This window comes from Fringilla coelebs, assembly GCF_963513975.1.
Source record: "Fringilla coelebs genome assembly, chromosome: 7".
NCBI lineage: Eukaryota > Metazoa > Chordata > Aves > Passeriformes > Fringillidae > Fringilla > Fringilla coelebs.
Window position 1 is genome coordinate 448,665 of NC_140035.1, and position 63,445 is coordinate 512,109.

The following is a 63,445-nucleotide window of genomic DNA, read 5'->3' on the forward strand; positions in this document are numbered from 1 at the left end:
GCTCCTTGCTCGCCCGCGGCCGCCCAGCCGGGGACGGCGCCCGCTCGCCAGCACGGCCCCGAACGAGCCAGGGAAGGCTTTGGGAGCCTGCAGCTGGGGCTGGCAAGGGGACACGAACAACATGTGTTACAAGCCCTGGAACTTAAATATTTTGCTGCTATAAATGTTAGCAACGAGAGCTCTCGTTACATTTAAATGCCAGATGACAGAAGCAGAGGCCAAAAAAAGCTCCTTCCCAGCCAAGCAGAAGGAGAGGGGGCGACTGCGCCGCCGGGGCCGGCGGGACACAGGGCTGGCGCTGGGGACACCCGCTGTGGGCAAGAGCGGGCACGGGGCACAGCCTGGCTGCGGTGCCTCGATGGAAAAGGGATTGCCGGTGCAGTGCGCAGCGTGATGAGCATGGCACCGGGCAGAGCGCCGAGAGGGGCTCTGAGCTGGGGCAGCCAGCGGGTCACCAGCGCCCAAGGTCCGCGGGAGCCGCCCCGCTGGCCCAGGGCACAGCTCCTCCCAGCCCGCGTTTGGGGTGTGAAATGCAAATCAGCATTTCCACCCTGATCCCCCGCACCCGGTGACTCCGTGAGAGTGAGAGTTCCCATGGGCAGAGCCTTGGCCTGCAAAGGCTCCCCCCCTCAGCTGAGGAGTAGTTTTCATCGTTTATGTTTTGGCGTAATTTCAATAAATTCCAGTTGGCTGTTCCTGAATAACACCCAGAGCAGAAAGGAACTCTGCAGCCTTGTGAAGTGAATCTTTGCAATTAGAGAGCTCGAGCACTTTTTGGTGGGTGTTTTGCTGAAAACAAAGCACTGCATGTGATGGGCTTGGAAAGCACAGGACTAATTACCAGTGCTATTTTAAAAAGTGGCATGAAAATGAGTTATGCTGCTAATGCTCAGATGCAAGAACATGGTCTGCTTAATTTAATAATACTGTGTAATTTGTGTAAAACCAAATTGGTAGCAATTATACATTATTGTTAATTACTTGGAGCTGGGTTCTCCTTGCTGTGCTGAATTGCACCTGGCTCCCCAATGCCCCCAAGTCCATGGGGTTTGTGATGTAAAGATGCACATGAGGTAAGGACCTGAAAAAGGAGAACTGTGGAAGGTGCTTGTGCTGAGGCCCTCTGCAGAGCTGCTGGGACAGCAGGCTTGTCCTGGTCCTGTCCTCACTCATGGAGTGTCCTGGGGGAGTCAGTGGGAGCTGTGCATGCTGTGGAGCTGTTGGGACAGGCCTCACCGGCTGCTCTGGCAGCCCCAGTGCGGCTCCGTCTGTGACTCACATGCCTGACTCACAGACGCCTGATGAAATACATGTACTCCCAGTCACATTCATCACAGCTAAATATTAGAACAAGCTCTTTAATTTCAAACCCGAGTGCTTCCTGGGGTTTTCTCAGCAGCTGTGCTCGGGCCAGTTGCTGCGCTGGGAGGGGCGGTGATGCAACTTCTCTACGTTGCAACTGCCAGGTTTGCTTGTTTGCATGCATATATACAGATATATATTTAGAAATTTCCTCAAGGCAGAAGAAAATAATTCATGACAAGCAGCAGCTTGGAAGGTCACCTGGATTATTATTTCTGTACCACAGCTCACCTCAAGCATATAAGCAAAGTCTTTATGTGCTGATGTTAATAATGCTGAAGAGTTAAAAACCTCAGCAGCTCTGAAAGCAATTATCAGACTGGCTTTGTCATGCACAGCCTCATTTTGTGTGCTGCAACTAAATTGTATCTTACTGTGTATTTTAGAAGGAATAACAGTGTTTGTTAGAGGTGTTTTTTTGCCTCCCTCTGTCCCCAGGGCCCTCCCTGTGTGGTGCTGCTAGCCTGGGCCAGACCCCAGCCCTGTCTCTGTTGGTCTGGGGCAATGCTCACTGCTCAGCAGAGCTGAAAAGGCAGTCCAGAGTGAGATGGTTTTACCAAATGAGGGGCCTGGACTGGGGTCCAGCAGCCCCCTCTTTGAAGCATTTCCTCCATGGCATCTTTCAGCTGCGTGAGCTGTTTCTACACTCCCAGGGCATTGCAAAGTGGTCTCACTTGAAATCCCAGCTGCTCCAGAGAGAGGCAGAATTTATGAAGAACCAAGGCAGTTCAGGTTACCATGGAAATTGTTTCAAAACAGAAAAGCCTGATTTTGCTATACTTGCTGTCTTGGGAGGGTTTTCTGTGTGGAAGGATGACAGGGTGAACCTGTCCCATAGCTCAAGGTGTGCTCTGTGTGCACTGTGTTCTGGGGCCCACAGACTTCTGAAGACCACGGTATTTGCATAACATTAATATGTTTATTCTGATGTCTGTGGGTGGCAATTTGTGCCCACAGTGCTCCTTTCACATGGACATGCCATTATTACACCTGATTAAGGCAAACATTGTCCAGGAAGAAGTTCCAGACTGTTCCCCAGCATGGAAAAGGCCACACGAGGTTCTCCTGCTGGGAACTGGAAGACCCCAAGTTTAGTCACACTCTACTCTTTGCAAAGCTGTGCAAAGTCAGCTGTGTATGAATACCCCCATCAGATCCACTTCACCTTTCGTTGAAGGACTGTAAAATACCTGACAAGCCAGATGCTTTACCACCCTCACTGTGCCAGCACGGCATCTGAGGCACAGACACAGCCCCGTGATCCTCCCCAGATCTCAGAACTGGCACTTCTGACTCTGAGATGGCACTGCCAGCCATTAACCCAAACACTTTGTCATGATATCCCTCTCAGACTGCAGCCCTGGTTTTCACCCCAAATAATGTTATTACAGATAACATTCTACTTACAGCTGGATTTTCCTATCAACAACCATGTTACCTATAAAAAAATAATTGAAAAAACCCTGCAGTGTTTGTAAAGCAAATTTATTTGTAAGGATGCTTATGATGATAAATAAGAAGTGGCATTGGAAAGAACAGAAAAATAGCCCTGTTTATAGATGATGCTGAGATTACTTCAGTAACTTAATTATTTCCTCTGCTTCACTATTAATTAGAAATCAGTGGCATGTAAACTGTACGTGATCCAGCTACAGGAGGCTGTGGGCAGGAGCTGCCTAATTCCAGTTCCCAGCACTGGTTCCCCTCGTGGCTGCGAATGAGCACTTAGCAACAGCTGTCCCTTGGTGAGCCATGCGTGGGTTACTCAATGACAGGTTCCAAAATTCATATTCTTCTACCAGATGTAAAGCAGAAACTTTTCCATGCAAAGTGCTCCTAACTCATGCGGCTCCTGGTGTCTCCTGGGAGTCCCGCAGGCATTAGTGAGGGGTGGCTCTCAGCCCAGCAGTGTCACCCTTTCCTGGGAGCTCGGATAACCACATGGGTTACCACTGTCAAAAGTGCTTTAGGCTGCAAATAAGCAGGTGGGTGTTCAGAAGTGTTGGCTGCCAACACCACCTGTGGGGCCTCAAGGGAAACTTGGCACTTCTGGAAATGTAGCTTTTGGTTAAATTTTGAAAAGCTGTATTAGATACCCAATCTTTAGTCTTCTCTTTTGGAAAATGGTCCTCGTTAGAGCTGTATTTTCTCCCGAGAAACACCTACACTTGAGCTACTTGAATGTCACATTCAGCTACTTGGCAGTACACTGTGGAAAATCACTGGCCTTGTGCTGTTGAGCCAAATGTAGACCTATTTGTATTTTTAAGGGAATTAGTATTCTTTTCTCTGTTTAAAACATTCCTATTACTCATAGTGAGTCAAATCCTGGCCTCGTTTGGAGGGCCGTGCATAAATGGGCTGCATGCACTTTCCAAACCCTCTGTCCACCTGCCTTTTCCTGAGGGAACGAGCATTCGCCTCCTGCCCTGGCACCGCCGTTGTGATTCCCCCCATCCTGTCCCAGCCTGCCTGTGCCACCTCTCCAGGGCTCCTGTTCCATTCCCCTGAGCTCCTCACCTCCTGTCTTGCAGATGCTCGTGCCACTGCTTGGGAAGCGCCGCCTGTGTGGAGGAAAAGCAGAGCCGTGTCCCTTATGACACGGGAGCAGAATCACACTGAGTCAGGTTGGAAAAGACCTCTGGGAGCATCGAGTCCGACCTGTGCCCAGTGCCCACCTTGTCACTCCGACCAGAGCACTGAGTGCCACTGTGCAGCCGTGCCTGGAACAGCTCCAGGGATGGGGACTCCAAACCTCCCTGGGCAGCCCCTGCCAACGTCTAAGAGACTTTGGAGTGGTCTCTCCTAAGGAGACCCATGCCTGGGCCTCCCCAGCTGCAGGAGCTGGTGCGGGCAGTCTTTGGGCTCACTGCCATCCCAGGGACAGCGCCTGTGGCTGTCCCTGCACAGCCCCATGGTGCCTGGCCAGGAGGAGGCTGCGTGCTGGCCGACGTGGGGTGCTGCAGCCCGCAGCGCTCATGAGCATGCAGCAGAGCAGTGCTGCAGCAGCGCCCAGGAACAGACACGGCCTGGCCCGGGGCATGGGCAGGGGGATGCTCGGGGGCCGTGAGGGCAGCCCGGCTGGCCCTGAGGGAATATAACAGCAGAGAGAATGGGGCCACCCGGTCTGACTGCTGGGCTGGGGGGACTCGTCCTCCCCAGTGCCTCCCGGGGCTCTGGCATCCCCCACAGCCCTGGGGACGCACAGAGCGATGCTGGGGCACACACCCTGTGCCACGGGGCTGGGCAGAACGTACGTGGAGCACCAGATCAGTCATATTTGGGAATTTCTCATGTACTTGGTCTGTTCAGGATCGTTCGGAATTATTTAAAATGTAGGATGTCATGTCCTTGATCCATCACGTCATACTGTAAGAGCTCAGTTGACAGAAATTAGATGCAGTTATTCTGGAAATCTGCTTCCTTTTCCTGCTTAGAAAGAAGTCTGTGCCTTTCCAGGAACCTCAGTGAGGTTGGCGTAGTTAAGCTGGCACAGGGACACTGGTTCCACCCAACATCAGCGTGTTTGCATCATGGTGACCTTAATGTGCCACCCCATGGCAGGGGGTGGAACAAGATGGGCTCTAAGATCCCTCCCAACCAAAACCACTCTGGGATCCTGGGACTTGGACTTTGATTGAAGTACCACAATTGGAAGAAGATATGATTTTAGGGAATTAATTCAGACGCATGAGGGAGGGTTAAAACCTCAAGATGGAGGAGGGCAACTTCAACCTTCAAAATTATGACATGCCAATAACTACTTTATGAATGATTTGGTGTGAAAATTGGAGCCAGATTATTTTTTTAATAAAATTTAGCGCATCAGTCTTGTACCAGGATATTTGCAGTCTGGCTCAGCCCTGGAGATAGCTCTGGGTGCTGTGTCCAGCTCTGTCCCTCAGCACAGCAGGGACAGGAGCTCCTGGAGCTGAGCAAGGGCCTGGAGCATCTCATGCCCAGGAAAGGCTGAGGGAGCTGGGGCTGCTCAGCCTGGAGAGGAGCCCCAGTGAGAGGGGCCTCAGCCCTGGCTGTCTCCATGTGTCCGTCTGTCCCTGTCTGTCCCCGTGTGCAGGGAGGTCAGAGCAGGCCCAGGCTCTGCTCCGGGCCCAGCGATGGCCCCAGAGCCGCGGGCAGGGCTGAGCCCGGGAGCTCCCGGCACAGGAGGCAGAGCTCCTGCCCCGAGCAGAGCCCGGGGAGGGCTGGAGTCTCTCCCGGGGCCATCCCAGAGCCAGCCGGACACAGCCGGGACTCGGCTGTGCCCCGAGCCCGAGCCCGAACCCGAGCCCGAGCCCGAGCCCGAGCCCGCCATGTCCCCGCGACGCCGGCAGGGGGCGCTGGGCGGGGCGGCGGGCGGAAGTGACGCGCGGCCATTGCCGGTGCGGGCGCTGCCCCGCCCGCGCTCCTTTGTCAGCGGAGCCGCCGCCGCCCGCGGCCGCCCCCGGCCCCGCCGGCCTGAGCGGGGCAGTGCCGCAGCACGGCCAGCTCCGTCCGCCTCCGTCCCGCCCCGTCGCGCCGGCCCAGCGGGTGAGTCCGTGCCGGCGGAGCAGGTTGGTCCCGCCGCCGGGAGGGCTCGCGGGGGCGCCGCCGCGGGGTCCCGGTCCGGGCGGGGGGCGCACAAAGGCCCCGCGGTGCCGCAGCCGCGCTCGGGGGGCGCAGCATCGCCGCGGTGCCGCGCGGCGGGCAGGGCTGGGGCTTCCATTCTCCCTGCTTTTGTTAACTTGCGGCGGGTTTGGTCGGGCAGGGTTAATTTCCCTGGCCGTGGCTGCCGTGCGGCTGCAGGAGCTTCCCGGCTGGGAGGCGCGGAGCGCAGCGAGCTCCCCGTGGCTGCCCCCGGCATGCGCTGGAAGTCCGAGGTTTGATGGGCATAGCAGAGGTACAGGCCAAAGTCCCTGGTGCCGGGCCATCTGCTAAAGGGGCTGCTGCCGCGGCCAGAGCCGCCGGAGCGGGTCCTGAGCGCCGGGGCCGCCGCCAGCCCTCCCCGGGCTGCGGGCACGGGAGCGGGCAGGAGGGGCTGGCTCCTGCCGGGACTCGGCTGCGCGGGGAGCACGGCCTGGAGCGCACAGCCCTCTCGGCCCGCTCAGGTGTGCCTGCCGGCCTGGCGGCTCTGAACCCTCGTGCTGGTCTGGGAAATCTGGGCCATCAATCTAGTAGGGGAAGCTACCCAGGCAGTCTTTCCAACTCTGTCTATTAAAAGTGGTAAAAGAACTTTAGTTTCTCGCAGTTTCCCGCAGTATTTTTACATAAATTGAAACGAAACCACTTTGTTTTCCAGTAATTGAAAGAGCAGCTCGCCTTCATCAGGTTCTCAAAAAGCTGGGTTCATATAGGTGTGCTGGAGGCACACTTGGAGTGCCTCAGGATGATGTTACTGGTGAGAGAACTTCCAGGTTCTGGACTGAGCTGCAGAACTGGCACGTTTGTACAAAACCACGTTTTACAGCGATGCATTGAGTTCCCAAAAGAGAACAGATTCTGTTTCCAAATCTCGTATGTTTTTATGGTCTGCATCGAAGCCCAGCTTCTCCTTGAAGAAGACTCCTGTGGCTATAGCAGTTAGCTGTGGGCAGTGACAAGTCTATTTTTAAACTTTCACTTTTCTTTTGTTTCCTGTAATACGATCTTTGCTGTGATCCTTATACTCATCTTCAGAGGGACGGTGGCGACCTGGAATGCGGCAGGCACTTTGCAAATACTCTCGGAGCCCTGTCCTTGAAGGGCTGGAGATGTTTGAAGAGTGCTGGGGTGCCTTGCAATTGAAATGGGAAAGCTGGAGTCCTGGCTGTGGAGAGCTCTCAAGTGCACGGCTGGGGCCTTTGATGGCCGAAACTTTTTTTTTTTTTTTTTTTTTTTTTTTTTTTTTTTTTTTTGAGGAGGTGTTAGAGATCTGTTTTAAAGGAACAAAAAGTTCCTGTATGCCCTGTGCTCTCCCCTGGAGGTGTTAAGTGTGTTTCAGAGGTTTGCCTTCCCTCCGGATTTGTTTGCTGGGATAAGACCTGCATTCCTCTGTTTCAGGGGGCCATGTGTGCTCCTTGCCCGCTGGCGCAGGACTTGGGAGTGGTTCCCGACTGTAACCTTTTGCCTCTTTGTCTCCTCACAGTGAACGAGAGGTGTGTTTTGTTCTGTCTTCACTTTGGGACAAACTTTAAGGTCTGTTGATGTGACTTAGTTCATGCCTCAACCTCCTCAGCTTGTAAATAATCAGCTCTTATAGGCCTAAATCATGGTTAGGACAGAATTATATCAGGTGAAGCTGTTATTTAAACAAAACAACTTGAGGGGAGAAAAAGCCCCTTTATATGTTTTCACTTTTAAGTCTTACAATGTGTTTCAAAGTTTCAAGCTGGGAAAGGGAAATCCTACTGACCCGGTGCTGATGATGTTTCCAGAGGTGTTGCTGATATTTGCTGCCCAGGAGCCATTGTTAACTGTTTTTTTATGATTTATCAGGAAACAAATTTAGAAAATTATTTATTAGAAAAATATTTAAGTTGCAGAGCTGTCAAGTTCATTGCTTCATGTTTATATTCTGTAGAGAATAGGATGGCTGTGTTAGTTACTGACAAAATTGGTGAAAACCGGATAGTGTGTGCAGAGGTTCAGCCTTGCACTCCATGGGCACCACTCAGAAACTGATTTTGGGCATATTGTGTTCCTGGAGCTTGCAATTCAACACGCTTTGAGACGTGAGAATTTTATTGTATGCCTTAGTAGCTGAATATTTGATATTCTGGTGATTGTTTATGCTTTTCTCTTAATATGTATGAAGTTGGTTGCATTCTTTCTGCTGAGGTGACCTGCTAAAGATCACCTCTATCACTGAGTAGAAGGATCCTTTTGCAGGAGAATGCAAGTGTGTGGAGGAGCTGAGGTGAAAGGGGAGGACTAAATATAGCCATTTCCTGCAGAACTTATCTGCTTTTGAGGCTGGCTTTCCAAATGGAACTGGAGTCTTCCAAGCCCTCAATGGGGGTAGGAAGAGAACATGGGCGGGGGAAAGAACACCCGTGGGGTGTTGTGAGTGGGTTGTGTTTGTGGTTTTTGTTTTTTCCAGCCAGCTGGTACTCTGAAGTCATGCTTAAATTTAATGAAAGCCCGCTGCTAAAATAGGATCTAGGGACAGCCGTTGTGAAATAATTAGGCACCCGTTCAGCCTTTCTTGTCCCTGCCAAAGAAAAGCTACTTGAATTCATTTAAATTCTTGGTATTGGAACTCTCAAATGGGCATCTTGATACCTGCTCTAGTGCGTATAAACAGGTTGAAAACTTGTCCCACTCACCTGTGCAGCTGTCAGGAGCTACAGCAGATTGCAGTGTTGGTGTTGAACACGGGTAATTGCTGAGTGCCTCTGTGTATGAGGATTCAGGGATATCACAGAGGTGGGTGACACGCTGGCCTCAGCCAGGGTGTGCACGTGGTTTAGGGGATGGATTAGTTACTTTAGGACCTGAGGGTAATCAAGACTGAGAGTTTAAGAGCATCTTAGTTACAGAGATACCAGGTGCTATCAAGATCCTCAGCTTTTGGGTACTGCTGTGGACAAGTTCTGTGGCCACATGTTGTGAGTGTAAGGCATTTATATCCTGTACATATCTGTAAAAATCAGGAATGATGGTGTTTTCTAGCAATGTTGGTTCACATGTGTTTGAAAACTGTTCTGGGATGACAAATTTATAAAATGTTGTTGACTATGAAATGTACGGAATTCCATGGAAATGCTTTCAAGAAATTCCTTTTTTCCTCACTATGTTTGCAGCCGAAACACGGTTTGAGAGTAATGCTTTCAAAAGCGTAGAAGTACAGTCCAATAACAGTAAGCGGTTGTAGTCCAATAGTTTTCTGTGTTACATTGGACCATGAATTTGTACCTGACCCAGTCTCAGGTGATGGTAATCCCCTCCTTAACATGTGGTCTTCTGGAATTGTGTACAGTGCTCGCAGGTTCCTATTTCAGAGTGATTTGCATCTGTGAATTGAGGTTGTTCAGAACACACTCCCAAATTTCTGCTCTGGTGAGAAGATCCACAGAGAACGAGCTGCAGTTACGAAGCAGCATTGGAGCACGCCTTTGCTATGAAGTGCATGGGGTGCCGTTTTCTGGAAGGAGCGTGAGGAGTGTGCCCGTGCTCCCAGTGCAGTAAGTACACAGCTATTCCTTTGGGTGGGAGAATGCAGCACTGCAGTTCCAGTGCCCGTGTTCTCTGCTGGCAGTTCACATGCTGCTGTTCCCCTGGAAGGGCAGAGCTGTGATCCATCTGCTCCTGGATACTCAGCATCAGGTGCTGCATCAGTCTGGCAGGTAGTGCAGATCCCTCTTTTGCTGTGCTCCTACCTTCCATGCAGAGCCTCACCATGCTGGCTGTGCCTGGCAGCGTGCTGGGGCCAGGGCTTCTTGGACACAGGGTTCTGCCAGCAGTGGTGAGAACGTGCTTTGCCTTCCTTGTGCCTGCAAATTGGTGTGCCACCAGCTCTGAAACGCCTCTCAAGCCCCCCAGATCAAGGTCCCTCGTCCCAAGGGATTGACTTCTGTTTGATTGCAAAAGCATTGCAAGTCCCTGAGCAATTGGGATAATCAATATCCTTCAGCTCCACAGTTTCTTCAAGCTTGGGACCTGTTATAGGTCAACAGGGTGTTGGCTCAGCCTTGTTTTGCAGGCTGGGTGAGGTGGTGTGTAAATAAACTGACTTGCAAAGGGGAGAAATGCTTGAAAGGAAATATTATAGATCTTAAAGTCACAATTGATGTGAGTAAATGGGAAGGGATGGTCTTAGGTAATTCCTTATTATGCAAGAAATGGGGAATACTGGGTGCAATCAATTGTCAGCATCTTTAAAATGAAAACCAGTAGTGTTTGTGTGGTGCATGTTTAAGCTGTAGACTGATTGCGGTGGGATATTCAGGAGACTTATTCTTCTTTTGAGAAACAGTTGGATCTGTTGGTAGGCCTGTGGGGGGCCAGTAAATACCGTGATTGAAGTGCAGCTTTGGGCTTGGGAATTTACCTTTGACTGGGAGGTGTGGGGTTGGAATGAGAGGAGCGTAGAAGAATGACCCTTTTATGCTGTGTCCTTATGCTCTTTCCTGAGCATCTGCTCCTGGCCTCTTGTGGAGTCAGGTTTTTGCTGGTTAGGGCTGTGTGTTGTGGGTTGTTCCTCTCTTTGGTGTGCAGAGGCAGTTCAGTGGCTCTCAGCCCAGAAGTCCTGTTGTCACTGCATCCCCCCTTCTGAAACGCTCCTGGAGGGTCAGACCAAGTCACTGTTCCCTGCCTATGATGCTGCTGGAAAGATAGGTCTGAAAGTGTCTGGAGCCTGTTGTAGAGTAACTCCAGTCTGCTTTAGGGAAAGGAAGGCTTTGGCTTTGTTAAGAAAAGCTTATTAAAACCAAGACCTTCATTTTGGTGATTGTCCAAGGCTGCCTTTGGAGTAATTTCTCTTGTCTGAAATAACCAAGATGGAGATAGAAGATGGTGAGGGGGAACACCAAAAGCTGTTATCTAGGCCTTTTTACAGAAGATGTGTTGCTGCAAGCACTTAACCTTCTGTCTTGAGTGCCTGGAATGTTCCTTCTCAGCATGCTGAAGCTGGTCATCCTGTTGAATGGAAGCTGGTAGGAGGAGTGTTCCTTGTCTTGCAGAGCAGTCTAGTGAGCTGTGCTCACTGGAGGTCGGGACTTTCTTGTTCTGACTGCAGACCTTACCTCTGCTAATGAGCTGCAGAAGAGAGGCCAACAAACACCTCTTCTAATTGCAGGTCTGCTGTTTGCCTGGCGAGGCTCCTGTGACAGCAGGAGAGGGCTGGCAGCCTCGCCAGCTGCCTTTGGCTGTGCGGATAGCTCGGAGCCTAGAAGTGGCTTCCCTTTGAAGTCCTGGAAGCTGCTGAGCCCTGCTTTCAGGAGTCGGTGTGCCCCAGCAGGCCCCTCCAGCCCTCCCCCCAAATGGCTTGGGGTTCCTGGCTCAGTGGTTTCAGGCACTTGGGGCTGTGGTTGTGCAAACCTTTTCGCCGGCTACTAATGGCAGGGGAGTAAGTAGTCCTGCTTCTCCTTCTCCATGCGCTGTTCTTTTTCCTGTTCTGGTGTCTCTGGCCATGTGATACACTGGATAAGGCATTCATTTGGTTACAGCTTTGTCCGCCTCTGCCGGGTTACTTCTAACCCAGGTTAATTCCCAGGTATTTTTCTTGTGCTGGTGCTAAGGAGGGATTTCTGAGGGTGTGAGTGAGTGAGCAGATGCAGAGGACTGTGAGCTGCCTCGGAGTGTTTGTGAAGGCGGGCGCCTCGCTTGGCTGCACCCTGGGAGTGTTTGGTGTGCCTTGGACCTGCTGTGCTCCGCTCCCCGGGGAGGGTTCCTGCAGGTCTCCTTGCTGCTGCCTTGCTCTTGGCTTTGGCCGTGACACCAGGATGTGCTCGGACACACGTTTTTGGCGGTCCCACATGCCTGCCTGCCCTCCCTTCTCTGCAGGACGTGACAGCAGTGGCCAGCCTGTCCCCCGAGCTGCCACGCATGGAGCCAGAGCTGCCCACGCTGCTCAGCCCGCCGGGGCGGGTGATGTCCTGTGCTGTCAGGTGCTGTGGAACGCGAGGTAGAGGAGATGAGAGCGAGATCTCCCTAGGAACAGATGTAAAATTAAACAAAATGCATGTTTGTATTAGTCAGCCTAAACCAGACTGTGCTATTTAGAGCTCTCCATTGCAATAAACTTGTCTCTTGTATTTGTGTGGGAAGACTGCAACAATTAAAGTAATTTTAAGGCTGAATTTTAAGAGTGAAAACAAAATGAAAAGATAATGGTTTGGTTTAAGAGAATATCAGTTGTATCCTATTACGTTCTAATACTCTTATGTTAGAGAAGAGATAGGCGATATGCTGCAGGTTGGTTATTGGTAAAAGCTGTGTCCATGCTGCATGTCCATACTGCACATTAAAACTCTTCTTGACTTCATAAGGAGTAATTTTTTTTTTTTAATCCATTTAATTGCAGCCCTCACTGCTGCTGGAGAGTAAACTGCTTGCTGCAGCTGCAGTTGTGGGTAGCAGCCTGCTAAAACATCAACTTTGATGGCATGGGCTGGGCAAATCCCAGGCTGGAGTGATAAACAACATAGAGAATAAAAATTTTCTGTTCTCCAGAAGTTGCTGAATAGAACTTAAAGACTAACTGGCAATAAAGATAGAGATATAAAAGTACATGCACAGGATGATAAATGTGAGGGGAACCAGTGGGAATAAAAGAGAAAAAAAGGCCAATTCCAGCTGATTTCAGGATCAGGAGGATGATTTGGCAGTGGAGTTTGTGGCAGTCAATCTTGTAGGATTACTCTGTGTTCTACTCCTCATTTTTTGTTGTCAGAACAAAAACATGTACAGCTTGTAGTGCACCAGTCTGAGGGTTAAACTAACAAATTTCTATCTCCTTAGGAGTGGAATTACAATAAGTTGTGCATTAAAAAAAGGCTATTTTAAATTTGACTTCTAAATACTGGCTCAAGTTAAATGATAAGAAAGAGCAGTTGAGATGTACCCTTAGCACATGAAAAAAATACTGATCCTTGTGAATTAAAAAAAAAAAAAAAACGCAACAAAACAGAGGGGTGTGTTCTCTTGGGGATTGTGATTACAATAGGAAAATAAATACTTGAAAAACATAGGAAATTCTTTTCTGGACATGCATTCTTACATATTGAGCATTGATCTAAGTAACTTTTATTCCACTTGAACTTTATTTTTGGACTGAGTTGCAAAACCTGTCTAGATCCTGAGTCTAAATGAAATGATGATGATGAAAATCGCCATGCAAGCATCTTTTTACTCCACCCGTTTTCCTTCCTAGGGGTGTCTAGGTGTGTATGTGGTGGGACCATCTCTGTTTATCTCTCGACTCGGGAGCTGTCCTCCCTGCCAGAGGTAGCACAGGATCTTACTTTGATGTCGTGTTCCTCTCCCTTTAGCTCAGTTGGGCAGCGCTTTGTGCCCAGACCAGCTCGCAAACGCCCGTCTGTGAGAGCAGAGGTGCATCTTTGTGGTTGGGATCAAGGTTAAAGCCTTTGAGTCTTGGCTGTCCTCCAGCTTCTTTGCATAATTTGAACCCGTCTCTGTCCAGAAAGAAACATTCAAGTTATTTCAAGTCACTGGGATAGAAGAAAAAACTCCGCCTAAAAGACTACTCGGCAAGGTGGGCTGTGTTGCCCCACCTCAAGTCCCCAGGTTGTGTGCTGCGGTGGCCTGGCTGGGAGGTGGCTGCTGGCTTCCTTGGCCTTTCCTCCATGTCTTTTCTCTTGGGTCCTGCCCTTCAGACTGTGCACTTCTTAAATTCTTGAACAACTCCTTGGCATGGCTTTTGCTCTCTCACATTAGTTGGTTGTCAGTTGGGCCTTTACGAATGTGCCAGAAATGCCACATAGACACTTTTGTCTGTGTTTGTGGACCTGGCATGTTTGCATCAACCTCCAGTGGAGAATAATCGGAGTAACGTGTCCTAGCTTGCCGAAACAATAGGGTGTTTTTTCTGTCTTGGTGTAGGTATTTTACACATTTGTAAGACTCGTGTCATACCCCTAAAGCAAACCTGGGCATGGTTGTTCTGCAAAACCTGTTCTAAAATCTGAACCTCTTTATTCCCTCCATACAGCTTCCTTATGACACAAGTAATATTTTGAAGAATGAGTGAATCAATATGACTGTTCCTAAATTATGGAAATAAAAACCTAAACACCATCGGAAGTCTGAAAGAAATACAGTATTTCCATGCCTGATGCAAAAGTGGCATGTTTTAATGACTGGAAAAGTCCTTGACTTCATCTTTTTGGTTGGGATTTGATCCTGGACATTGTTTAGACATTCAAAGAAAATATGTATTGGACTTTCACACAGTGTCCAGGATTTTGAGGGAACTTTGACTTGTTTCTCCATTAGGAAAGCCAGAATGCCATGCAGTGAGGAGCCAGAACAGCAAACTGGATAGTGAAGCTCAGTTTTTTTACACAGTTTCTGGAATCTCTGGTGAGGAATTTGTGTTCCTGAGGCTGCAGTGCAGTTTTATGCCTTCTGTAACAAAGGATCTGTGAGGAGTAAAACCTACTTTATTTCCAGTCTGGGGATTTGTAAAACTTTGACATGCAGCCCAATTATAATTATGTTGGTTTAGTTCCCAAAGTGGACGCTCTTTATTCTAAAAGAGGCCCTACTGTGTGCAACCAGGAGTATTGAAGGCCCTGAAGTGTTAGTGTTTGAATGGCTTTGGCTTAGCTTTAAAATAAATATCTACTGGATATGGAGCTCTGGGGAGTGGACTAAAGCAAATGGAAAAGGTGAATTAACTGGAAGCTGTTCCGCAAGGCTGGGTCCTTAGAGCCCCAGCGCAGAACACAGCGGCAGATGGAGGCAGGAGAAAGGCATTTTGAGAGCTCGCTTGTATTTTGAGCCTGATGTGAAGTAGGTGCAATTCAGAGACTGCTGTTCCTCTGCACGGGGTTCTGTCACCATTGTTCTTGCTCTGCAGCATCAGTCCTGTGTGGCCCCAGCAAGTTTCCCGTGACAGCCTGCACTGCTCCTGTGAGGAATAGTGAGAACTGTTCCTGGCAGCTTTGGAAAGTCTGCCGTGTTTGTCTCCTGGTACTTGATGGCTCTTTTGAGACCTGAGTGAAAACATCAACAGGTTCCCTCCTTGAAGACAGAGATTCACAGTTTTCCGGTCTGTGATGGAAATCTGGAAAGAAGAGCATGTGCACTTCTTCAGGGGTGTGTGCGCCACAGGGTGACTGAGCAAAACAAATTGGCAAATCCTTGTTTTCCTGGGGAGGTAAGGAGCCTCACCTGGAGCTTTTGGCTGCCTCCTGGTAGGAATTGACATGCCTGTGAGCTGAAAGTGGCCCTGGCTCTGGGCCTGCAAGGTTTATGGGGTGAAGAGCCCCTGTGCTGGGAGTGAAGGTGGTCTCTGCTGTAGGGTCTCCTAAAGGAGAGTTCTGGAGAACCAAGATGGTGTTTGGCCCCCATAACGAGTACAAGTCATTAGGGGGTCAGTGTGAAAAAGGGGCACTCAGGGACACTTTGTGGGACTCCATCAGAGGAGGGAATGGCCAAGGGCCAGGCATGTAGCCAGGTGTCTCTGACAGAGTAAGTTACTGCTTGTCAGCTGACAATTAGTGCTGTTCACCTCTGCACGTGCATCTTGTCCTGAGAGTGTGGATGAAACAGTGGCTGGAAGCATGTCAGAGGAGTCTTGGGTGGGCTGCCTTGTTCTGGTGACCACAGCTCACTGTCGCTGTGGTGGCGAGCTCCTTGCTGGCAAGTCAGGAGAAATGTGGTGGCAAAGGATTGCTGTGTTTGCCTTGGGATGGCCTTGCCTGAGAGATTCCCAGGGGCAATGTGATGTCTCCCAGGGTGGGACTGTGGTTTTTATAGCTGTTCCTTGTGGGCAGTGCGAGGGCTCTGCTCCCCGGGTGTGGAGGCTGGAGAGCACAGCCCTTTGTCCCTGCGCCTGCTGGGACCCTCCTTGGGGGGCTTTGGGGTCCCCCAGAGGGGCACGGCTCACCCAGCCCAACCTGAGTGGGCCTAGAAAAGGTTTGTTCTGAAGTGCTGGCCGCGAAGGGGTATGAACCTGAAGCAAAGCCACAAACAGCAGCGACCCAGAGGCTGTAAATAAAGTCTCTGATGGGTCAATGTGCCAGTGGTGGGAAAGGATACCAAATGTAGGGCTTTTTTTCCAAGTTCTGAAATATTCTTCCAAAAATATTTGAGCTTTTTTGACATGATTGATCTTGTTTCAGTTCCACAGGTGTGTTTGGTTGTATGTGAAAGAGGGATTCTTCTGAACTTCAGTTCATCAAGACATATTATTTAAAAAATGAATGTTGGAGAAGCCAAAAGGACTTGCACATCATAATTGTTTGAAAGACGCCTGAGAGTGTGTTAGCTGACAAGCTTGGTGCAGCTTGCAGGTTTTACCCAAATTGTTCTTAGGACCACCGCTGGAGGAAAAAAGTGCTTAATGTGTTACCTTCTTTTTGGGAGATAATTATGGGCCTTTAGTAGCTAGCTGCTGTGTCAAGAAGCAAACCAAGGCCAAAGGAAAGAGGCTTGTATGGCCAATATTAGTTAGAGCTGAGCATGGAGGTGGATTTTCTGGTGTAATAGTTGGTCCGTTTCCTGAGACACCAAGGAAATATTTGAGTATCTGATCTTAAAGAGAGATCCTGTTGATTCTCTGATCTTGAAAGCCTACTTTCTTACAAAACAAACAAAAAACACATGAAGATCATGTCTTCTCTGTTAAAGTAATTTAAAATGTTAAGTACAGTAGAGGAACATAGTTAATATTTTTCATGTAAAACATGCAAAAAATAGCATCTGATTTAATTCTGAATTACTAACTACCAAGCTAAAACTTAAACTAAATTAGACTTAGAACAAGTCTTTTTGGAAAGATTTGAGGAATTCATGAGATTTTCATTGCTGAGCTGACTCTCCCCTGAAGGTTGTGCACAAACAGGCGGCACCTTTGGGATTGTGCGTCTGGAGTATAAAAGTTAAAATTACTTTAAATGTCTGAACTGTTTTGGGTTTACTTTAATTTGTATTTTTGTTTACTTGCTTTTCATAAAACCCCACAGTAAATGCTAAATAAAGTTTGTTAAATGCTCAGCCCAGCTGCATCATGAGGAGGGTTTAAAGGTGGTTAAACACTCCCTCCCATCTAACAGGTCAGAGATTTTTAGAGGGTGTTTCAGACCTTCCACACTGTCATGGCAGTGTGTGGGCTGGCACGCCCAGGGACTCCCAAAAGCAGCAAAGCAGATCTAGGAGCCGAGATGCAGGGTGCTCTTGTCTCCCCTGCCCAGGTCACCCTGACAAGCTCCCCATGCTGGCTTAGGCCAGGTCAGCTCGAGAGCTGCAGCTCCTGTGTCCTTGGGCTAGTAAGGGGGCCTGACTTGCAAAAGGCCTTGATAATTTTTCTTGCATAATTAGCATAGTCAGGCCACTGTAAGCCTGTTCTCCAATTAAAAATAAACATCAAAGTATTGTATTTATAAGAGTGAAGAAGCAAAACAAATGTATCCTTTTCCATAAAAAATGGGGACCTGAGTTTCTGGGTGTTGGAGTAGAGGGATGGAGAAGGAAATGGTCTTTAAAGACTGTTTAGTTAGTCTTAACAAGATGTTCATTTGTCTTCAGCAACAATTAAACCCTTTTTACAAAAGAGCAAATATAAGAACAAAATCAGATCTAAAATTGGTTATTTAAATTGTTCTCAACTTCCTGACTTAAATTACCTTGATCAAATTGGAAGCATTAAACGACACACCAAAACCTGAAGTGAATATTCCACCCATAGCAATGTAAAATGCTGTTTTGAAAATTTCAGGTAACCAGGTAAAATTCCAAGTGTGTGGGTTGTGGGGAAATTTTTTGTTTTGTTTGTTTTAAACTTTGAATTTTGAATCATTATGCTCACACAATTACTCAGTTGGGTTTATTTTTCATTTCTGTAGCTGTTTTTTTTCCTGGTAGTAGTCCAAACAAAGTTCCATCCCAAGTGCATCCTTGCTCAAGTGGAGTGAAATACTCCAAGCAGTGCTGAAGTCAGTCAGTGTGGTGCTCCTTTCTGGGAGCAGCTTGTGCAGCCTGGCTGGATTTTCGGGTGGCCAGGGGGTTGCTTTCTCCCAGGGAGCCGTGCAGACCTGCAGAGAGCTCTGGCTTGTCCAGCCCTCCCTAGAATTGCCAGTTTGGCGACTCTGCCCCTGGGAGGGTTACCACAGAATTATTTTGAAGCTGTTTGATTTCTTTGTAGCCCTGCTGTGGGAGCTCCATGTTTTTGGGGTTTTTTTGTGTCTTGTTCTGCCTGCTCTAAGCTGGTGCTGCTGGTACCTCTGTCATGGTGCAGTGGCATCTCAGGCCTTTGCAGGGGTGACAGCAGAGCTGTTCAAACATCTCTTGCCCTCTCCTCCTCACCTGGTGGCAGGTGAGCTGAGGCTGTGTTGTTTGGTCAAATACAGACCATGGAGCAGAGGCTCTGCTTGGAATTTGTGTTCCCAGCAGTTTGCAGACAAGACCTGCCTTGTGCTCGAGGCTTACCTGTGGTGCTGAGAGGAGCCTGTCTGCCTCTGGGTGTATGGAGGTGGGACAGTGGCAGGGCTCCAGAGCAGAGAGCACTGAGTGCTGCAGGGACATGTGGGGTTTATTGCTGCTGGAGGAGGTAATGTACAGTTGCAAGTCCAAAAATAGGTGTCTCTGAGCAGAGGAGTCATCTCTTAGCAGAGTTCTTAGCTCAGTTCTTAGTAGCAGGGTTTCTTGCAGCAGTGTGTTTGTATCCGTAGGTCAGTGTTGACTGGTGTCCAGCAACCCTTGTCTTCCCCAAATGATCACTTTGTGGAGCTTGGAGTGAGTGGAAATGATTGTGGTTTTAAGAATGGGAACAGAAAAAGAGACTAGATCGAAGCGCTTTTCTTGGTTAAGTAGTTCAGTGGTGTAACTTGTGTAGGTAGCTGCAGCTCAGTTTCCTGCATGGTCATGAAATGGGTATTGGGAGAATGCTGCTACAGTGCTCTTGGGATTCAGGGAAATGCTAGGCAGAGCAGATTTTGTTTGACTGCATAAATGTCTCTTCATGAGAAACAAATCCGACCAATAACCAAGTTCACACAATAGCGACTCACTGGTTTTAGCTTCAAACTCTGCTAGCCCAGGTTGTGATTGTCTTTGCTCTGGGAAGCCATGAGGATTGTTAGATGATCTGTCCTGAAAATGGTGAGTGGGAAATGCGGGAAGTCCTTGCCATCAGCCCTCAGTGGGAAAGCTCTGGTACAGAGGAACTCAGTCTTGTCCGTGTTTGTGGTGAATGTTCCCAAAGGGCTGTGCACATCAGTAGGGGTGACTTCTGTTTTTACTAGCTCATACTGTCAAGTGAGTTCATATAATTCAGTCACTTCTGTGGGTTTTGGAGATGATTTAGTAATTCCTTTTTTTTCAGCCTACTGTCAGAAAAAGAATGTATTAAAAGCATCGGTAGAGAATTTGTTTATTCAGCTCAGATCTGCTTGTTTGTTGGCACTGCTTAGCTTCCTTTGGAGTGCCTGGCTGCTGCAGGGCAGGCTGGGGACCCACGGGGACAGGGGCTGGGCGGGCCAAGTGTCATTGCTGCTGAGTACTATTGCTGTGAGTTAATCCTGCTTTTCAGAGGGGAAATGGCTAATATGTGAGTAGGTGCCTTGTGAACAAGCAACAGCTGGGTGCAAAGCAAAGATCTGCTAAAACATGACTAATTTCTGAGTGTTGCACAGAGTTTCTGTCTGTATTCAGCAGCAAATTACCATTTTGAGCTTATGCTGCTGTTGCTTCACTGGAGTTGGCATGAGCTGTGTGTTTGAACTGATGGTCATTGCTATGAGACTGTCAAAGCATTGCTACAATGTGAGGTTGGCTCTCTGTCCTTCCACTTGCAACGCGGCCGATTCCGTTCAACGAGAACTATTTTAATTGGGTTCTGCTCTGTGTTATGTTAAAACTCTGATGCTAGGCACAGAAACCCGTGACACTTGTTTTGTTTGTTTCTGAAAACATACACTTCATTCTGCTTTGGCCATTCAAATTGGTTTTACAGACTGTCAGCTGAAAATAATACTGCGATTGGCAGCAGCATGGCAGCTTCCTGCAGCCCGGACCAGCAGTGGGATAACTCGTCCAGGGGGGCTGGGAAATGAGAATTCCTGCTCTGAGAGCGTTGGTTGCTTAGCAGGCAGCAGCGTGGCCTTGGGGAAGGGCTGTCCCCGCGCCCTGGCTGGCCTTGGCGGGCAGCTCCGTGTGCTGGGACAGAGCTGCCCGCCGGCGGAGGAGAGTGGGCCAGCAGAGCTGGGCCGCTCTGGAGAACATCTCGGCCACCACGGCCTGGCCCTGCTGTGTCTGAGCACCCAGCTGGGCTGGGGGCAGCTGTGGGTGAGGCCGGGAGCGCCGGCAGCTGTGGGGCAGAGGCAGCGCACGCGGGGGAGAGCAGAGCTTGGGTGGTGAGCCTGGCGTGTGTAACTGCAGTGGGATGGCTGGTTAGAAAATAACCAGTAGTCATGACTTCTGTTAATTAACTACTAAGAGTTAAATAAATGTTGTTGGAAAAACTAGTCTGTATTTATTTGGCACGTCTCTCTCCAGCCGAGGCTGGTGCTAGTTGGTACATGCTCCACTGCTGAGCCTGTCTGCAGCGTGGTTTTATGTTTTCCATCTGTATTGATTTTCATGATTCATTGACCATGATCTAAGCAAAAAGCACACTTAAATGACACTGGAGACAGCTGTCTGTTAAAGTAGGACCTTTATGTAGTCTGAAATGGCGCCAGATTTTTCTTCCATTACTTTATCAAGTAACACACACAAGTAATATTCTTTGTTTAATTTCCTTTTCTAGGTCACTGGTATGTCACCTCTCTTTTGTGCAAGGAGCAGATGGTAAATTCTTACTCTAAACTTTCCTATTGGTTTTGCCCCTGTTATTTTTCTGATAATCATTTGAGGTTATTCTGAAATGGAAGGGGCCTTTACATTGTGTTTGGGAGTCTCTATGAAGGAATCAGTTCTTCTCCCTGTGGAGCTGTTTGGAAGGTACGTGTGGGATATTCAGATAAAAGCAGAAACGTATAAAACTTGGGAAGTTGATGTGTAGCTTTTTCCAGTTATAATCTGTCTCTCTTTGTATGGCAGGCTGAAGTTCCAGATGTTGTTTTGGCTTGGAGATAGTGGATAAAGGAAAAATAAGCATTCTAATGTTAACAGAGTCAGCCTGTCTGGATCTGAGCTGACAGGAAAAGGGAGAGATAAACCTTCATTAATGGTGTGTGCAGTGCTGAAGAGCCAGGGCGCTGTCCCTGGAAAGCAGTCCTGGGCTGGCAGTGCCCGGTGCCAGCTGTGGGGGCCGACAGCTGCCAGGCTGGGCCAGCACCGTGGCACTGAGCTCTGACTTCAGCGGGGGCAGCGGGCTTGCTTCGGGTGTACACCCCCCCTTTCCCTGTTAAAAGTTAATTCTTACCCCTCCTGGCATCCTGCTTGCCCTCAGCAGCTGCCTCTGGGTTTCGGGGGATGCAGAGCTGAGGTGAGGGCTGTCGGTCAGACATGCTCTATGGCTCTTACCTGCACTGGGCCTCTGTCTTGGAGCACCAGTGGGTTTTTTGAAGCTTGTCCATGCCAGGAGCTCCATTTATTGTGAGTTGCAGAGTGGTTTGGGCATGTGTATGCTGATTTCTTCTGGAGGAGACTAAGCTGCAAGCTCTATTCCTGGTGTATGGTAAATGTGCTCTGTCCTGAAACGTGGGCGTCAAGTTCTCAGCCTCTGCTGGGCAGCCTGGAGCCAGATGTGGTAGCACCTTCCAGTGAGGGGACCCAGGTCAATCCACTCTGAAGTAGGAGTACTGAAATGCATGTTAGGAGTACATGTGGTGGCCAGAAAAAGGATTTCCTGGATTAGTCCATAGGCTATATGTATAATAGTCTATCCATTTTCTGTGTTATATTAAATGCATGAATATACTGTGTCCTGTGTCTCTTTCGTACCTGTCTGTCCTGTCAGGCTTATTTCCAAAATGTATGAGCAGATTATTTTTAATTAATTACTGAAGTTCTGCTGACTGCCTCCTTAATCTTTCCTTTTTCCCCTCTTTCATTACTGAGTCTAGGCAGTAGCAGTTTCTGGTCAATGGCCCATCCCCATGCCTTTCTTTCCCACTGTGGCGGTTTAGAGTCCTTTGGGGCTTTCTGGCCTCGGAGAGCAGTTCTGTGAGAATGCTCACTTCGCTTGCCTTAATGCTGTAAAGCTAAAAGGGAATAATGCTGACACTGACTCATCTGAGGGACAGAGGAGCTGAGCTGCTGCAGTCCTTCTGGTATATGAAGTCTTGGCTGTTTGCTGCTTAGAGCTGGGATAAACTTGTCCTCATCCGTTTGTGTAAGTTATTGGAACGAGGGTGGGAGGGAGGAAGGGGAGCTGGTGTGTGTGGAAGGTGTAGCAGAGTAAGGGATCCTTGGAATGTGTACAGTGTTGGCCAGCTGGACATGTGCGCCAGCATAGGCCAGGATTGGAATGGTTTAACCCTTTTTGGCCTTGTTTTTGTTTCAGAAGTGGGAATACGTGCCTGGAGCTGGCTAGCTGACCAGCTGCAAGCATGTATGCATTACCTGACATCCCAGAAATACCATCCTTAGAAATCCCACTGGATTGGGATGGGCAAGGCATGTTAGAATAAAGGACCTGTTGCATGTTTGGTGGAGGGAGATGCAGAAAGGGAATCTGGGTGTGGGAGACTGCTGCTGTCTACCTTTGTGCTGCTCACATTCCTCACTTGGGCCCGCAGGCAGCAGTGGGGTGTCTTGCTCATGTGGTTCATGACTCAAGACAAGCCCAGATGTTTTCATGCCTGGTCTGGCCTATTTTCTGAGAATAATTTTGGATGCCTCAGTCCATTTTATTGTGGTTTTCTTAGAGTCTAGTCCAGCTGAAGTTCAGATGGTTCCTGGCCTAACTGAATGCTCACAGGCAGACATGGCAGCTTCTGCTTTCTCTCTGCAGCTGTGTGTTCCTGCTAACTTCAGAGTGCTCACAATTAGAGCTATGCTGGTGAGAACCTGGGGTAGAGTTTTGATGCTGCTTTTTGTTTTTTGAGTGGAAAGCTTTAGAGCTTGAAACCCAGAAAAGTCTGTCTTGTGGCCAGTAGATGAGTGAAAATGCCAAAGGTTTCTGTGAAGTCAGATATGGCCTTGTTGACCAACCTGGCTTTCCATTTCCACTGAGCAGTGAGTTGTAGGGACCCAGAAACCTTTTTGTAGTGACTGTTGGTCCTTTCCTTCAGCATTATCTGGCTGACAGATTGATGACAGTTACTATCCAGAGTATCCAAAATTTATTTCCTCATGTCATGCCTTTGACAGTGCTTTAGTGCTTTTTAACCCTTCGTAGGAACAGTTTGTATTGCAGGTTATTTGTGGGAACTACATTTACTCCTTTAACTTGAGTTTTCCTCTGAGGCAAATGGCTTGATGCTGTTTGAAAAAGAGTGGAATGGTCTGTGTGTGAGCAAGAGCTGCCTTGTGTGCTATTGAGAACGATCGTTTCCTCCATCACAGCCCGTGAGTGAGGAGAGCTGTTGGCCCAAAGCATGTTTGGGTGCTTACTGTGTTCAGGAGCAGTTGGTGAAGGTGGCCTTTGACTCACTGTCCCCAGTGTGTCACATTCCCAGTCGTTGCTGGGTGCTCTGTGAGGAGATGTAGGACCTTGGAAATAGCCACTGGTATATGTCATAAGCTCCCTGGAATGGTGAGTGTCGCCTTGTTCCCAGCTGCTGATAGGTGTGGTGCTCTCAGGCAGTCTGTGCAGAGCTCCAAAGCCAGACTGGTCCCAAAGGAGAGCTCTAGCTTTCATTGTGCTTCACATCTGCAGCTGAGTGTGTGTGAGGTCAGCCATGGGAATTCAGCTGTTAAATAGGGATGAGACTGGCTGCTCTTGGCTTCTGCAGCAATTAAACCATGTATGAATCCATGGAATGGTTTTCAGAAGATCTGCGAGTACAGTCAGGTTTGGCAAGGCCATGTGAGATGTGTGAGTTTGACAGCATACAGCTAAATAGGTGGAAAGGGAATACTTGAAACAGCTCTGGAAAGATGTGTCAGAATTGTGTATAATTGTGACACATTTGGTGTTTGGACAGGTGACCAGGAGCCTGATGATTGGATTGAGGGCTGCATAGCAGGGAGTGATGGACATCAGCTGGGACAGTGATGGGGAGCTCCTGTACCAGGGGGAACACAAGGGTCTGCCTGAGAGGTCAAAGGAGACACAGCTGTAACAGCCGCTGAGGAATGCCGGGACAAAGTGATTTGCAAAATTCTCGAGCTGTTTTAGGCCTGAATGTTAGATGGATCAGTATCCCAGGTGAGACTGCCGTAGGTAAGATGTGAGTGGAACAGAGACCTGTGGTGGAGGCTGAGGTACCTTACGAAGCCTCAGGTGAGAAAGGGGGACAGCTTGCAGGATGCTTTGAGGGATCATGGTGGAGGGAGAGAGCAGGGTAAAGCTGAGAACTGCAGCACTGAGGGTTGCTGATATGGGAAGAACAGAAATACCACTGGAAGGTTCAAGATGGAGAAAAGCCTGAGCTGGTCTTCGCGTTACTGTCTTCTTCAAGTCTTCTTCAAGCTTTGGGTTGTGTTCCCCTTAATGGTGAGTGGCCCTCACTGTTGTTCCTGGATTTCATGAGGCTCTGTACACCCTTGCTGCTGGGTGTCCCATTTGCACCGGTGGGAGACGGGAGGCTGAGGAGCACCAGGGCCAGAACAGGACCTGCTTTGTTTGTATCTTGGATTTAAGAACAGAATAATGTGGCTCTGGCCTGTCCAAACAGGCAAGACCAAACTGTACAACAGTACTGCTACAATTCTGGGGTGGTCTGGTATAATCTCTGAAGATTTGACTTTATCCTGCAATAGGGTGTTTCTTTCTTCTTGGGATTGCTAATTGCATTCAGTTTTCTTGACTCCAGAGTATTAGTTAATGAAATGCTCTGCTGGGAGGAAATGCTGTTTCATGACATGTGCCTATGGAGTGTCAGGAACTGCTGTTCTCAGTCTGATTGCTCTATAAATGTTGGTTAATTTTCTTTGTCTGGCTGAGGCTAGGAGCAGTTAAGCTGTAAGTGGGGTGCAGAATGAACATCTGACTTTGCCGTGTCCCTTAACCTTTCCGACTTCGTAGCAGCCCATCACTCCTGAAGAATGCTGCTCTAATGCCAGTTTAATCCCTCAGCAGTGAGCTGGAGGTGTGAAGCCAGGCTCTCCTGTCTCTCCTCGGTACCCCTGCCATGTACTGTGTTCATCTTGCACCTCTCCTGTCCCTGCCCTGCTCATGTTTATAGGTTTATGTATATACACAAACAAAAATATGTATATGTTTATAGTATTTCCAGCTTTGATGGTTCTATGTTAACTAGTGGATGTGTTTGCTGAGCGTGTTGCCACTGCATTATTCTGACCATGCAATGAAATGGATTTTTTAAAAAAAGAAAAGTTTTGCCTAGTTTTTATTAAAATACTCCGAACTGTACTCAGGGTAGGGTACTTGGGCTAAAGGGCAGAAGTAGAATATTCTCGTGGTGATGACCCTGTGAACATAACTCTGGAGGTTCAGGTTTACCCAGGGTAAATCTGCAAAATCTCTCTGGGATTATTGATGTGCAAATGAGTGTCCTCACTGGAGAGAAATATCAACACAGTTGAGGGGTCACCTGGAGAGTGCTGTGGCCGAGGGAGGGCCTTCACCTCAGTCAGAGTTTGGCTCTGAATGATCTGGCCTGATAGTGTCAGGGACTGTGAATAAAAGCATTTGCACCTCTCTAGGTCCCTGCATGTGTGAAAACACACTGAGACTGTAGGGAGATGCTGCTTAATTATTGCATTTGTAGGAACTAGACGACTGAAGCAGGGTGTGCCCCAGTGAGAGATGGTCTCTAAAAGCTGTGCACATCATCAGACCGAGGCTTCTCTGCAACCCAGAATAAAGAAATGAGTTTTTAAAATTTATTTAAAGAAAAACTGGGAAAACCAGGAAAAAAAGCCCAGACTTGTTTTTTAAGGGAAAAAATAGGGCTTTTGTTGGTGATAACTGAGCCAAAGATTTGTTTTTGGAAATGTTTGTTTTGGTTGGCTGGAGCGTTCTGCAGAAACTCTGAACAGGCGAGCTATGTAATATTTAACTAGTTACTAAAAAGCATTTGAAAATGATTAGCAGTCAGTGATCTCATTGGGGCTGTGAGTTTCTCGCAGAGATTGTGGCACAGCTCTGGGGCAGAGCGATGTTTGTTTGAGAGCAGGGGGTGCTGCAGGCCCCGCGGGCTCCCCAGGGCGGGCGCTGGGCTCTCACTGCGGGGCTTTGGGGCAGGAGCCGCGTCCTGGTGGCGCTGGCTGTCCCTTGCTGTGCCCGTGGGAGCGTGCTGGTGTGTTCCCCCTGCCAGGACAGACCGCAGGAGCAGTGTGTGATGGGCAGTCCTGGAATGCCTGGGCTTCTGCCCCTGCGTCAGCGCCCTCATCGCACACGGCGCAGAGACCATCTGCAATAGACACGCTGGCTGCAGGAAAGCGGCCAGGGCTTGGAGAGGTAGGCTTTGAGCAAGTCAAAAGTCACTGCTACTGGTACATTTTGGGTTTGTATGGCTATTTTAATCTTTTTTACCTAAACTATTCAGAAACAACTTTTACAGGCAATTCCCAGTAATCTCTCAGTTGAAAATGTTTGTGTTTTGGGACTTACAGCTGCTGGATAAATCCAGGTGTTCTGTTTGGAAAGAGTTTGTATCTTCACTGGCAGTTTTGTATTGAGATGTGAGATATACTGTCTTTGGAGAGAGAACCATTCCAGGGGAAAGTGTGGCAGTCTGGCAGCAGGATGTGCAGGGGTGCTCTCTTTGCCTCCTAAGCCCAAGGCCTCAGCACAGATGAAGTCACAAGACCTGATGGGGATTTTCCTCACTTTGAGGGCATCTATAAGGGCCTTGGCAGAGTGGTATTCAAAGTTGTCTGTAGCTATGACTTGTGTCTAACAGGGAAAGTGCCTGAGGAACTTTGCAGCTGTGCAATGGAGTCTTTTTCCTGGTAGTTACAGAATGCTCCTCTGGTAGGAGCTGTCTGTGTGCCATGTAAGAATACCTGTACAGCAAGGAAGCATGTGTAGCATAATAAAATAACACCTTTGTTTGTGAAATGTGTGAGAAGCCACAGTAATTCATGTGTATCTGAGTGCCTTGAGCAGATACCTGTGCACACCTCGTTCGTGTGAGGTGAAGCTGAACCTGAGCATTCCCCTGAGCAGCTCACGGGCCTGCAAACCCCGACAATGTTCATTGTGTGCTGCCTCTGCACATGTGGGACTGCACACCTCGCTGTGCAGGTGCTCCCAGCGGTGGCACCACCAGAGAGGCACGGCCAGGGACTTTGGGAATGAGGGCTTTTGAGCGATGCTGCTGAAGGCAGGCTCTGCAGGGGAAGGCTGTTCCACAGGGCAGCGCTAATCCTTGGCAGTTGCCTCTTGGTGAATTTATTTACCCTGCAAGGCAACAAATTATATGGAAAGATACACATGTGTCTTCAAAGGCGCTGGGAAGTTGCAGATCAATTTAAAAGTGTCTTTGCTTGCTTCGTTGTTTGAGTAAGCCATCTGTCAGTGGGTTGCCCAAGACCCCTGTACTGATGCAATACCTACACACCGCCTGAGCTTTTACTCTGGGGCAAGTGCCTTCTGCCTCCTGCAGCCATAGGGAGGTTCTGCTGCCCACAGGGAATCTCTGAATGGTTTGGGTTGGAAAAGCCCTCCAAGATCATAAAGTCAGATTATTCTTCCAGCAGTGCCAAGGCCACCACTTACCCAATGTGCCACATCTGCACAACTTCTAAATCCTTCCTGGGATAGGGACTCCGCCACTGCCCTGGACAGTGCCAGGCTGTCTGTGCCAAGGCTGGACAACCCTTTCTGTGAAGGAATTTTCCCCAGTATGCAACCTGAACCACCCCTGGTACAGCTTGATGCTGTTTTCTCTTGTCCTGTCCCTGTTCCCTGGGAGCAGGCTGTTTTTATTTTTATATGACACTTATGCTTTGCTACCTTTTCTTTTTCTTAAAAGAACCAAGGGATTGGCTCTTTGTGAAGGTGTCAGAGTTACTGACTGGGAGAAACTTCCAGGACACTTTACACTGTGTAGCTACCTTTTGTGTGCTGTTTTCATTCTTACTCAGCAGTGCCGTGATTTTTGTACACGAGTACAGAAGAACCAGTATCCCATCCTTCACTCTTTCTGTGTTTGTGGTCACTCAAATCTGAGACATTTGGTCTTACTAGGTGGCACTTTGACACGTTTTTGGAGCTGCACAGCGTGGATGTGTGCCTTGTGCATTTGCAGGTGGGTACCAAATGGAGTTGGTGGCTGGCTTCCATCTTCTGGATTCTGGCAAGCAGGATTAGATCGCAAGAAAGGACTGCCCAAGGTTGTCGCTCTCTGACGCAAGGAATGTCTTCGTGGGGCTGCTTGGGGGCTGCACCTCCTTTGTGTGAGATTCAATTAAAGAGCAAGCTGTGAATTATTGCCTTCAAATGCACATTGCTCCTTCTGAAGACACAGCTGTGGATGAATTCAGCTCGTGTGTGGCTGTTGTGGATGGCACAAGTGTGGTCCAGTATTATGGATGTTTTCTTTTGATAGGAATCTGGTGAGGTACATGCAAACTATGTACAGCCCTTGGGCTCTTGGCAGGGGTCCACTGGGACTGTCAGCGATATCTGGGTGCTTCTGATCTCATCTGGGAAGTCTGAGCTGCTCTCATGTTCATGTTCCCATGTCTGTGTCATATGGAGATGAAATGCAACCTGAAGTTCCTGCACTAATGGGCTCACTGTCTGCTGTGGTCTGTGCTCAGTGCTGGCTCTGGGGACTAAAGGCCACTTCCCAACAGCCAGTGCCTGCAGGGGTCCTTGTGGTGTTTCAGGTTGTTTGAACTGGTTCTTCTCCCCCCTCTGGCTTCTTGCAGCTGCTGTCCCGACAGTCCCAGTACAGAACTTCAGCCCACATTGCTGTTAGGCCATACAGGAATGATTTGGCAGGACACAGTTTTCTTAGGAAGAAAGGAGAGAGACCAATATTAGCTGTGAAAGTGGAACAAGCATTGGGGCTTCAGGGTGGATTTTGTAGTGTTGGGACTTTATGACTACAAAGCATAAGGATTCTATAGACTCTGTTACCTGAACCAGTTGTGTGTCTCTGTGTTGTGTTGGCTGTCTTCACCAAGTGGCTGATCTGTCCTGTGCTGGGCTTATTGTTCATTTGGGCTTCCAAAGCCAGTTTGAAGGACTCCTCCAGAATCCAAAGCTGGCCTTGGAACAGATGCTGGCCTGCTCAGGAGCCAGGGTCTCTTCCTTGCCTGCACTGCATGCCAGGTTTGTTTGGAAATCTGGGAGCTGCCACTTTGGAAGACACTTTTCTATCAATAGCAAGTTCTGATTTTCCAATGATAATGTGCTTTTGCAGGAGGAGGTTAAACCCAATGATCCACATTTCCCTGTATGTGGCTGGAGCTCAGACACAGTGCCCTGCCTCCAGCTCTGCCTTGTCTTGTCCAGTACTGCTGCATTTGGAGTGTGGCACGGGGCACTGGGATCCTGGGATCCCTCTGTGGGTATGGAGTGTGGCACGGGGCACTGGGATCCCTCTGTGGGTGTGGAGTGTGGCACGGGGCACTGGGATCCTGGGATCCCTCTGTGGGTGTGGGGTGTGGCAGAGGGCACTGGGATCCCTCTGTGGGTGTGGAGTGTGGCACGGGGCACTGGGATCCCTCTGTGGGTGTGGAGTGTGGCACGGGGCACTGGGATCCCTGGGATCCCTCTGTGGGTGTGGAGTGTGGCACAGGGCACTGGGATCCCTCTGTGGGTGTGGAATGTGGCACGGGGCACTGGGATCCCTCTGTGGGTGTGGAGTGTGGCACAGGGCACTGGGATCCCTCTGTGGGTGTGGAATGTGGCACGGGGCACTGGGATCCTGGGATCCCTCTGTGGGTGTGGAATGTGGCACAGGGCACTGGGATCCCTCTGTGGGTGTGGAATGTGGCACGGGGCACTGGGATCCTGGGATCCCTCTGTGGGTGTGGAATGTGGCACAGGGCACTGGGATCCCTCTGTGGGTGTGGAATGTGGCACGGGGCACTGGGATCCTGGGATCCCTCTGTGGGTGTGGAATGTGGCACGGGGCACTGGGATCCCTCTGTGGGTGTGGGGTGTGGCAGAGGGCACTGGGATCCCTCTGTGGGTGTGGAGTGTGGCACAGGGCACTGGGATCCCTCTGTGGGTGTGGGGTGTGGCACAGGGCACTGGGATCCTGGGATCCCTCTGTGGGTGTGGAATGTGGCACGGGGCACTGGGATCCTGGGATCCCTCTGTGGGTGTGGAATGTGGCACGGGGCACTGGGATCCCTCTGTGGGTGTGGAGTGTGGCACAGGGCACTGGGATCCCTCTGTGGGTGTGGAATGTGGCACGGGGCACTGGGATCCTGGGATCCCTCTGTGGGTGTGGAATGTGGCACAGGGCACTGGGATCCCTCTGTGGGTGTGGAATGTGGCACGGGGCACTGGGATCCTGGGATCCCTCTGTGGGTGTGGAATGTGGCACGGGGCACTGGGATCCCTCTGTGGGTGTGGGGTGTGGCAGAGGGCACTGGGATCCCTCTGTGGGTGTGGAGTGTGGCACAGGGCACTGGGATCCCTCTGTGGGTGTGGGGTGTGGCACAGGGCACTGGGATCCCTGCCTCCTGTGCGCAGTGTGTCGGGGAGCGCTGGCGCCTGCGTCCGTGGAGCGCTGGGATCGCTGGATCCCTGCATCCTGAGCACCGGGATCCCTGCCCATGTTCCCAATGCCCTCTAGTGGCTCTTGCTGCTGTCCTGCAGTTCCGTAGGGCACGGCCTGCAGCTCCGATCAAATGGCAAAAGGAAAACACCTTTTGTGTCTTTTTGCTTGTAAATTCCTCTTCATTTGTCTGGGTTAAATCCCAATTCTTCCCTTGGGAAAAAACTTCTTGTGAATTCAGGTACCAGATTGCAACTGGATATCTCACGGATCTTTAAATCCGTAGCAATTTTCTGTGGGGATTTATTAAGGAATGTTTTGTTCCTTACAGTAAAATGTATATTTTCTTTCTCTCTAAACAAGCAGTAACTGGAAGGGGTGTGCTTGCTGGTGTCACTAGAACCAGACTTTGGTGCTTATGTACGTCCATTAATTGCTTTGAAAAAGTAGGTTTTTTTAAGCAGTGAGAACAACACCTTTGAACTCACGCTCTCAAATAATTTTTGAGGGGAAATTAGTGTTTTGTAAAGGTCAGAGACTCCCTCCCAGCTCCTTCCCTCCTCCAGTCTCCCAGCACAGCTGACCCAGTGTGGCTGGGCCGTGCCGAGGGCTGTGAGCCAGAAGTCCGAGTGTCCCAGGCTGCACAGATGTGGTGCAGCCCTTGGTTTGGTGGTGAGGACACGGGGTGGGTGTGTTACAGGTTGCTGCAAATGTGCACAGCTCTTCTCAGCAAAGGCAGATGAGATACTCCTTGAGGATTTTGGGAAAGTGAACAGCTGGAAGAACAGCTTCATAGAAGCAGGGTTTAAATGAAAGTATTGGGCTTTTTTTCCTTGGGAGGAACATGCCTGCTGTGAAATGCACAACATCTGTTAAAAGTCCAGTATGGTTTGTTTGCCTCTTTGGGTGCGTAGGTCTGATTGCCATCCTCATCCTCCGTCTGAGAAATACAGGGCAGGGGCTTATGTCTACAAATATACTTGTGTATATTTGTTTCTTTGTTTTTGGTAACTCAAATGAAGTGGTTGAAAAGACAGCAGGTAAGTCCATGTAGCTGGCAGAGTTTTCCCAGTGTTTGGACTGGTGTGTGCTTCCCCTGACTTCAGTCCCACACTGTGGCTGGCTCCTGGTCTGTGCACTCAGCCTCCTTCCCTGGAGAGCAGAGCTGGGCTCCTGCAGGGCCCTGCTGCTCTCCCTCAGCCAGCTCTGGCAGGAGAGGGGCTGGAATGGCCAAGGGGGGATGCCCTGGCGAGGGGGGTCAAGGCATGGGGGTCTCGGGGCCGCCCCACGCGTGTCAGAAGTGGGGCAGCTCCCACCAGTGCAAAACAACCCATGCTGGTTTTAACTGGGCCAGGGACTGCAGCCCTGAGTTACCTGGAAGAGCTGGCTGTGCTGTGCCTGAGAGCTGCCGGTGCTGCTGGCTAAGCTCTGAGGCCGCCCAGCAATGCTGAACTCAGATTCTGTCTTTTTAAAGCACCTTTTCCTTGAGCTGGATGTCCCTGTTGTCTGAAGGGCTCTCCAGGGGGATCCTTGCTGGGATCCCTGCAGCGCTCCCCCCGCTCCCATCCGTGCAGCCCCTGGGGTGGCTTTGGCTCTTTGAAGTGCCCATGTGTGGAAAGGAGGAGGGCAGGTGCCAGGAGCCACGTCTGTCTGGACTTGCTGGGTGAGCAGGCACAGGACCAGGGCTGCCCCAGGCCGTTCTCCCCAAGGCAGAGCAGGGATCCCGACGCCATCCTGCCTTGGGAGCAGGGCACCGACCCCTTTGAGCTGATCTGGAGCGCTGGGCCACTGATGGTTCCTTGGGATAGGAACCTCTCCTGTGCTTCAAACTGCCTCTATGGATTGCTCCCTTCTCCTGCTGTTTAGCTCGGTCTGATTGTGTTCCCAGCACTGTGGAGGGTTAGATAGCAGCAGGGGTTACGGGTGCCTTGGTGCATCAAGGACAAGGGGGGAAGCTTCTTTGGGGAATGGGGTGAGTGTTGTTCTGGGAGGTGAGGTGGTCAGTGCTGCCTGGGCCTTTCTGTGAAGGTGAAAACTGAGTACTTGGGTCAGAAATTTCTGGTCATTTTAACTGATGACGAATCAATTACTGGAAATAAATACAGAAGTAATGGCTTGGTTTTCATCACTGAGCACTTAAGAAATGCTGATGATTTGAAAAGGCACAGCAGAAGAGATCTGAAAGGAAAATGGCAATATCAGATTTATTTTCAATTTTCATCTGCTTCAATTAGAATTGAATCTGAAAAATGGAGGCAAATACCTGCACATAAGGAGCATTTGTTCCATGTGACTAGGCCAGAGAGTCCCTGCAGGAACCGACCAGCACAGGACAGACAAACCATTCTGAGTGACCAGCCCTGTCCGTCGGGTAAAGTCTTAAGAAACTGCAGAAGAGTTTCTTTTCAGAAGCCCCTTGTTTCATAGTAAAAAGTGGAGTAAAGAGTGGTCTGTATTTTCTTGTAAAGACCCAAGTATCATGGCAAAGATTGGAAATAGAAAGGCAAATTCACTCCTTTATTTCCTGTTTTAGAGGGACCATGTACCTCTGCTTTATGCTGGAATCAGCCAGGACTGTTGCACAAGGTGTAGTTACCTGTCTTCAGCAGCAGGGAAATGGACTTGGGCCATTAAAAAGAAAATCCTGGGAGAGGAAACTTAAACTGGGAAATTGCTCTTCAGAGAGCAGCGTCTTCCTTAAATACATCTCAGTCTTTTTCTTGCCATCCAGCAATGTTTTTTGCTGGTTAATAGAAGTTACTCTGAGTTTTCTGCTAGAGGTTTTTTTGTTTCCCCTCAAAGCCCAGATCATGCAGTTTTACAGACCACCTTCTCAGTTAAACAATAATTTAACTTTCTAGGAACTGGTTCAAAGAATGTGTCATCTATATTTCGTGCCTGCTTGGTACTGGAGGGTTCATATTTCCCTATTACAAGTTTCTGTATCTGCATGGTAGCTGCATGTGATGTCTCTGTGAATCTAAAAAGATGTTGCAGTAAATGCATAGATTTTACAAGTGAGGGAAATGATTTAGGAAACAAGGCAGAGTTAAAAAGAAGTCCAATCAACGTTGGGTTGTGTTTTATGTAAGGAGTGGATGAAATGCTAAACACTGCTTTTGGGATGGTTGCACTTCTAGACAGCAGTGGAAGCATACAGAACTCTCGTGTCTCTCCTTTCTGCAGCTCCAGGGTGGTTGATGGAGTTATGATTCTCCCTGTACTGATGGTGATGGCGTTCCCATCTCCGAGCTGGCAAGGTGAGTGTTGTGTGGGGTCAGAATTTCCAGTGTGGTGTTTGGTAACTCTTCATGATTGCTCCAGTGAGGCACTGGCTTTGGAAAGTGACTTCTGTAACTGGTTTACACAGCTGCGTGCCCGTGAAGCTTTTGTGACATGCAGTGTGTTTTAGGTTTGCCTCAGAAAAAGGGAATAGTATTTCCACTGCCATGGAAAGGAAGGAACGGTTCATTTGAAGATCTCTTGGATGTGCTGAGAGATGAGCCCCTGAAAGATGTGTACTCACCACTTCACAAACAGCCTTTGGAGAACCTTGAGTAAAGGCTTTCTGGGAGTCACTTCGTTTTCTCAGTTTTATATTTTAACTTACTTGAGAGAGATCTCTGTGTCTGCTGTGGCATCTTTGTCATGCTGAAATAGCTGAATTACAATCGTTACCTCCTATTTAGTGGTTCTTCAGCACTACCTGAAAACAATATCACTTCCCTTAAGCAGACTTTATTGTCTTATGATTTCGTTACCTCTAACTGAAGCTAGTGAGAGCAGGATGATGTTTTTTCCTGGACTCTCCCCTTTTGCAGATGACGAACGGAAGCTCAAGATGGTCCCCTACGAATGTGTGTGTGAAGGCATATCCTGTGGGAACGGGGATCGGTGCCAAGGCCAGCGCTGCTTTGCTTCCCTGAGCATTAATGACGGGGCCAAGGTCTACCAGAAGGGCTGCTTCCAGGTCTATGAGCAACGGAAAATGACCTGCAAAACGCCCCCGTCCCCCAACCAGGCCGTGGAGTGCTGCCAGGGGCACCTGTGCAACATGAACATCACTGCGCAGCTGCCCTCTTCCAAAGGTGAGGGCTGAATTCTGCAGGAATGCATTTTGAGAAACAAGAGGGGGTTGGCTTTGATCTGCTGTGCTGGGGGGGAGATGGCTCCAGTGCTGGCTGAAGGAAGGGCTTCGTGGGGACAGGATGCCTTTGTGCCCTGGTCCCCCCCCGGGGCCTGCTGCCACCACAGCTGATGCCCGCAGGTGGACTGGTCTCTGTGGCTGGGGCAGTGAGGGGGTTGCAGGGGGGGTTGGGGTCAGGATGGAGGCACTGCCTGTGAGAAGTGGCTCAGTGCAGGTGGGGGCTGTGCTGTTCCACAGGGAGTGCATCCTCTATGCAGGTGTGCTCACACCTGGCTGTGGCACAGCCTCCCTGTCGTGCTGACTGGGTACTGAGGTCAGGGTTGGTGTCAGTGCTAACGGGCTTAAAGACTTTCTCTGGGAATCTGCAAAATTATTTTTTTCTCTCTTTTCACACTTTTTCCCTTCCCCCTCTTTTCCAAGGGCAAACCTTTCAAGGAGAAGCTGCAGGTTACAGCATGGAAACACTAATCATCGTTATCCTGGCTCCTGTGGTAGTGTTGATAGTTTTTTCTGCAGTAGCTGTGCTGATCATACGGAGAATACAGAAAAACCACATGGAGAGGCTCAATTCTAGGGATGCAGAGTATGGCACGATCGAGGGCCTCATTGCCTCGAACGTAGGGGACAGCACGCTGGCAGTAAGTGACCCACCTGTGTGCAGGGTGTCAGTTTTCCTAACATCCAAACTCCCCTTCCTTCCTTCCTTCCTTCCGTGTGGCCACATCACTAAGAGCATGTTTTGCTGCCAGGGGATGCCACGTGGCCTCAGGACTTGAGTGGTGCTGTTCCTGTGCTCCCAAAACTGTAGTATTGATGAATTTTAACCAAAAGATGGGTTTGGCAAGTGTAGGTCCTTTGACCTGGAGAATCGCTCTGTACTGTTCGTGTTTCTGGAGACAGTTTCAGCACATCAAAACAGTGTGACTGACTGTTGGGTGGCTGAAGTGATGGGAAAGGTGAAGAGCTGTGCTGCATGTTTGATATACAACAGCCTGAAGGATTGGAAAAGATGTGATGCTGGGTGAGAAAGAAAATACAGATGATTTTCACATTTAAAACCTTCAGGCCTGACTGTCATGATCTCGGTAGCAGGACTCTGGGATGGCTGGGATATCAGTGACATTTTGCTGATGGAAGAGCAGTGGGAGTTCTAAGAAATGTGCAATTCTTACTCAAAGCTCAGTTTTCAAAATGCACTCTTGCTCACACGGTCTCTGGAAAATATGAGCTGGGAAGTGTTCCCTTTCTGCAGGTGACTGTCCCTTCCCCCTTCCCTCAGGCCAGAGCACAAATGTCCCAGCCGCTGTCCCTCCCTTTATCTGAGCAGAGCAAGTAAAGCTTCAGGCAGATGGAGTGTGTTTCTGAAGCAATGCAGAGTTTTCTTCTTGCATTGCTGAGATAAAATGTCCCCAACATTAAGAGGCTGGAAATCATTTTCTATTTTGGTGCTGTCCCACCATAATATACTTTCACTGCAAGACTGAAGAGTAGCCTGTGTCTGTTAATATTTGTTCTTCTTTTTTTTTTTTTTTTTGTAATGCCTTTGTCTCTGTTTAATGAGCCCACAAAGCTTTATTCCATGTTACTGGTTTAAAATAGCCAGTCTTGATGTATTCACCATGGCCCAGGCATATGTGCATCTAGTGATCTGTCCTTAAACACTGACTTCCAGCTTCTGTCTTACCTGTGCAAGATCATTTCAAGCCATTTGCAGACCTTTTGTACTTCTAGTTATTTAATGTTACTTGGAAATGGTGATAAAACCTGCAAAGAAAAAAATCAAAATTCTGTTTCATAGAGCTGGGAGAAGCTGGTAGCTGTCTGGCCCTCTGAGCCAGTGCTGCTGCTCTGCCTCCCAGGGTGGCTGAGGCACAAAATGGAATTGGTAGCTCCTGTGCCCAAACGTTCATCTAAGCAGCAAGTCTTCTAGATTCCAGATTTTTCTTCTCCATTGTGTTTTAAGTCTCTGGTTTTGTTACACATTAGATAAGTTTACATTTAGGATTAGTCTCTGCAGTGTAGCAAGTGCTTAAAGCCCTAAGCTGCTTAGTGGAAGCAGCTCTGGCCTCTTCAAATCTTGTTTTTACAGTTGCTGCACATAAGTTTGGGGATGATTTTTTGTTTTTGTTGCTTTTGTTTTGCCTCTGATGCAAGCAGGAAGGAAAATGGGCCCTCAGTTTGTGTTAAAAGTAAGGTAGTTTCTCTCACTCCCAGATTCTTTTTCTTGAGAACTCATTAAGAGGTTCTTAGAAGAAAAGAGATTTCATGGATATCTATTCCAAGCACAGCAATGCAGTTTTCTGGAAATAATAGAAAGTTGATTACACTTAGGCTTTTTTATCCTATTTTCCTTTGTAAAGAAAGAGTCCGGCAATAGTTGTTAATGCTTTGAACTAATGCAAAACTCCTGGCTGTAAAAGTAGCTGGGCATTAGCATTTTACAAGGCTAATGGGATTTTAACATTCTATCAGGATCTCACTCATGTTTATTATGAGCTTACAGCTCAAAGTCTGCTTTCTATGCACTAAAAATACCAGAAACTGATAAAGCTTTTAAGAAAGATTTGTTACAGAAGTTTTTCTGGAGTATCAATGGGAAATCTTGTGTGGGTGATGCTGGAAAATCCCCTAACCTCATTTATTTGAAAACTGGTTTTGGTTTTAAATGCCTGCACCAAGCTGGAATAGGTATCAGAAGCAGAACTGAGAGGACATAAAGTGAGTAGAAGAAGAGTGAAGTGCTGAAAAAGGGCAGAATCTCATGACAGAGGATAGCTGGTATGCTAGGAGTGGGCTTCCAGTGCACAGACGTGTGTTGTCATATATTTATTACACTTATTAAAGAAATAATGACTGACTAAACAAATGCTCTTTGACCCCGAGTGACCAAATGGCATCCCCAGAGCCCCAGAGATATACCTGAGCTTTAACCTAACCTGTCCTTTGTGCATGTAAACAGGGAAAAAGGGGGTTTCTCATGCGTCCTAAGCTTCTGCTTTTCCTTCTGAACAGGATTTGTTGGACCATTCCTGCACATCTGGAAGTGGCTCTGGACTTCCTTTCTTGGTGCAAAGAACGGTGGCTCGCCAGATCACACTTGTGGAGTGTGTAGGTCAGTATCTTCTGGGTGTTCAGTTTTTTGTAGGGCTTTAGTGTTAGTTTTAAGGATTCATTAAATTTTTCTTCAGCGTATTTTTATTATTAATTGAGTAGTGTTAATTGAGTTTAGGAGGCATTTGGGTCAAAGATACCTGGAGGCATTGACATTGAGCCAAGATGCTGTGCAGGCACTGGAGAGGTGAGGAAGCTATTGGGGTAAAAAGCTTGGCTTGCAGACAGTATGTCCTGGTCTCCACAGGACAGGGGTTGGTTTTGGTGGGGTTGGTGGTTTTTAATCCTTTTTTTGTTTGTGGATGGGTTTGGGTTTTTGTTTTCTTTAAATCTTCATTTTGCAAGGGGTGATGATGGAATAGAAAGGTAAAGGCTGTATCCCTAGCATTACATTTCCTTCCTGTCCTCCTTGCTGCAGAATTCTCAGCTCTGTGTCGTGCACACTGACCTTGCCAAGTGCTGCCTAAGTCACTCCAGCCACAATAGCACTTTTATTGCTGGTGGTTGCATGGTGACACCTCCCAGTTCAAACCCTCTGTGCTGCACTGGTGTGCAGGGAGGGGAGATCCGCACTCACAGGGCTTGCAGGCAAAGCAGCCAGGGAAAACGAGGGGTGCTGGTGCACAGTGTGGCTCCAGTGGTAAGAAGTGCACACAAGGGAAATCAGACCACCAGGTGTGGTGCTTGGTTCATGACAGTCGAGTTCTGCCTGCTGAAGGCTGTTTGTTAGCTGACAGCTTCTCCTTTGTTTTTCCCCCACCAGGAAAGGGCCGTTACGGAGAAGTTTGGAGGGGTCAGTGGCAAGGAGAAAATGTTGCTGTGAAGATCTTCTCTTCTAGGGATGAAAAGTCCTGGTTCAGGGAAACTGAGCTGTACAACACTGTACTGCTGCGGCACGAGAATATTTTAGGTAAGTAGGACAAGGACATTCTGTGTCCCGGTGTGTCTGGTGTAAAGGTGAGTTACCTGGACAGGTCACCAGTGAAGCCCTGCAGGCTCACCTGGCAGCTCACAGTCTCTAGGTTCCTGTGATGTGATAAATGTCCAGGGAGAAATTCTCAGGGAGAGACTTTTTAGGGGCTGAGTCTCAAACGGGGAATGTGTCATGGCAGCTGTGACTTGCTGCTCTGCAGTATTCCAGCAGGAAGCACTTAATCAGCCAGATGAACCAGGTGTTGGCAGCTGAGCACACAGAAAAAAGTGGAGGTGCCACAGAGCCCTGTGGAAGGGGACTGGCTCCTGCAGTTCTCATGGCAGAGTCCTGCCCAGTGTGTCAGGGAAGCTCTGGTGGAGCTGTTTGGTTGTAAGCTCAATTTCCCTGCAGAAATGAAGGGAGAAGAGGTGGGGAGGAGTTTATAATGAGATTTAGGAATTTGAGTACTTTTCCTTATATAGGCTAAGTAAAGTGCAGCATGAATCCAGTATTCTGTTTAACTGTTCTGTTCAGGGTGAGAGTAAGCTCTTTTGGTGTTTAAACTTCAGTTATAGCTGCATGATGTATCTTTTTCCCTGTAAATGGGAAAGTAAGTGGACCTTGTGCATCACTCATGCCTCATGTGCTTGGTTCTGAGAACTGGGAGAGTGGCTTTGTTGTGTTGGGCCATGTCTGAGGTTTGAGCAGCCCTGTGATTCCTAATAGACGTGCCCTTCTGTCACTGGTGTGCCACCTCTGCAAATAAAAGCAGCAGTACGTTTTGAGTGCTGACACTACCTCACCCAAAATCTGTCTTCAGTCAGTTTTCCTTTGGCTCCTTATCTTGCTTCCTGTCAGAGAACATTCCCTGGCTCTCTAACTCACTCTGCTCGACATTTGTGTGTTTCCTGAAGCAGTTCTTTTGTTACTACAAAAATTGGTGGCCTCCTGAAATGTGAATTATTGAACTTCCCTTCCCAAGAGAGCAAGTGACTTGGCTGAAATTACATTGCATATTTTCCTTGGTGCTCTGCCTGTGTTTAGTCTTTCTTGATGACTGTCAAATTTGTTGGCTATTTTATGGACTTTTTTTAGATGCAATATTAAACAATATCACAGATTACAGAGATGTCACATTGTGCACAAGTCTGACTTTAGGAGAGAAGGCAGTGGGTGTTCTTTCTTACAAATGTATGTGAGCTTTTCATAAGCATGATTTGTTCCTTTGACTTGGGAGTAAAACTTTTGTTGTTCCCAGCTAAAGCTGTTGAGGTCACTGTGTGTATATATGCAGAGGTGACAGGAAGGGAGCTTCCCCTGAATCTGGGGTTCAGTTTTAAGACGTGACGTTTTTGAAGGCAGTTCTTGACGTTCATGAGTTTTGAACAGAAAATTTTCTCTGTTTCTTCATAGAAGATCCTTGTGGTTAGGCCACACATTTAACCCTTTTCTCAGCAGCCTGCACTGGCTGCCTGTGGACTCCAGAAATGGAAATGCTTGTTCCTGGCTTGAGGTTTGAGGTGTTTCTGCTTTCCAGTGTGACCCTCTCAAGTGGCAGCAGCAAATACGCTACAGACTTAGGGTCTTTCTGCTTGACTGGGAACTTCCCCACCCCCAGGTCCTTCAAAAAGAAGGAAAAATAAAAATATTTTTTAAGTGTGTGGTCCTAATAACTAGTTTTTTGATGCAACTGACAAGTATGGCAAAGGGTTCTTGTGAATAGCTGTGAGTTAGAGTTCCAGCATTTGCTTTCCTCACAGCAGTCATCTGCAGTGCAGTTGTAATTAAACAAGCTGTGCATTGCAAGAGGGGCCAGCAGTACTGATTCAACTTGTCACGGAATATTCAGAGCCGGAAGGGACCCACAAGGATCATTGAGTGCCACTCCGGGCTGGATGGGGTCACACACACAGCCTTGGCATTATCAGCACCTGCTCTGCCTGGCTGAGCTGCTTTTCTCGGGGAGTCTTGAAGGAGCTCTGTCATTTTCTTGTTTCTCCTTCTTCCTCTCCCTCTAGGTTTTATTGCATCCGATATGACATCCAGGAACTCGAGCACGCAGCTGTGGCTGATCACACACTACCACGAGATGGGCTCTCTGTACGACTACCTGCAGCTGACCACGCTGGACACGGTGAGCTGCCTGCGCATCGTGCTGTCCATCGCCAGCGGCCTGGCGCACCTGCACATCGAGATCTTCGGCACGCAGGGCAAGCCGGCCATCTCCCACCGCGACCTCAAGAGCAAGAACATCCTCGTCAAGAAGAACGGGCAGTGCTGCATCGCCGACCTGGGTGAGCGCAGCGCTGCTCCTGCCGAGCCGGGGCCCGGTGGCTGCGGGAGGAGCGAGGGGTGCCGTGGGCCTGGGGCGTGTGTCCGTGAGCCGCAGTGACCCCTGTCCGTGGGCTCTGTCTGTGACCTGCAAAGCCCGCAGTGACCCCTGTCCGGGACCCCTGTCTGTGTGCCCACAGTGACCCCCGTCCGTGAACCCCACCCCAGTCCGTGAACCCCACCCCAGTCCGTGTGCCCCCCCGAGTCCGTGTCCCCCCCCCACCCCAGTCCGTGTCCCCCCCCGCCCCGTCCGTGTGCCCTGCCCTGGCGCTGCCGCTCCCTCGCGGGTGCTCCCCGCCGCGGCCGCCAGGTGGCGCCTGCAGCCCAGGCACGCTTTTGGGGCCGTTTCCCGGGTTTCCGCTGTTCAATCCCATCTCCGGATCCCTGAGGATGCCGGCGTTAGACCTCGTTTCTGAAACAGCGTGTGTGCTCCCTCAGACAGGCTGAGCCGTTTGCTCGCTGTCCCCGTGCCGCAGCTGTGTCAGCGGGAGCGTGCAGAGCCCTCTGTGGGCTCAGAAGTGAGTTCCCGGCAGCAGCTGCTTCGGAACTGAAGCACGATGCACGTGTGCTGAGGAGCAGTCACAGCAGGGTGGCTTGTTCACACCTTGCAGGGATGTCTGACAGTAACTTAATTTTGCTTTTCTCTGCAGACAAGGGAGGAAGTAGTGGTAGAACTGTATTGGGGCATCATTGCTTAGGCAAAAAGCGTATCAGGACATGGGAATTTTAAAAATAATAATTCTACTCGTAGTTTCTGTCACTTCTGCCTGAGGAACTTGAGATACAGACAGGGAAAACATGAAAGCCACATACTTGGGCCTCTGGAAGTTTGCTGTGGGAATAGTAACAAATGCAGCAGTAAGTTGAAAATACAAAGTGTCTGGCTTTTAAATAAATTTGTAGTTCACTCTGAGGAGGTGCAGCATGTCCAGGCATTGATTGGCATGGCACTGGTATAGTGAAATCTATTACACTATTTATCTAGCGGTTTCAGAGGTCTGAGGGATTTTTCTAAGAGAGCACAGCAGTAAACACCTCTTGATTAGTTTTTATGGTGGTTAAAATAGCTATTTTGTAAAATGTGAACTCCTCAGACATAGACCTGTCACATTTTTCCTGTGTTGCTCCTTCGTAAGGGAAACTGACCAAAGAATTTGTTGCTTCTGGCATGCATTCCTGCCCTTTCTTCTGTGAGGCTCTGTCTCGTTTCCACGCTCTGGTCCCTTCCTGCCAGGATCCGGAGCCGGGGGCTGCTGTGGCCGTGGCACCCCGGGATCAGGAGCTGCAGTGGCTGGCTCAGAGCGCTGTGGGACACAGCCCAGGAGTGGATGTCACTCGTTCCTGCTCAGTCTGCCAGCTGGGAGCGTTCTGCCTTTGTCCTTCCAAAGCCATGCAGGTGCCGGGTTGGGCTGGACTGGGCAGCTCTGCGGGGCAGTGTGCAGGGCTGGGTGCTCCATGGGGCCGTCCTTGGAACACCTCTGGGCTCCTGTCCTGGAGCTGCTGTGTGACAGCAGGGCTGGGTGCTCCATGGGGCTGTCCTTGGAACAGCTCTGGGCTCCTGTCCTGGAGCTGCTGTGTGACAGCAGGGCTGGGTGCTCCATGGGGCTGTCCTTGGAACAGCTCTGGGCTCCTGTCCTGGAGCTGCTGTGTGACAGCAGGGCTGGGTGCTCCATGGGCTGTCCTTGGAACACCTCTGGGCTCCTGTCCTGGAGCTGCTGTGTGACAGCAGGGCTGGGTGCTCCATGGGCCCTTCACACCTCTGGGCTCCTGTCCTGGAGCTGCTGTGTGACAGCAGGAGCTGCCCTGCCCTGGGCTCAGTGCCCCTCAGGCCTGCAGGGCCCTGGGTGGGCAGGGGCTGCTCCCCAGCTCTACACAGCAGGGATGCCTCTGTGGTGGGTCACAGCACTCTGTCCCGACCCCCTGCCCCTGCTTGGGCTGTGCTGTGTGGGGTGCTGACTGGCCTCCCTCAGCTGCAAACCTCGACCTGTCAGCCTCTGCAATCTGTTCTGCTCAGTTTGGGTGAAGTTTTACGATTTTTGTCAGTGTTCTCCGAGGTCCTGATGTTTTCAGAGTTGGCCAGGAAATGTGGTTTCTGACCTTTGTTTGCTGTTGCAAGCTTTTTTCAAGGAAAAATTGCAAACCACACATACTGTATAATATAATGTAATATGAATTTAAAATAGCACATAAAAGTGTGTGTGTCAGTATTTGACAGAAGTACTTGGATCTAGGAGCAGACTTCTCATCAGTCTGGGGTCATGAGATGGTACATAAGGTGTCCCTAAGAAGGGTGGGGACAAACATTTCAGCAGTGCTTGTTGTGATAGGCCAAGGGGAGCTGGTTTGAAACTGAAAGAGGGTTGATTTACGTTAAATGTAAGAATTGTTTTACAGTGGGGGTGGGCAGGCCCTGGCACAGGGTGCCCAGAGCAGCTGGGGCTGCCTGTGAATCCCTGGTAGAGCACAAGGCCAGGCTGGACACTGGGAGCAGCCTGGGGCAGTGGGAGGTGTCCCTGCCCGTGGTAGGGTGAGACTGGATGAACTTTAAGATCCCTTCCAACCCAAAGTATTCTGTGATCTCTCTAGAAGTGCCATAAGCATATTCTTATCAGCTTGAAATATCTTGAAGTGCATTTGAATTGTAGAAAAGTGTTTTTCAAATTTTTATTACGTTAAAGAACAGATTGTTCTTGGGAAAGAAAGGCAAATGAATGATCTGGTGATAGGTTAGTTTTTGTGGGACTGAGGTAAAAAGCCTTTTAAGGTTCACCTAAAATAAACTCCTGTTAAATGTAAATAGTATATGTCATTCTTAGAAGATTTGTTGGGGAAATTAGGGAGAGTTTGCGTCGCCCTCTCTGGCGCTTGACTCTGCCGTGCACCCACTGCTCCTCAATTTGCAGTGCTCTCTGTTTACCGTGGCCAAATGAGTGCTCTGTGTGTTTCCAAATTTACAGTAATTTGGTCCCTCACATAATGTTCTCTGCTTAAATGTTTAGTAATTAGTAGAAACCAGGTAGAGTGGTTTTGTCTGACTCATTTTAGATCTGCTTGAGGATGTTTATTTTTCAAGCTGCTGCAAATACGGTGTTGTTGTTTTCCAGCTTTATTTTTTTAACTTGTGTGTATCCTTCATGCAGTGTTTTTCTTCTCCTTTCCCCACAGTTCGGGTGTATCCACCTACCCAAAAGGTCTATAAATAAACTTGAATGCTGTGTAAAATTGTTTTGTTCTAAGCAGCAGCTGTTTGGCCTCTGCGTATCCGTGCCCGGAGTGCTGGGGACATCCAGTGGCTGCAAAACACTTCATGACAATGTTTTGCAAGAGTGCAATAAAATGCTTGATGATGATCCCTTAGGAGATAACGGGCCTGTCTGTGGTCCCAGGGGCTGGTTTTGCTGGCAGGTTTGGAGCTGACCCCGTTGGTCTTTGGACGGTTGGGCCCTTGGCTTCTCTTTCTGAAACCATCTGACGGGGACGCTGCTCCCGGGGCCTTGGGGCGTGTGCTGCAGCTGAAGGGGACTTAACAGGGCCTTGTTTCTTGTGTCCTTCAGGCCTTGCAGTTATGCATTCCCAGAGCACGAACCAGCTGGATGTGGGCAACAATCCCCGCGTGGGCACCAAGCGCTACATGGCTCCAGAGGTGCTGGACGAGTCCATCCAGGCCGACTGCTTCGACTCCTACAAGCGCGTGGACATCTGGGCCTTCGGGCTGGTGCTCTGGGAGGTGGCCAGGCGCATGGTCAGCAACGGTGAGTGCCTGGCTGCTGCCCTGGCTGGGGCAGGGCTGGGCAGGGGTACAGCACAGCAAGGCACCTGCCCCACGGGGCTGTCCTTAGCCCTGGGAGAGCTGGGCAATGGTAATGCACAGCAAAGCACCTGCCCCACGGGGCTGTCCTTAGCCCTGGGAGAGCTGGGCAATGGTAGAGCACAGCAAAGCACCTGCCCCACAGTGCTGTCCTTAGCCCTGGGAGAGCTGGGCAGGGGTAGAGCACAGCAAGGCACCTGCCCCACGGTGCTGCCCTGGCTGGGGCAGGGCTGGGCAGGGGTAGAGCACAGCAAGGCACCTGCCCCACGGGGCTGTCCTTAGCCCTGGGAGAGCTGGGCAGGGGTAGAGCACAGCAAGGCACCTGCCCCACAGTGCTGTCCTGGCTGGGGCAGAGCTGGGCAGGGGTAGAGCACAGCAAGGCACCTGCCCCACGGGGCTGTCCTTAGCCCTGGGAGAGCTGGGCAAAGGTAGAGCACAGCAAGGCACCTGCCCCACGGGGCTGTCCTTAGCCCTGGGAGAGCTGGGCAATGGTAGAGCACAGCAAAGCACCTGCCCCACAGTGCTGTCCTTAGCCCTGGGAGAGCTGGGCAGGGGTAGAGCACAGCAAGGCACCTGCCCCACGGTGCTGCCCTGGCTGGGGCAGAGCTGGGCAGGGGTAGAGCACAGCAAGGCACCTGCCCCACGGGGCTGCCCTGGCTGTGGGAGAGCTGGGCAGGGGTAGAGCACAGCAAGGCACCTGCCCCACAGGGCTGTCCTTAGCCCTGGGAGAGCTGGGCAGGGGTACAGCACAGCAAGGCACCTGCCCCACGGGGCTGTCCTTAGCCCTGGGAGAGCTGGGCAAGGATAATGCACAGCAAGGCACCTGCCCCACGGGGCTGCCCTGGCTGGGGCAGAGCTGGGCAGTGGTAGAGCACAGCAAAGCATCTGCCCCACAGTGCACAGGAATGGGCTGGGCCCCACAGTGCTCTGCTCCCTGAAACGCTGAGGAAGTTCTTGGTGTCTTGGGTACAGTGATGATTCCTGTGGCCACTCCTGGCAAGGCAGAGAACAGTCTCCTTCTCATTCTAAGTCCTGGTGAGACATAATTTATATCAAATAGCTGAGTTAAAATTTTAGATCACAAGGCCTCTATCCTCCTTCCTTGTGTCATTAAACCATTGTGAATATTTGTAGATGCCTGTTTCTCATGACAGACCCTAAAAGACAGAAAGAAAGACAGTGCAGAATGTGTCAGAATTCAGGACTGCTTTTGCTTTACCAAGCTGGAAAATAGCACTGCCCTGTGCACAGGAACAGTTCTGGTACTGGATGCAGGTATTGCTGCAGCAGCTGCAGCTCACAGAGGTTTTATCTGAGTTGCTCTTGAAAAAGAAAGGATGGATGGTGCTGGCAGCTTCGCCAGGTTGGTGTGGAGCTCATGGCACTGCAGACCTACCTGCTTATAGGTGCATGCTCTGGGAATTTGATTCTGACTGAGCTCAGTGCCACCATGGACACACTTAAGGTGATGCAGATCTGTCCCTGCATTGGTCGCATCAGGACATTTGAAGTTTCAGGTGCTGGTGACACTAATTGCACAGAACCAGCTGCTCTGTACTCCTGGCTGTTGCTGTAAGTAATTCCATGCCCTTGCACTGGTTGGGACAGAGTAAACATCTTCTGTGCCCTCTCTGTGTTGAGCTGTGTGGGAGTCATTGCTGGTCAGGTGGTCACTCTGATAACCCTGTTTGCTTTGCAGGGGGACTTTGGCATTGGGAGTGAGACTGCAGGAGTAAGGCAGGGTGGTGTCTTGAAGGGCCAGAGGCACTCATCAGCTCCCTGTGCTCTCCTGGCCTTGTGAACAGCCTTCCAGTGACACAGCCTGATTTAGTGCTTCAGCTCACAGACACCTTGAAGTTGTTCTGACGTGACTACTAAGTCTTGTAGTTCTTAATTTTTATTTATTTATTCTAATTTTTTTATTATTTTTAAAAACTTGCCCAATGATTTTCCAGGTGACACAGTGGTTCTCGGTGTTTTCTTGTTCAGTATGAGGAGGAAAATGTGAGTGTAAACTCCTTTGGCACAAACAAGTACTTGTGTGTTGTCTCTGTGCAGCAGTAGGAGCCAGCCAGCATTTTTTCTGTACTCAGAATGTGATTTCAGTCCCCAAAGCTGAGTTTGCCTCTCTTCAAATGGAGCAGTGCTGGCTCCCTGGAGAATATCCACTGCTCTTGGTATGTGCTCCCTTGGTTCAGCACTTACCTGGTGCCTGGCACTCGCAGCTCGCATCCCTGGGAGTTGTTACGGTTGTTCCCAGGGTGTGCTCTTGTTCCACAGTGACAGTGACACCAGAAGCTCAGAGGTGGTTCCTGCTCAGAGGAACCCTGGTGTGTGGTCGTTGTTCCCTGTGCGAGGCTGGAGCTGCTGCTGTGCTTTGTGTTTGGTTGAGCAGGGAGATTTGTGCGTGCACAGGACAAGCTGAGGGCCATGGACATGTCCCAGGGCTGGAGCCCCCTGCTCTGGAGCCAGGCTGGGGAGCTGGGGGTGCTCACCTGGAGAAGGGTCCAGGGAGAGCTCAGAGCTCCTGGCAAGGCCTGAAGGGGCTCCAGGAGAGCGGGAGAGGGACTGGGGACAAGGGATGGAAGAACAGGAAAAGGAGGATTGGCTTCCCACTGCCAGAGGACACGGATGGATGGGATATTGGGCAGGAATTGTTCCCTGGCAGGGTGGGCAGGCCCTGGCACCCAGAGCAGCTGTGGCTGCCCCTGGATCCCTGGCAGTGCCCAAGGCCAGGCTGGACAGGGCTTGGAGCAGCCTGGGACAGGGGGAGGTGTCCCTGCCATGGCAGTGCTGGAGTGGGATGGGCTTTAAGGTCCCTTCCCTCTCAGAATGTTCTGGGAGTCTGTGAAGTAAGGAGGAGTGGAGGTAAGAAGCCACTGCAGTACCTGTGAATTGTAGGTGATTGGAGAGCAGAAAGCCGGCGGCCCCAGCAGAGCAGGAGGGTGTGCTGGGAGTGACAGAAGTGGCCTCCAGGCTGTGGGCTGTGCTGGGGGAGCCGGGTGTCCCCGGCAGTGGGCGAGGGCAGCGTGTCACGGGTCGGTGACACACTGTGGGACAGAGGTTGAGTGGCCCCTGGCACCACCGGGGGCTCCCGCCAGGCTGGACAGAGCTCAGAGACTCCACAGGCACTACTGGAGTAAAGGCCAGCCCGCTTCCTTTGTCTTCAGTACTGCGTGTCTCTGCAGCAGCCAGTTATTTGCCCTGTGCTTGGGAAAGAGCACGTGACAATAGTGGGCTAGAGCCAGAGGCTGTCTGCAGAGATAAAGTTCATCTGTGATATCCCCGTGGCCCTGGGAGTGTGTTCAGAGCTCTGAGACAGCCAGATTTGGGTGTTTGTCTCGTGCCAGGCCCTGGCCTTACCTGCAGGATAGGTGTGGCAGCAAGGGCACACAGGGGGTTGGGTTCGTGAGGTCTCATATTAAAATGGATTTTTAAGATAGGAATTCAGCCCAGCAGGTGATGTTTGGTAGTTGCAGTTGGGAATTGCTCTGAGCAGGAGGGTGGGTGATGCTGCTTTACACAGCACATGTCGCTTGTCCTGTGTCCACGTTGGAATAGCACCAGGCAAACTGCACGCTGCCTGGTGCTTCTTTGGGAACGTGCTTGGGCAGACAGGTCTCCAAATTACTCTACTGTTCTCCAAGGCACTTGTAATCTCCTGTTTCCCTTTTTGACTAATGATCGCAGACAGGGGTTTACAGGCTTTTGTAGAGTATGCACAGAATATCTATGGGACTTTGATCTTCATCTCTAATAGAACAGGAAAACTAAAACTCAACTGCTGTAGGAAATATTGAGAACCTCTTTTCAGTTTCAGGGTATCCAGAGCAGCAGAGATTCTCCTGGATTTCATGTTTGGCTGTGGGACAGCAGATTTCAGTCTGTGGAATTTCTGTCAGCAGCAGCTATTTGATGTTCCTGCTGGACACAGAGGGCCTCATTAGCTCTGGCTTTTTCCACACTGCTGACCCAGATGCCTGTCCTTGAACACCAGTTTGTAAATTGGCTTCCTAAGCAGGCTGGGCTCCCTGCAGATGGGTGGTGAGCCTGATCCAGTGAGGAATCAGAGAGCTGCATGTGTGTCTGGGGGAGCAGGCAGCGGGGCTCCAGCCTGGCAGCGTTCTGTGGATGGACGATGGGCTGGGGGAGTGCACACACACAGACCCTGGTTCCCGTGCCAAACCCCAGGACGTGGCCAGCTTGTGGGTTTCAAGACCAGGCTGGATGGGGCTTGGAGCAACCTGGGACAGTGGAAGGTGTCCCTGCCCATGGCAGGGGCGGAAGGAGATGGGCTCTAGGGTCCCTCCCAACCCAAACCAGTTTTTGATTTTATGAAGATGCATTGAGCACCTGAGTGCCACAGGCTCTTGGGTGTTTGGCTGTTTGATGGCATGTAGTGCCAGTTACCCTGGGGATTTTACTGTTTTCATAGCAGGGAATGAAATGCTTTGAAGCCCCAGCTTGAGGGTCTGTGGATGCTGACATGCTTACTGGACTCCTTCAGGAATTGCGGAAGCACCGAAGTATGTGTTGAGCCTGTTAGAAACCCCAGTGCAGACCTTAGATTTTTCCATTTTCTCATAGAAATCCCTGTTTTTGGGGGGCAGGAAAGCTGCATGCATTACAAAACATGGCCTTTTGGCAAGGGATTTACTTCTCCTCCTTTCAGCTCCAGCATCTGCGAAGTGGGTATAGCTCATAATTTGTGGACTTGCAATATGAGCCAATTAATTAACATTTTGAGTAGAAAAAGCTGCTCCTGTGGCAGTGAGGGCTGTTCTGTTGTTCGGAGGCTGCATGACACTGTAGGGTCACGTTCTAAAGGATTTTTGTATCTCTTAGGTGGGTTTTGTGTTCCCTCTGTCCCTGCAGAAGTGCTGTTCACTGTCACAGTCATTGAGTGATGTCTGTTTGTGTCTCACCAGGAATCGTGGAAGACTACAAACCACCCTTTTATGACTTGGTTCCCAACGACCCCAGTTTTGAAGACATGAGGAAAGTGGTCTGTGTGGATCAGCAGAGGCCCAACATTCCCAACAGATGGTTCTCAGACCCGGTCAGTGTGTGCTGGTCTCCCTGACATGGTCATGGAAGCTTTCCCAGTTGTCAGTCCCGGGGGGGATCTCGATGGCCTTGTCAGCAGCGTCACCTGGGCTGGGGTGGGATGTGCTGGCCTGGCCTGGGGAGGGCTGAGCAAACTGACAGCTGCCAGGTCTGAGCCTCTCACAGACTGGCCTTTTAGGAGCATGATTTAGCAAAAAACCTTACAGCTGCTTTTCCCAGTGGCTGTCCTCCCTCCGAGGGGAGGTGAAGGGGAGAGAAGCTGGTCCAGGGCTTTCTATGGCTTGCAAGCACACACAACAGGATGCTGGGCTTTCCTGCTTGCAAGACAGGGGCTGTTGTTCTTTTTGAAACACTGATACTTATGTTAATTTTTCTTCATCAGTATCAGTCTGGCCTCTCCAGGCTGCCCAGCTGTTTTGCCCTTACCCCTGGAGTGTGGAAGTCAGTTTGAAATCTGTAGGGCTGGGCAGGCAGAGTGGCCATCTCTGAGGTTTGGGTGTGGAGCTGTGCCCTGTGCTGGGAGCCCAGCCAGTTAAATCTTGCTGGGCATGATGAAATCACAGTCAGAACTTCTGTACCTTCTCAGCTGCCTTCATGGGTCTGCAGGAGTTGGTTTCATTGAAGAGAAATTCTGCGTAGTGTTTGCTTAATTAGAAAAAAACCCCAACACTCTGTTGTTTAAAGTTGCACTCGCTGGCCACTCCAGTCAGCCCATGGGCCAGTTGTGCTCTTGGTTTAATCAAGTTACCAGACTTCAGGAGCTTTTCAAAACATGTAAGCTCTGTATTTGAGGGATAGTGGGAAGCTCTGAAAATGGAGTGTTCATTAGGCAATGAAACCTCTTTGTGTGGGTGCTTGGCCCCAGCCAGTGCTCCTTGGCTTGCTATTTGTGAATGACCCCTGTGCTGTGTGGTTTCTGTTCTTCCCCAGACGTTGACGTCCCTTGCCAAGCTGATGAAGGAGTGCTGGTACCAGAACCCCTCGGCCAGACTGACAGCCCTGCGCATCAAAAAGACTTTGACCAAAATTGACAATTCCTTAGACAAACTGAAAGCTGACTGTTGACCCTCTCCTCGTGGTGCTCTCCCGGCAGGAAGGCACCTGGCTGGCCCGGAGGGCTCTGGCCAGGCAGTTCCTAGCCCTGGTCCCCGTGGCTGCTTGGAGCAGGAGCTCTGGGGAGCAGCTGGGGACCGCGGGCGCTGCCCGGGCCACCCCGGGGCGGGCGTGGGGACTCAGCTGGACGGGCTGTGGCTGAGCTAGTGGCCTGAAGGAAGACAGAGAAATCCTAAGACAAGATCAGGGCATTAAACAATGGCTTTGAACAGCTTTTTTCTTTTTTCTTTTTTTTTTTCTTTTTTTTTGTTTCCTTTTTTTCCCTTTTTTTTTTTAATTTTTTTTTTTTTAATTCTCCTAATCACTCCCAAGGTGAACACATGGAAGTGGTAAATTTTAATCAGCAATATTGCCTGTGCTTCTCTTCTTTATTGCACTAGGAATTCTTTGCATTCCTTACTTGCACTGTCACTGTTAATTTTAACGACATGACTTGCCAAAAATATGATTGGCTGTATCCTGCATTGATCTATGCCTGAGTAATAGGAAAAGAATTCGGTAAACTGAAAATGTAACTGTCAGACTTTAGCTGCATTTTACATGTGTACTGATGTTTACAATAATGCTGAACATTAGGAATTTCTTGTTTATCCAAAACTTGCAAATTATTTATTACTAGTGCACTTGCCAGTTTTTTAAACTGTAAAATAAGTGCATAAAGTTAAAGCTTATTTTTATGTGGCCTCTTTCATGATTTCTTACACAGACGTTTTTGTAACACAATATAACCTGAAACATGAATTGTTTTCTGTATTATCATATTACAACTCGATAGTCACATTTTAAGTGCTTCACATTTGTAGGTGTGTGGTCTGTACCATATTTTCAGTTGGAATATGGAACGTATATATAGCCATTTCCCGCAGGACCTTGAGTCTGGCATCTTACTGATCTGGGAAAGGAAAGCAATGGAGGAGTTAACTAGAGTAATAGGTCATGAATGCTGTGGGGAAAATGCATTTTATTTCTTCTAAGCTATATAATATGCATTTAAACTCTGCCAGAAAAATAACTATTTTGTTTTAATCTACTTTTTCTATTAAGTAGTTATTTGTATAAATTAAATAGAATGTTTTCAAGTCAAACGTGGGAGTGTTTAAGTTGTGTTACTGCCTGTCAGGGATCAGGTGTGTCCAGGGGGACTCTGGGCTGTACCCGCAGGGTCCCGGGGGCTCCTCTGCCCCTCCGAGGTGCTGAGGCTCCAGAGGGGCAGCAGAGGTGCTGGGCTCTCCTGGACGTGGCCCTGGCCACGTCCCTGTCCCCCACCCTCCCGTGGTTGGGATCCCCAGCCTGGGGAGGGGGCATCCTGGCTTCCCTCTGCCTGGACCCCCCGTGCACTCCTCTCCTTCCTTACACCCCGTGGAGGAGCCCAGGAGTGCCAGTGCTCTCTCACCCTGGGAAAAGAGCTCCTTTATTCATAGGCTTGGGATCCCCAGGTGATCCAAGGCTCTGGGCAGGGATCAGCCTCTCCGTGCTTCCTCTCTGGGGTAAAACACTTCCCTGAGGTTCCCTTCTGCACTTCAGGTCTACCAGGTTCTGCTCTGCTGCCTCTCTGTTACTTTTCCTGCTCAGCCCCGTCCTCCCTGTCCCGTTCCAGCCGAGTGCAATGCCTCCTTCCCAGTGCAGGAGGAGCAGCAGGAGCCAAGTGTGTGGGGTAGGTGCTGCCTGGGGCTGAGAGACAGCTCTGCAGAACAGCCTGAGCTGGCACCAGCTGCCAGGTCTCTAATTATATGTGATGAGAAAAACCAGCAAAAGTGGGATTCAGTGAGTTTTTCTCTTAGTTTGTAAGAGGAATTCAAATGCCTGAATGTGTCTTGGTTTGCTTTAAATGGGTGTGTGTGTGAGCTGTGCCCTGGGCTGGCTGGGACACGGCTGTCGGTGGCACAGGGGACTCGGGGCTGCACTGCAGTGCTGGAACAGGGAGCTCACTGGTGACAAGCACAGCTGGGAGCTGAGGAGCTGCAGTGCTGGGAGCTGATCGTGGGCACTGCCTGCAGCTCTGCAGTGCCCCGTGCCTGCTGGGACACCTGCCTTTCTGTCACAGCTGGTGGAACAGGCAGCAGGACTTAAACCAGGTGGGAAGCAAGGCAGGCTCTTGTGGAGCTGCTTGGGTGAGGCCAGCAGGGGTGTCTGGACAGGCTGGGTGACAGGAGGTGGCACTGCAGAGTGGGGACAGAGGCAGAGGTGGCAGTTCAGTGTGCAGTAGGAGTTGTGGTCAGTATGCAGTGTGTGTGCAGTATGAGGTTTTTGGTTGGAGTTTTCACATCTCCAGTGTTTTCCAGTGCAGGGCTTGGAGGAGAGAGGCAACCTGTTGTGCTGAGGGTTAGTGACAGCTCTGGCCGTGCTGGTGGAAGCTGGGCTGTGTCCCTCCAACCCTGCCACTCTGCCCAGCAACTTACTGGGCATCCTGTTAAATACCTGCTCCAGCTCCTCTTTGCACTGCAGCATCCTCTGCAAAGTGCTGGGTCCTAGAAGAGCGCTGACTGCAGGCTGGGAGCAGCTCTTGGGTTATTTCTTGGGTTTGGGTACTGGCTGTCAGCTGTGCTGGGGCTGCTTGGGATGCTGCAGGATACAGGGCCTGTGGCAAGAACACCACTGTTCTCTTCTCCACCTTCTATCAGGGAGTTGTGCAGAGCCACAGAGTCCCCTCTGAGCCTCCTTTTCTCCAGGCTGAACCCCTTCCCAGCTCCCTCAGCTGCTCCTAGGGCTCCAGCCCCTTCTCTGAGCACACAGGCAATAACCAGCAAAAGGACAAAACCACAAACCATAGGAACACCCCAGTAATACTCTTTATCCTGTGTTAGGTAAAGGAGATTATCTGGAAAAGCCACTGGTAGAGTCTGTCACTGCTGGGAGTCCTGGGCACTCCTGCTGGGCAAGGTCACAGTCACTGCTGCTGCTCCAAGGAGTGCCTTCATCATAGCAAAGCATCCAGGGTTTATTTTAAACATATTTTGCTTTCCCCCCTGCCACTGAAGTACTTTTGGTCCAGGCATTGACTGAACTATTTGAAGTGTGTGTGTTGGAATTGGGTCGCTATATGGGAAATGTACATCAAGAAAGTGAAGAAAGTAATCATTGGGAGTTATTTCTTAACAAGTTCTCATCGCTTCATTGGGATAAGCCATGCACCACTGTGCTGTCCTGAAATGCAATTACTGCTGAGGACAGTCGGGGTCTGTGCTCCCCAAAGCCAGCAGGAATAGCTGGGCTCCCTCTTGGGAACTGGAGTGTGGCAGAGAAGGGAAAACTCAGTGACAGCCAGGGAAGTGTTATCTGTGTGCTTTAACCTCGTCTCCAGGAGAACATTCCTTGTTGCTTTTCCCTGGAGGTGTCAGGGCTTGGGCAGTGGGGGAGGTTCCACGTGGAGGGAACACCCCAGCCTCCCATGCTACTTCCCCAGCGTGTTCATTAATCAGCGTTCCTCTGGTACCTCCACAAAAATCTAATCTTCTAAAGAGATTTGGAATTCTTATACATAATCTGCTGCAGTGAGGGTGTCGCCGTGTTCATTACTATGGCGATGGCACAGGCAGTTCCTGCTGCAGCTGAATTATTCATGTGTCTGGCGGGTTTGCACTGCACCAGCCAGGACAGAGCTGCTCCAGCCGTGCCTCGCTGGGATCAGAGCCTGCTGGGGGAAGGCCCTGCCGGAAAAACAGCTCTAATGAGCGGCACTGCCTGTGGGATTCAGCTGTCCTGCTGGTGGGGACAATCCCAGCAGTTACACCGGGAAGACTGGATGGAACCAGGGGTGTGTCAGATTTTGAGGGGTACAGGAAATGTAGATTTTTGTTTGCATTTCTCTGTTGCCCAGAGAGGCTATGGCTGCCCCTGCATCCCTGGAAGTGTCCAAGGTCAGGTTCAATGGGGCTTGAAGCAGCCTGGGATTGTGGAAGGTGTCCCTGCTCATGGCAGGGGAATGGGAATGGGATGGGCCTTTCAACCCAAACCATCCTGTGATTCCATGATTCCATATGCAGAAGGCTGGTTTGGTACTGGTCAGGAATAAGGGGCACTCCAGGGTGTCCTGGGGATGGACAGCTGCTGGGAGCAGCCTGAGGCCAGGCACTCCAGTTAGTGTGGCTGGCAGGGAAGTCACTGAAGGCTTCCTCCCCCTCAGCTGGAACTTCCCTTGTGGGCTTTCTGGGCTGGAATTATCCATCAAAAATCCATATGAAACCTTCCAGAATTTTTTTTACCTGAATTAAACTGTTTTGATAGGGATAGTTCTCTTCCCTGTGAGGCAAAATGTCTGCTGTACAAAATGCTGAGCCTTGGCACAGTGGTTGGCACTGGAGAAAGGAAGCAAAGACATTCCAGGTGCTGTTCCATTTATAGAGAGAGAATCTCAAGCACAGCATACATTTAAAAGATAAGGTTTGTGTGAGAAAAGTTAAGTGTTTCATCCAATGTCGAGCTACTGAGATACTGTGACAGGTGCTCTCACCTGGGAATGGCACCTGGGCTTTACATTCCCAGTTAGAAGGGAAGGGAAAATCCCAGCGCCCTTCAGTGCCTGGCCCACGGAGCTGTGCCAGGACAGAGCCAGAGCCTGCCAGGGAGGGCTGAGCTCTGCTGGACCCAGCTCATGTCCAGCCAGCCCCTCCTGGAGGAACGGGCTGCAGGAGGAGGGCTGGGGCTGCCCCAGGGCTGCAGCTTCTCTCTGGCCTTGTCCTGCAGCCCCTGGCCCCGGGGGAAGGGTCTGCCAGGGGTTTGGGGCACTGCCCCTGGATCACCCTGCTCGGGGCTCTGGGGCCGGGATGGTGCCTGTGGACAGCACACCACAGTGTCTGCCAGCTCTCACCCCTGGGGATGTCACTTGTTGGGCTCTTGGTTTCTCTTTAAGGCACAGCCCAGTGTCCCCCTTGGCACCGCAGTGGCTGCCCTGTGTCAGGCCGTGTGACATCCAGCTCTGTGTCAAAACCCAGAGTGCAGCCTGGGGCTCCCGTCCTTTCCTCGGGGCTCTGCTCTCCCATGTCTGAACTCCTGAGGTGGATTTTAAAAATTATCTAACATCAGCAATTAATAATAATTAATAATTGCAACATCAGCAATTAATAATTGCAACTGCAGCCCCCACCCAAACACTGACCACCTTCTCCAGTGCAGTGACTGTTCGCTTCTTCTGTCACCAAACTACCCTGATCTCCTAAAATCAACAGCATTCAGATACTGGCATCAGTCTCAGCAAGTCCAGGTCTTGGTTTCTGTGCTAAAATATTTTCCTCTTAAAAAATGAAAAGCTGATGCTGTGTTCAGCTTCAACACCTGGATTTTCCTTCTTCCCGTGGGTATCGTGGAGAGATTTTTTATAAGGTTTTTTGGGTGTTTTTTGGTGGCTTTCACAGCATGGAAAAGGCCATGCATACCTTCCTCTCATCCCTGTGTATTGTTCTTCTTTTCAAGCTCAGAGATAAGTCGTGTGTCAATTGTGAAAAACTGTGCCGGAAGGAAATCATACCTAGCAAGGCCAGGGATTTTTTGGTTCAAGACATTAAAACTTGCAGTCAGCTTGCTCTTTGGATCTTAAAAGATGATGACACCCTTAGTGCGCTGCCAGCTGGAGTCAAGGACTTTGCATCGCCCCCATCTCCTCCCCCATGGGTCTCTGCAGCAGTTTTCTCCAATTTTCACCACCCAAAAATCCTTTCCCAAGTTTCGTGGGTATTTCAGATTCAGAACAGGGCTCTCTTTTCATTTTTGGAATGTTCTGGAAAACCTGGAGCCTTAAAATGCGATCCCACTTTAGTGCCTGCAGTGATGCTGGTTTGGCTGTGTCCTGTGCGCAGGGCTGGCAGTGCAGGGAGCCGAGGACAGCTGGGGCTGTGGGAGCCCCGGGGAGCTGGGGCAGGGCTGCTCCCTGCCCGGGGCCAGCCCTGGCCGTGCCTCAGGCCGGGCACTGACCTGTGCCAGAGGTGCCTCAGCTGTGTCCCCTGTCCCTGAGAGCACCCTCACACCTGGGCGCGGTCACTCTGTCAATCTCTTGTGACGAGGTTCTGTGGGAATCTAAAACGTGTGAGAGCCCCTCCTCGCTGGGAGAAAGGATGCTGATACTGGTAAATAAAAAAAGGTATTTTGCTGTTTCTAACTGTTTGCTGAAGTGAGAGAACCTGTGATTGTGTCTCCTCTGCAAGCACTTGAAAAAAAATTTGCATGAGAAACTTGACACAACTCCATGTTCTCCATGTCCTTTGCTCTGTTTTATGAGGATCTTGAGTTCAAATTCAGCTCTTAGGAGAAGGGCTCTGGCCCTCTCCCTTATTCTGATTCGCTGCCTTTGGCCATTCCAGGTGGATGGTTCAGTTTCCCTGTTGCTGTTTCTGGCAAATCTCCTCTCACTCCCCTGGGAGATGGTTCCAAACTGGGACACTGGAGACTTCCCATTGGAAATATGGTGGGTTGGGCTTAGGTACAAAGAATGGCCCTGGATCCCTGGCAGTGTCCCAGGCTGGGGTGGACACTGGCCTTGGAGCACCCTGGGACAGTGGGAGGTGGCCCTGCCATGGCAGGGGTGGATGGGGTGGGCTTTCAGGTCCTTCCAACCCATTCCATGATGGAATAACTTTTTAACTACAGTAATGCTTGCTCTTTGAACACTTCTTGTGCCTGATGCTCAAACACTCCAAGCAGTTCCATTACTACCCTCCTCATCAGAAAGGCCCCCACCCACTGCAATGGGACCTTTCCAGAAGTTTTATCGGCTACTGTGTATTTGATTTCAGAGCCATAGGAAACAGCATCTGGGGAGGGGGTGACTAAAGAATTCTACAATGTTTCTTGGAACAGTCTGGGAGTTTTTCACCTCTTGTTCTAATTGCCACAGCCCACAATATAATGCTCTTGCCGGAATGTATCATCCTGATCAGAATTTTTTGGTGGTTTTATGGCGTTTCTGGATGAGCAGAGTGGGAATAAGGGAGTGCAAGGCTGCTCTGTAGCCAGGACACTGATGTGGGAGGCAGAGGACCAAGGGGAGGGGTGACTGCTGCCCTGCTGCCCGTGCTGGGGAGTTTGTGGATTCTCTTTGAGTTTTTTTGCACAAAATTTCAGTAGATCTTGGTTTTGTCCTGATGTGGAGCAAAACAAATTACGAAACAAAATTCTTGGCTTTTGGCCAACTCTATAAGTGCTTTCAGTCAGCAGAAGTTTCTCTGGTGGTACCTATTTCCAAAGACTCTTAAACCCCCAGGACAGGCTGTTCCTGTCCCCCATGAGCCATGCCATGCAAACAGCCAAGCTGGGGAGCACATTTGTCTCACAACAGCCTCAAAAAAAGCATGGTGGGGTTTTTCCCCCTCCCATCGCTTTGTTGTTCTTGTTGTTCTTTTGGTTTCTGCTGGTATTTATTATGTCAAAGGCCTGAGGAAGATCAAGCAGAGGATGAAGGTTCAGTGATGATGGATAACCAGGACCCAAACCTTCAGGTCCCTGAGTGTATATATATATATATATATATATATATATATATATATATATATATATATATATATAATAAAATCTTTGATTCTCCTTCTTTACAAGTGCAGGCAATACTCTTTTCATTGCTTCTGCAAAGTGTGAGTAAACATTCTGTACATTTTCTTTCTTGAACTGAAGAAAAATTAATTACATAATTCCTACTTTTATGTCTTCCTTCACATGGAAAAGCAGAAGAATTCCTTGGTGTGCACCAAAACAGAGTCTGAATGAGTTGTGTTTACATTTTCTAGTAGCATTGAGCAAATGAAGTGCATTGTTTGTAAGACTGGGGAAGGAGTGGAAGCAGACATGGATGTGCCAGGAGCAGTGCTGCCGTGGTCTCGTCTGACAGCCGGGTGAGCAGTGCCTGGGTGATCCAGTGTTCCCTCCTGGTGTTCCCAGAGCCAGCTGGGATCTCCAGGAAAGTAATACGTGGCTTAACAGGTACTTGGCAAGTGATGGATGGCTGAGCAGGTGCAGGACACCCTGCAGAGCCCTGGGCAGGGAGCAGTCACCATCTCCAGGCTTCCAGTAAAGAAACAGTAGCAATTTTTCCTCTCTTGTTTTATTGCTCTGACACCCAAACCTTCATATTTTATTAGATCCTGGCAGGTATTTTCTAACCCCCCTGAAGTATTTCCCAAGCAGTGAGGTGTGCAATACTCTGCTGTGCTGTGTTTCAGTGCAATAGAACATCAACCTATAGGGATTGTTGTGTTGGACTTCACTAAGATGTTCCTGTTAATTGAGGATGGGGTGACATGGAAGTCCTGAGTGTCTTCCCAGGATCTATTTGAATGACAACCTTAAAAAGAAAAAAGTACAAGAGCAGCTTTTTCTGGTGCTGTTTAGCAGCCACTTGATCCCAATACTTGGGTTTCACTGCTAGGTCTGTACTGTGGCAGAGGGCAATATGTTTTCTTGCAAAAGGCATTAAGACAGATGATTGATTTTTGCTTGTGAAGGTGTAATCACGGAATCCTAGAATGGTTGGGGTTGACAGGGACCTCAAAGCTCCACCAGTGCCACCCCCCTGCCATGGGCAGGGACACTTCCCACCATCCCAGGCAGCTCCAAGCCCCGGCCAGCCTGCCCTAGAACGCTTCCAGGGATGGAGCAGTCACAGGTTCTCTGGGCAACCTGTGCCGGGGCTTTTCTTCCTAACATCCAATCTAAATCTCTTTTAGTTCAAACCCATTCAGATGTTGCAGAAACGCTGCAAACTGTTCAACACGTTGCTGTTCATGGGTGATTCGGTGCAGCCCGATGGAGAAGTCCCGGAGCAGGTGCCAAAAGGCACTGACGGGGATTTGGCAAAACTCACAAGATTAAAAATCGTCCTTGTCCCAGGGCCGGTTTTGCGCATCTCTGCGGGCAGAAGCGCCGAGGGCAGCGCGGAGCGGGGGCTCGGCGCGCCCCTCGCCGTCCCCGCTCCGCTCCCGGGGCCGCCCGGACCCCGCCCGGCCGGGCCCCGCTGCCCGTCCCGGGGGGCGGCAGAGCCGAGCCCGCGGCCCCGGCCCGAGAGCGGGGGCACGGCGGGGCGGGGGTCCGGGCGGGGCCGGCCCGGGCCCCTCCCCGCTAAAGCCGCTAAAGCCGCGGGCGGCGGGGCCGCTGAGCAGCACCGGCGGGGGAGCAGCGCTCGGCCCGGGAGCGGCACCGGCCACCGGAGCGGCACCGGCCCCGGCCCCGGGGCCATGCGGGGCGCGCCCGGCTCCGCGCTGCGGGCCGCGCTGCCGCTGCTGGGCGCCGCCGTGTCCCTCTGCGCAGGTACGGCGGCACCGGGAGCAGCACCGGGAGCGGCACCGGGAGCGGCACCGGGAGCCGGGGAGCGCGATGGTCGGGGCGCTGCGCTAGAACTCCGCTTATCCATCCCGCCCGTGCGCCCTCGCCGTTCGGGGGGGTTCGGGCTCTCGGTGCCTCTAATCACGGCCGCGAGTACCGATAACTGGGTCAGCGGGGACTTACCGGAGCGGAACCCTGATCCCTGGGGCTTCCCGCGGCGTCCAGGGCGGATCCACCCCGGGGGCTGCTCGGGGGCAGATCCTCGGGCGGAGCGGCACCGGTGCCGGTGGGAGGACCTGTCACGGTGCCCTGCGGTGCCCGTGCCCCGGCCGGGTCCTTCCGCACAGGTTCCTCTCTCAGGCGGCTGGTGCTGGGAGACGCTCCCTCCCCTCCATCGTCCCTTTAAAGCTTAAACCCGCGCTCCCTAGCAGCCCTCTGCAAACCAGCGGTAAGCAAGGCAGCGTACCACAGAATATTTTACAGTTTTTCTATTAGATGTACTGGGTTTTACCCTTCTCTCCGTGTTTTCACCAGAGCAGTTTCCTTGTGTGGTGCTCGTTGGGACTTTGCAGAGAGGGGAGGTGTCAGCCCCAGGTGCGGGGAAGGACCGTGCCCTCCCAGCGGCTCATCCAGCTGCTCACAGAGCCCCTGCTTTTGGGCAGGGAGGAGGAGCAGAGCCCAGCTGTGGGCTGTGAAGTGCTTCTGTGCAGTACTGCACATCTGGTAACCTCTGGTACCTCCACAGGGTGTAAAACCTGCTCCGTAAGAGCTCTTCTCCTTATTTCTCTGGAGCTCTGCTGTGTTTGGGAGTGAGCCCAGGGACAGGCAGCCCGGTGTGCCCGCGGTAAACTCGAGCCTTGCAGTGCCGTGGCTGTTACCAACTCCCTCTGGAGAGCCTCCAGAGCACTTTGGAATCGCGCCGGATTTGATTGTTTTGTGAATCAAGTCTTGCATTGCTTTGCTCTCCGCAGGTGCAGCGCAGGGTCCCCTTCTCCTCCCCTGCCCCAGAGCCTGGCTCAGGCCTGGGGGTGTGCACAGACCAGACAGGCAGATGTGTGGCAATAGAGGGGACAGGCAGTGTGACTGTCTGGGTGGAAAATTCCTTGTCAGCCCGCTCAGATGTGACTTTAGGAGCGTTCACTGCCGGGGACTCTCTTGTGCAAGCAGATCCAGCCTTGCCGTGGGTCAGTGCTGCAGCCCCGGTTATCTCAGCTGCCTCCCCGTGGAGTTTGTACCCTCAGCCCCTCGCAGGCTGGGACCAGCAGGTTCTTCTTCAGTTCTGTGCATGAGCTGCAGGACACAAAATCCCACACAGAACTCTGCACTCACAGAACTCTGCTGTGTCACTTGTGTCCCATAAAACCTTCCCAAGGACACCTCGCCTGTTCAAACCCAAAATGTCCTTTGGCAGCTTGTTCCACCAAAAGTAATTTCCCTGGGTGTTGTAGCCCTTTCTCTGCCCTGTTAATGTTACTTTCAATGCCTGGACCCAGCTCCTGCCTGCTGGGTTTTGCCTTGGCTGCTGAGCTTTTCCAGAATGGGGATTTTGAGCATCCAGTATCCCCCTTCCCAAATAATGATACTTGCAAATATTTATAAAACCATTCCCCAGATGTTTATTTAAGAAATCAAAACTCTGGAACTCTGTGATGTCTCTCATTCAAAGACATTTCCTCCTCAATTCTGGAACAAATACTTTTCTTCTCCTTTCTAAAACTTTCTCATTTTTGTCCTGTTTGATATCAGCCCTTCTTATTTATATACAGAGCTTTTCCTCCAACTGTTCTTTCAGAGGAGGAACTTCTCCATATTTTTCATAATAGTCCAAAAAAGCAGGTTTGGGGTTTTTTTAAGGCACATCATTGCTCAAAATTCTGGTTTTGCCTTTTGAAGAAATGTGTTACAAGAGAACAAATTTGTCACTTCCATGGCTGGGGCTGGATCTGCCCTGCTGTGCTGGGGGGTCCCCTGGCCCCGCAGCAGATGCTGGAAGGGGGAGGATGGGCTGCACTGGAGGGGCTCAGGGCTCTGGGCTGGGAGCTGCTGCCTCTGCCAGCCCCCGTGGCAGCTGCTGAGAGTCCCCAGCAGGCACGGGTGGGATGGGCTGTGCTTGCTGGGTACACCTGTGCTCTGCCCCAGGCCGTGGCACCCAGGGCAAGGGGAGAGGAGAGCTTCCCCTGCTCCGTGGAAGTGTGCTGCCTGGGACACCTGGGCTGCCCAGAGCTTTTGAGTACCTGTGCAATGGTGAGTACCCGACCCCATTCATCATCCAGGTGTGGTCTATGATTTCTTCATAGAACTTTCACACCTCTCCAGAATTGCCTTTGACCTGACAGCTGAGTTTCTTAATGCCTGATCCCCTTGCTGTCTGTCCTGAAATTCTTCCTACTTCTCCTGTGCCTTTCTGAGATGGGTGGCAGCATCTGATCCCACGTGGCAGAACAGGGCTGCATCTTCTCCTGGTGTCTCCTGCTCTCACCACGAGCTGCAGTTGCCAGCACTCCCCGGGGAGGCACAGCCCTCTGTTCCCAGAGGGGTGGGAGTGTGCTGGTCCCTGCTGCGGCACAGCTGAGGCTGTTTGTTCTGTGTCACGTCGCTGTCCTCTGGCTGTTGGTGCCTCAGCACGGGCAGTGATGGAGTCCCCATCCCCGGAGGGACCCACAGCCCCGTGGGTGTGGCACTCGGGGACTTGGGTTAGCAGTGACCTCAGCAGAGATGAGGAACAGTTGGACTCGGCCTCACAGGGCCTTTCCAACCCAAACAATTCTGTGATTCCGTGGTGAAATTGTTTTGCAATGCTCTGAAGTCAGTCCCACTCGTGCCCTCAGCAGCCCCCGTTGCCCACTGCCCGCTCCCCCTGCAGCTCCCGGAGCTCTCAGCCCAGCCCCGGGGCCACAGCCCGGCAGGTGAGCTGCTGTTCCTGCCCAGCCCGGCAGGTGAGCTGCTGTTCCTGCTGCCCAGCCCGGCAGGTGAGCTGCTGTTCCTGCCCAGCCCGGCAGGTGAGCTGCTGC

General features: G+C 50.4%; 1 protein-coding gene across 2 annotated transcripts; it reads left to right on the forward strand.

Annotated features, from left to right (window-relative positions):
* The first annotated feature begins 5,798 nt into the window (after positions 1-5,798).
* On the forward strand, positions 5,799-52,258 carry ACVR1 (activin A receptor type 1). 2 transcript variants are annotated; one of them, XM_084208865.1, is made up of 10 exons: positions 5,799-5,889; positions 33,888-33,961; positions 34,523-34,789; positions 35,269-35,486; positions 37,861-37,960; positions 38,723-38,869; positions 40,891-41,166; positions 44,758-44,955; positions 49,940-50,070; positions 51,009-52,258. In XM_084208865.1, exons 2-10 carry the CDS (start codon positions 33,910-33,912, stop codon positions 51,141-51,143), a joined length of 1,524 nt encoding a protein of 507 aa, XP_084064991.1. In that variant the 5' UTR covers positions 5,799-5,889; positions 33,888-33,909; the 3' UTR covers positions 51,144-52,258. The 2 variants fall into 2 exon arrangements, with proteins under 2 accessions (XP_084064991.1, XP_084064992.1); XM_084208866.1 differs by having other exon boundaries at positions 5,817-5,912.
* The last annotated feature ends 11,187 nt before the right edge of the window (positions 52,259-63,445 follow it).

Excerpts from the sequence above, each read along its gene's own strand:
- ACVR1 (XM_084208865.1), top strand. The coding sequence starts at position 33,910 with ATGATTCTCCCTGTACTGATGGTGATGGCGTTCCCATCTCCGAGCTGG. Across the intron at positions 38,870-40,890 it reads GCGGCACGAGAATATTTTAG|GTTTTATTGCATCCGATATG; the intron begins GTAAGTAGGACA and ends CTCTCCCTCTAG. Across the intron at positions 44,956-49,939 it reads CAGGCGCATGGTCAGCAACG|GAATCGTGGAAGACTACAAA; the intron begins GTGAGTGCCTGG and ends GTGTCTCACCAG.